Here is a 72089-nt window from a genome sequence, read left to right on the forward strand (position 1 = left end):
TGGCCTAGCTTCCCCTCTGATAACCTAACGATAAAATATTTGAATATACTATACATATTAGATGTGTCTTAAAAGGTGACCAATGAAGTAATCATGTATTACAGAATTTTAAGCTTTATTCATGAAAAAATGCTTCACTGGTCACATCAAAAAGTGTAAAATCTAGGCATTGTTCTTAACATAAGTACATTGTTGTTCACTGGAAATGTTAAGAAACAGATAAGTGATATTTATTTGTTCTTATGGTAAGTCAGTTAGAATATAGACTGGAACAATGTCCTTTGTTTCTAGCTGAGAAACCAGAAGATGGGATTCAAACTGATAATCTTATTTATTGAGTATAATTGGACTTACCATATTAAACTCATTAATGTCCAACTTGTGACTCTCACTATCTCATTGCCCCAAGCTGACTGCTACTGTAAGAAGATTTGCAAATAACCCTTCTATACTCTAAAGTTAAGGATCTGATGCTACATCAACAATCTCTAAACAGATTGACTCAATGGTGTTACCAACTCAAAGAAAATGAAACAACGTCATTCCTGTTTTTCAAAGTTAGTGTGATCTTGTACATAGTATATTTAAAATTGCATCCCCCTAGGAAGAAACATTACATTTGAAATATGTGCCAGTAAAATGTATTTCAAAGATCTACCAGGTAGGGGTAAGAATTAATTTCAGTAAGCCAAAGTAGACCCAAATTTTCAACAACAACAATGTGCTGAATAGAGTACACTTCTCTCCCACTTACATTTAAAGACGTGACACTTATTTATGCTAATATGCATTTTATAATTCATCTAATTAATTTATAAGTGTAGCTTCCATAAAAAAAATTCATGTTCATATCATTGGACATGTGGTTAATGTCGGTGTAATATAAATATTAAATAAGAATACTGGAAAATAAGAAATACTGTATTAGTATGCTAACAGAAAACAATAAGACAGTGGAACATAGACATGATGTAATGCTGGTTGAGTTCAAATAGATCTTAAACTTATTTACTTGGTTGAAGAGTGAGGTTTAATCTGCAGCAATAAGTAGGAGTTCTGAGAACATTTATTACATGGCAGAAATGCTCAATAGCATGTCTTTCTTTTCCAAGTGTCTCTCTGCTAGAAGCATGAGGCATTGTTCCAGTCTATATTCCACCTGACTTAATATAGGAACAAATGAAATATTATATCATCTATATGTTTCTTAACATTTGCAGTGAATAACAATGTACTTATGTTAAGAAAAATGTCTAAAATACTGTTGATAAAAAATGCACTAAACCTGGGTAATATACTATATTAAGCAATTAAAAAGCAAATGAAGTTCTGGAAATCTAATCTGTTGGAATTTAACCTTTTAGTTTGTTTAGACTGAAAGCATGAGTGATCCCAACATGGTGTAACTTGCTAAGAAATGCTTTAACCCCAATCTAATTTATAATATGTTGATGTTTTCTTCATAGCTACAGCTTCATGTATCTTCTGTTAAGAAACTACATGGAAATGGATACTGAAAATTATAGTAAATTATGTGATGACATAAAAAGCAACACTTGTCTAAGTTTTACTAAATTTAAATGTATAACTGTGATGTCAGGATAGAGAAAGTTATTTAAAATGTGATTTCTTGTTTTTCAGTAACAGTGACTTAATGGGTAGCACACCTTTCTTTGATACTAGAAGATCAGAAGGTTATGAGTTCTATTCCCACGTCAAGTACCTGACTTTGTTTTCCAATAATGGCACCACAGCGCAACATAAGGGGGTGCTGCACTCCTGTGTGGGCCATCCTTCAGATGAGATAATAAACTGAGGCCCTATCTGCTTAAAATGTCTTTAGCTAACCTGAATATAAAATATTTCATGACACTTATGAAAAGGTATAGGGGAGTTTCTATGGCTGACTTGACAAGTTCTCCAGTCTCTATGAGTACCACATCAGATCTCCACTAAAAACAGGTCATTGGCCTAATGGGACAAAGTCAACAAATTGTCAAAAAATACATTTGTAAGCTACATTTAAGCTTTATAAACTATGCAACAGAATTATTACTTTGGATTTGCATGTATAAATCATGTCTTCCCTGAGGTAGGAAACATGTACAACCTTGTGATCTTTGTCTATGAATGTAAAAGAGGATCTGAAAGGAAAAGAAAAAAGTGGTATTTGTGACTGAAATGTAAATTACTGTGGTTCATCAAGAAGGACTTAATTGCTTGCACGTAATCATCATAAAAAGGTTTAGAGCCAGAAAGACAATGGGCCGTAAAAATGCAATCACTAGACTTGTGTCTGAGCCAATTAATGTGAAAGGAAGCATTCATTAGTTTGCACATAGTCAATAGATACATCGAAGATCCTGTTTATTGCTAGTAGTCTTTCTTGTTTTGCATGGCAAAATTATATTTCTGTGGGAAAAAGTGATAAAGCAAAATATATATTTAGAACTGAAACCATAGTAAAGTCTGTCAGTCTTGCTTGTGTAACCATGATGTCAACATGAATGTAAGCTGCTGTGAAATATGAATCTGTCTGATTAATATTTTTACCAGCTTAGAATAGTTAGGGGCAGTATTTCTTTAAGTTAGAAGCTAGGTTTATTTGACAGTAGGTTAGATTTTCCTTTACAACACATTATTTTTCTTTTTTTGCCTGCTTATTATTTACCTCTGCATATTTAATCTGTTTTAGTTCTGCCTTTATTGCCTAAGTAGCTTTTTTTATTATTTATTTATTCATTTTGAAGTTCTTGTGGGTGGTATTTATTTTGTTAGGTATTATTTATTATCTGGGGAGATAGTATTAGCACTGGTTTTCAGGCTGTGACATCCATTTCCAAAGCTGGATCATTCACCCTATTACTATATTGTGTTTATTACATTTTTATAATTTATATTTGGCTATTAATCAAGAGTGGTATGGAAACGGATTCCAAAATGGTGGACAGCATGTAAGCACACTGACAGTGCAGCTCCTGCATTCCTATACTATAATCTGACTTCAAGCCAGCGCATCGCTTAGGAAAAGTATACCAAACATCAATGGATTAAAGCAGAAATATGAATACTTACTTGTTTCATCTTTATTTTTCAAAGATTCTCTCATTCTGAAGGAAAAATAATTACTTGTTGGAAATAGAGCCCTGAACCGCATGGTGTGGATTCTTCAAGACTAACAGGCCTAATAAGAGGAAAGTAACAAGAAAAACAACTTTCATAACAAGACTTATCATTTAAAATTCTGCACTACTACTAAGAATCTAACTATACAAGATTAATGGAGAATCAGCCAGATCAGATGGAAACTGTAATCACAAAAAACAAACTGTCTGCAATTACTACTCCTGAGAAAGAAACCACTTTTAAAAGGCAAAAAATTAACAAGCAACAACAAGAAGCTGATAAAATGTCTCAAAGATTAAAACAGGAACAACCTTTAACACTGGAGATTCTGAAAACTGCTTTACAACCTTTACAAACAGAAATGCAGGGTTTCTTTCATAAGCTAACTACATTTGGCTCTACTCTGGATCAAATTGTGCTTAGGCTTGAACAAAATGAAGCTAAAATTATGGACAATGAGCTAAAAATAAATGAACTGCAACAAAAAGCACAAATCAATGACACCATAATTAAAGAATTACAGCAAAAAATGTTAGACTTGGAAGCTAGAAGCTGGAGAAATAATTTTATCATAAGAGGTTTTCCAGAGAGCTTTGATAATTCACAACTTATTCCAATAATAAAAGAAATACTAAGCTCTCTTCTGGTTAATAAAAATCTCCTGGATGAGATAGGGATCGAAAGAGCTTACAGAGCTATAAAGCATACACAATCAAGTGATTTTCCTAGACAAATCTATATCAGACTGCTTAATTCAGCACATGTTCAACAGATACTGTCAGCTTATAAGATTAAAAAGAATGTTACATGGAGAACGCATAAAATTATGATTACTCAAGATCTTCCTTTACAAATTAAACAAAATCGACAGAAACTCGGCAAATACTGCAATTACCTCATTGAAAATAAGATTTGTTTCCAAATGAGATATCCTGCAACTTTAACATTTTATTACAAAGAAGAAAAAATATCCTTGAAAATACCTGACCAGGCAAAATCCACCTTTCTGCGTCTCTTCAAAGTAAATCCTGCCTGAGACAACTCTTTTCATATCTTTTGATCCAAAAACAACCTTTGGAAGGCTAAACAAGTGCTACAGCTTCAAAGAACTACAGGACAGAAGAATATGCCACTCTTATGGGAAATTTTAAACAAATGGATGTGGAATGTGTTCTAAATAACTCTGCTTACTTGCCTGTAGAGAAAACCTCTTTGCTACACTATAATACTTAAGGTACTATCTACTATACTTTTAGTAACTACCTTTACATTTAAAAGTTACAACGCTACCTAACACTGTCTGCATAGAGAAATTACTTTAAAGTGCATTCACAGCTTACAAAAAAGAAGTGTTAAGTTACATTAAAAATGGGATATAACCTTTGATATAATAGTTTCAGTAGTGTGAATATTAGACATAAGTAGTTTCAGTTAAAATGTATACTCATTATTCTACTGGCATAATCATTGAGTTGCTTTTAAGTATGTCTATGAGCAAGGTACAAAAACATTTCTTTTTTTTTTTTTTTTTCTTCCTCTCTGTTTGTTCAGTTAATGGCACTGGTTAATTATTAACATATGAGTTCACAATGATGTGTTTATATGGCTTTTGACAGTGCAGTGTTAAATGAAGATTCCAATACATTTAAAGAACCACAGTTAATTGCTGTTAGCAAGAATAAGGCAAATGTTGTTGTATTTTAAAGTGCTGCCTTCTTTAAATGTTTAAAATGTATAATCATTATCTGCTGACATAACCATTGAGTTACCTTTAAATGTGTCTATTAGCAAGGTATAAAAACATTTTTTTTCTTTTCTCTCTGTTTGTTCAAGTAGATGGCACTGGTTAATTATTAATATATGAATACACAATGATGGATCTATATGGCTTTTGCCAGTGCAATGTTAAATGAAGTTCCAATGCATTTTAAAGAACCACAGATGGTTGCTGTTAGTAAGAATAAGGCAAATGTTGTTGAATTTTAAAGTGCTGCCTTCTTTAAATGTTTAAAATGTATAATAATTATTCTGCTGGCATAACCATTGAGTTACTTTTAAATGTACGTAATCCGGCACCATAAAGGTTGTCCTAATTCTCAAGGAAACAGTACGACCAACGAAATAAACGAAAATTTATTGTGAATAAATAAAACAAAACAAGAACAAGACTCAAATCCAATACTTCACAAAAAGTCCATTAAGCGCTTTCGTCTCCTACCACGGGAGACTTCATCAGAATAACGTTTTCCACATTAAAAGCCCTTTTATAGATTCTCCTTTTTGAATCAACAAATAAAAGCCCTTTGGACCAATTGCCTATTAACTTTTTAAAGTCACAGGTTGAATGGTCGTTTTATACAACCACCCTAAATTACTACAACATTAAAATGTATTGTATATATATGTGTATGCATAAATAAAAAACACATATTTCATAGTTAATGTTGGGTTAAAATTGTTCTTAACTTATCCCAAGGATTCAGAAACTGTAGCCACATTGTGATAAACAGTTTTGTGTCACCAGTGGCTATATTCAGAGTGTATGCAGTTCAGACACAGTGTGGATAGGAATGCCAAGCAGCAGAGCTGCCTGATGTGTATGATAATGCTGGGTAAACAGATGGTACAGAACAACATTACTAACATAAATGAAAATTTGTATGTAAATGAGGTAATCCAAGATGTCAGAGTGATTGTAAAATGTATAGAGCATAACATGTTCCTCTAACTCTAGTATTGTTGAATGCAGCTAAATTCCCCAGTTCATGCTACAGAGCCATGGTACTATATTAGGGCCTGCCACAACATTAGTGAATGTTTATATGCAAGAAGCTGTTATTGCAACTACAGGCTATGGTACTAGACATTGGCACCCCCAGAGCACTGTGTCATTCAACTGTGCATATCATTTTATGGACTTCACTACACTGACATTGTGTGGATAGGGACACTATGCAAGACATGTGTAAACCTCATCTTCAGACCTGTCAGAGTTATGGATTACCTATTCTAGTGGATACCAGGGTACATGGGGCTTTACATATACCAGCTACAGGGACCTTCCAATGATCAACAGAAGACACAGTGGGGGTACCTCAGGCATCTGCCTCAAGAATACCCCATCAGTTTATCAATATCATGCTGCAACATGTGGGAGAGCAGATGTGGTCTCTTTGCACTACAAAGGAAAGAGACAAGACCATGTAGGACTTCTATGATATAGCACAATTTCCTGAGCTAATGGGAGCCATCAATTGCACCCACATTTGAGATAAAGGCCCTACCGGGGAAGAATGTTTGTGAACCAGAAAAGGTATCACTCCTTTAACTGACAGGTACTCTGTAATGCACAGGGTATCATCTACAATGTGTATGCAGGACACCCAAGAAGTTAACACAGCTCCCACATACAGGTTACATGAGACCTTCAACAACAGTTTGTGAGGGATGACTTTCCCCAGGGGCAGCTTATTGGCAATGCTGGATACGGCCTGAAGCACTGGTTAATTATGCCAGTCAGAAATCCACAGAATAAAACATATCATGGATACAACTATGCCCTGTCCCAATCCAAGTTCATTGTGGAGCATGTGTTCAGGCTTCTGAAGGCATACTTTCACTACTTGGATGTAAGTGGTGATGTCCTGCAGTATGACCATGCCACATGTGTGAGGATGTTCTCAGTATGTACAGTGTTATTCAATATTATACTTTGGTGATAATTACAAAGATGGGGGAGCGGATAGTTGCACGAAAAATGGTCCCCAGCACACCAGGCTGTGGAGGCTGAACCAGATGAGTAGTCAGTGCTAGACAGAAGTGGGCACAATATGCTCTGGCACTCACATAGTCACAGTGGCTTCTACATAGCTTAGGCCCATAACACAGCATATGCACTACATTAAAAGTGATGCATGCAAACATACCACAAGACTGTGCTTACTCATTCATAGGATGGCTACACTGTGCATGAGTAACCCAATAACAAAGTACAATGGTCAGGGAATAAATATTATCATTTGCATGGGTGGGCAAGGAGAACATAGGTGGACAATGACTTTCACAGATGAATGCATGAATGCTGAGGACAAAGAAAGGTAAGACTGCATTTGTGTGCAGGGGCTGCATTACCATAGAAAGCTTTGTGAAGGGCCAGTGTCACTGGATGTCTGAGTGTGTGAAGTTTGAGGGCTGTGGTGGTGAGGTTGGTTTTTGTGTGTGTGTGTGTGTGTGTGTGTGTGCGCGTGCGTGTGTGTGTGTGTGTGTGTGTGTGTGTGTGTGTGTGTGTGTGTGTGTGTGTGTGTGTGTGTGTGTGTGTGTGTGTGTGTGTGAACCCACACATACTTGTGTATATCTGCTGAGACACAGCCTCAGTAGTAGTTGCAGCACTGCACTTGATCTATTGGGCAGGTCCAAGGCAGTGATGGTAGAGGGCTGGACATCCTATGCATGCACGTCCCCATGAGAGCTGACTCTGTCAGGAACTGCATAGGTTGTTCCCCATCCTTGGCTAGATGCTGGTGCACTGCAAGATGAAGAACAATGTCTATTACTAGACACGCCATTGCAGTGACTGTTGTGACCCCAGAGACGTCCTCTCTTGGCTATAACCATCTCACCAACAGATGTAGCTTTGAATGTGCTTGCACTGCAGCATCAAGGTCTTGCCCATCCATGGCCATAATGGCCACAATTCATGGAGGTAGCAGTAGAAGGGATTCATGGACCATGCCTGAACCATGGCATGCAAGTTTGAGAGGACATGGCACATATTAGTATGTGATTCACGCTATCAGAACTATCACACATACCAGACATGTACTCTTGAAAGCCATCTCATGCACTCTGTATTGGCCATACTAAATCTAAAAAGGCTGTGGTGGTACTAGCCTGTGCCTCCATGATGACCCTGAACATATGTTGAGTTGCATCCATTGGCACAGCTGCTTCAAGTGGAGAGCAGCACCTATGTCTCCAATCAGCACCAGTACTCACCTCCTGTATGTACACCCTCACCTCCATGGGACATGTGACAGATATGGATAACTGTTCTGCAGGGGGTAATATAATACCCTGGCTGTAAGTAATCCAGTAACCAGCACCCCTCCCTCCTTCTGGTGTGACATTTGTCTCTTGGGTCACTGCAGACATAAAAGCTGTGTTAGTTGTCTGAATAGGGGATCCAGTTGTCACATTCTCTGTGTCCAAAACACCCACTGTTCTCCCTAACTGTGTCAGTTCATCACTATCATCATCTTCAGAAGTAGGTGATCCTCCACTGTCAGATCATGGCAGCTTTGTACTGGTGCTGCCTGATAGTGATTTGCCTGTGAACTCAGCAAATCAAAAAAACTTTGTAAGTATATCCACCACCTTGTACACAGTCCTAATGCAAATATAATATGGCAATGCTGCCCAACAGTGCAAGTAAAAATACCTTACCTTACCTTATGAAGGTATGCTTGCAGACTATATCCCTGATTTTCTGAGGGTACCCAAAACACACATGTTGCTAGTCAGATGGTCAGTGAGTACTCTGAAAACTGAAATACTATTTATGTAAATACAGATAACTCAGTACACAGATGGGTCTTCTCCTATTGACATTCCATAGGCATGTTGCAGCTCTGCTCCAAGGATAAACACTATACAGTGGGATTGCCGAAATGTGGTACTACCCCTCACAGAGGCCAAGAATTCATCCATCTCTGTCACAGGTTGCTTGATCGACATCCCACCTCTCATCGACATACCTTCTCATGCAAGGCAGACAACTCTTTTTTCTGCCACAGGGGAGATGCATGTGGTCCTACAGTGGACCTGCTCATAAATGCTGTCCTGGCCACCAACAGCATCGATGTCCAAGGTAAAACTGCCCTACAGTTTGTAGCATGCTACAGACCACCCTCTCAAACTCAGGAAACCCACACAGCCTTCCTGAAGACACTGGAGAGTATGAATGTCTCTCCAAACACCATCATATTGGGTGACTTCAACTACCCAAACATAGACTGGGAACATTACTCAAGCCCCAACACCCTAGCCCAAAGGTTCCTGGAGTTCATAAACTCAAATGCTATGGAACAACTAGTCACCATTCCCACAAGAGGAGAAAATATACTAGACCTGATCATCACAAACATGGGGACAAAATGCTCCACACCGGAAGTATATCCCTCATTGGTGAGATCAGACCATAAATTAATCTCACTGGAGATCCACATCCCGCCCCCAACCCCAGCAAAAAAGACCACAGTGAAGAACTTCTCAAAAGCAAACTTCACACTTCTTAAGACTGGAGTGGTATCCTTCAAGGCCCCCGAGCCAATGGAAACCACAACCCACACTGCTGAAACCCTTACAAATGCCTTCTACGAGCACCTCCAGGAATGTATGGATCAAGCAATCCCTAATAAAATCAGGACCCTTTCCACCAAAGGCAGGCGCCCGGTCTGGTGGACCCCAGCCATAAACAAACTCTACAACAAGAGGAGAAAGCTACTACATGACAGAGCAAAATCCCTAAAAGGGAAGGCATCTCTGATCAATACTAGCAAAAAACTACGTTCACTCATAAAATCATCCAAGGCCAACTTTGAGAGAAAAATCACTAAAGACACAAAAGACAATCATAAGGCCTTCTTTAGCTATGTTAAAAACCTGGGTGGAAACTCCCAGATATGCTCAGAATTAGTCCAAAATTATACAAAAATCACTGAACCCACAGACATTGTCAACATACTGGCAGACAGGTTCAGTGCTAATTTCTCCCCTCCCTCCCCCCCAAAAGGAGAAATATCTATCCCACCAGAGTCTAGCCTCCCAAACATCTCAGATGCCCAGGTGAGAGCTGCTCTCTCTAAAGCAAAAAACACAGCATCAATGGGACCGGACGGTGTCCCCGGCTGTGTGCTACACGAACTCAATGAGGAACTAAACCCACACATAAGGCTGCTGTTTAATCTTAGCCTTACTACAGGATATGTACCCAAAGAATGGCGTACGGCAACTGTGGTCCCACTCCACAAAGGCAGTGCTTCTACAGACCCTGGAAATTACCGCCCCATAAGCTTGATGAGCCTTGTCTGCAAAGATATGGAGAGGATCATAATGGAACTCATAAATAAAGACATTGGGGACCTACAGACACTGGATCCTACCCAATTTGGCTTTGTCAAGGGCAGATCCTGCCTCTTGAACTTGGTCGACTTTTTCGAAACAGTCACTAAGGCCATTGATGAGGGTAAGGCAGTTCCCGCAGCCTACCTTGACCTAGCAAAAGCGTTCGACACAATACCCCACTCGGGCATCATAGAAAAGCTCACCAGCTTAGATGTAAACTCATATGTCACAAGATGGGTTGCAAACTGGCTCAAGGACAGAACCCACAGGGTTAGAGTTGCTGGTGCCGTGTCAGACTCTAAGCCAGTCACGAGCGGTGTCCCACAGGGCTCAGTCCTGGGCCCCCTCTTGTTCGGCATTTATTTTTCTGAAGTGCAGGCAAACATAGGGGGATTGTGGCTGACAAAATTTGCAGATGACTGCAAACTGGGCACCATAATTGACACTCCATCAGACACAGACATCCTCCAGAGAGGTCTCATAGAAATGGATAACTGGTGCCACAGCCATGGCCTTAAGCTAAATGCCAAAAAATGTATAGTCATACCCTTTGGGAAAAACAAGGTAACCCCTAATTACCACATAGGTGGTAATCCATTAAACATGGAAGAAGTTATCAGGGACCTGGGGACCCAAGTTGACAGTAACCTCTCTTTGACACTCACATTGCCAAAGTGGTTAGGAAGACCTTCTACATTGCCCACCTGATCATGAAGGGATTCACATCCAGATCAGGAGAGGTCATTGTACCCCTGTACTCTTCACTTATCAGACCAATGATTGAGTACAACGCCCATTCGGAATGTACCTTACCCGACACCTGCAGCAGTTGGAAAGACCCCAAAAGTTCCTCACCAAAAGGATAAAGGGGCTCAAACATATGTCATACGCTGCCCGACTGAAGAAACTCCAGCTCTATTCAGTCACATACCGTCTGCTCAGAGGTGATCTGTGCCTGACATACAAGGCCATGTCCAACCCGGAATTAATGGACATGCTCCACCTCAAAAAATCCAAATCCACCAGAGCCACGAGAGCAAGAGACTTAAACCTCAACACGGATATAAATAGGACGTGCTGGAGGGACAGATTCATCACCCAGAGACTCCCTACACTATGGAACAGAATCCCAGTCCATGTGAGGCAGAGCCCCTCACTGACTCTGTTCAAGAGAAATCTTGACGAGTGGATGGGAGATCATAGGTTTACCCCGGGAATTATCTCTGTGTCACTGCTGGACAGAGGCACAGCAAACTAATGGGTATAGTATTCTCATCCTAAGGGGTGGTGAAAGCCACACACACTCTGGCTAGGCTTATAAATGCCCTAGGGCAGATAGCTTAGTATGAACCTATGAACCTATGAACCTATGTCACAAGATGTGTCGCAAACTGGCTCAAAGACAGAACCCACAGAGTGAGAGTTGCTGGAGCAATGTCAGACTCGAAACCGGTCACAAGTGGCATCCCACAGGGTTCTGTCCTGGGACCACTCTTGTTCGGTATATACTTTTCCGAGGTACAGGCAAACGTGGAAGGACTATGGCTCACCAAGTTTGCAGACGACTGCAAACTGGGCGCCATAATCGACTCTCCAGCTGACACAAACATCCTTCAAAAAGGTCTCACAGAGACAGATAACTGGTGCCAGCACCATGGTTTAAAGCTAAATGCCAAAAAATGTATAGTCATACCCTTTGGCAAAAACAATGTGCCCACAAATTACCATATAGGTGGAAACCCATTAAGTACAGAGAAAGTTATTAGGGACCTGGGGACCCAAGTTGATAGCAATCTCTCCTTTGAAAACCACATTGCCAAAGTGGTTAGAAAGACCTTCTACATAGCCCATCTCATCATGAAGGGTATCACATCTAGATCAAGAGAGGTAATCGTGCCACTTTATTCATCCCTCATCAGGCCCATCATAGAATACAATGCCCCTTTTGGGATGTACCTTACCCGACACCTGCAGCAATTAGAGAGACCCCAAAAGTATCTCACCAAGAGGATCAAGGGTCTCAAACAGACGCCATATGCTGCTCGGTTAAAAAAACTCCAGCTCTACTCAGTTGCATACCGCCTACTTCGAGGGGATCTATGCCTGACATACAAAGCTATGTAAAATCCAGAATTAATGGACATGCTCCACTTCAGTAAATCTAAATCCCTTAGAGCCACACGCTCGAGGGACTTGAACCTCAGCACAGAAATAAATAGAACTTGCTGGAGGGACAGGTTCATAACCCAGAGGCTCCCTTCGCTCTGGAATAGAATTCCAGTTCATGTGAGGCAGAGCACCTCACTGAATCTCTTCAAGAAGAATCTCGATAGGTGGATGAGGGATCGTAGGTTTGTCCCAGGGATTACTCCCGTGTCACTATTAGACAGAGGCACAGTAAACTAAACCTTAAAAAGGGCACAGTATACTCAAATCAAGGGGTGGCATAAGCCATACAGACTCGGGCTAGGCTTATAATTGCCTCAGGGCAGATAGCCTAGTATGAACCTATGAACCTATATTATAATGCACATATTTATCAAAGCATTGTTCAGAAAAATAATTGCATATGTAACAAAAAGCTCCTTGAATTTTCAAAAACATTAATTTTTCAATGAAAACATTTAAAGTTCATGTCCATATAGTCGAAAGTCCGTTGAGCTTGCAATTAAAGCTGACAGGATGGTGTTCACCTCTTCCATTCACTTATTCACAACATCCGAAAAACCAACGGTATTCACCTCTTGTGACCTTCTTAAATTTGCCCAACAGTCACAAAAAAATGTAATGTGCACTGCAAATATTCAAAAAGCACCACTTTTCATTGCATGAACCAATGTTTAACATTCACGTTCCCCCTATACAAGGTGAAAAAATGCTGACAAAAGAAAACTCCAAGGAGCCCCTTTTTTCACAAATGAATAATTATTCTGGACACAGTCCTCGTATTAAGCCCAAGAATATATTTCCTAAAAAAACACACATCCATGTATTTGGAAATATTTAAATAGGATGAAAATTGTGCTCTCTTTAAAGTCTGCTTCCAACATAAGGACCCAACATATGTATTGTAGTGCAAAACACCACAAAACCATCATATTTCAAAGAAATATATCTAATGCCAAACTCTCCTAGCTCAACCAAATTCATGTATCACAAAAAATGGCATCAGAAGCAAACGGGAGTAGCCCAAGCCGTCATAGAACCCCACAGACTTAATAATATGTGTCAGCATTTTTTCTCCTTTATGTTCACTGGGCAGACAAGAAAAAGAAATAAATCCATCTTGAAAAAATCTGTGAGTGACACTCCAGGGGAAGATTCATCATATATGGATACAGAGGTGGATAGACAGCAAACGCCACCAGCTAACAGGAAGTCATGTACGGGGGTACAGGACAGCTTGCTATTGAATTCTGACATGGCCCCTTTACCTTTAGGAAAAGAAGGAGAGGGTAGGAAACATAAGTCCAAATATAGGGATTGATGGATCTCTGGAAGCCATGCTGAACTTCCTGAAACCTCTAATAATGTGATTAACATCTCTTCAGTGGTTTTGTCTGAATCTGAAAGTTTGTTGCTGAGCAAGGGCCTCAATTTTATTCCAGGGTTTTTTGTCCCTGAGGGTGTCTTTGTGGAAGATTTATATACCTTTTACAGACTGCTTAATTTGAAATTATATTTTCAGAATGGGGAATCTGCTGGAGAAAATAGTGGCTTTAAGTTTAATAAATCAACATTTATTCCACCTATGAATAAGAATGTAGAAGTATTTCATATATGTGTACTTAAGGAGTTACATTTTTGGTTAAATAGTCAACAATATATTTCTCCTTCAAATTTATCTAGTGAATAAATGAATGCTTTGACACAGCTGAAAAATAACAAAAATATAGTTATAGTTCGAGCTGATAAAGGTGGAGCAACTGTTATTATGGATAAGTCTTTATATGTTACTGAAGCTAATAATCAGTTGCAAGATAGCAGATTCTATGCCTGCATGCCTCATGATCCCACTTCTGATTTCAAAAAAGGAATTGATATGCTTCTAGAGTCTGCTGTTAGTGAGGGTATCACTGACAAACGTACTGTTTCATCTGAAGGTTAAAAATCCATCTTCTCAATATTTTTACCTTCTTCCTAAAATTCACAAGAATATGCAACAGCCACCGGGTAGACCTATAGTCTCTGGTAAGGGCTCCTTAACTGAACCTCTGTCTGCCTATCTTAGGTTCATAGGCTCATAGGTTCATACTAGGCTATCTGCCCTAGGGCATTTATAAGCCTAGCCAGAGTATGTTTGGCTTTCGCCACCCATTTTAAATTAATTTTGCTATGCCCTTTTTCGAGGTTAGTATACTGTGCCTCTGTCTAACAGTGACACAGAAGTGATACCCGGGGTAAACCTACGATCTCCCATCCACTCATCAAGATTCCTCTTGAAAAGAGTCAATGAGGGACTCTGCCTAACCTGGACTGGGATTTTATTCCAGAGTGAAGGGAGCCTCTGGGTTATGAATCTGTCCCTCCAGCATGTCCTATTTATTTCAGTGCTGAGGTTCAAGTCTCTCGAGCGTGTAGCTCGATGGGATTTGGATTTTTTGAGGTGCAGCATGTCCCTTAATTCCGGGTTAGACATGGCCTTATACGTCAGGCACAGGTCACCTCTGAGCAGGCGGTATGCCACTGAGTAGAGCTGGAGTTTCTTTAACCGGGCAGCATATGGCATCTGTTTGAGCCCTTTGATCCTCTTGGTGAGGTACTTTTGGGGTCTTTCTAGTTGCTGCAGGTGTTTGGTAAGGTACATCCCAAAAGGGGCATTGTACTCAATTATGGGCCTGATGAGGGATGAGTAAAGAGGTACGATGACCTCCCCTAATCTAGATGTGAATCCCTTCATGATTAGGTGGGCTATATAAAATGTTTTTCTAACCACTTTGGCCACGTGGTTGTCAAATGAGAGATTGCTATCAACTTGGGTCCCCAGGTCCCTAATTACTTCTTCTGTACTTAATGGATTACCACCTATGTGGTAATTTGTGGGCATTTTGTTTTTGCCAAAGGGGATGACTATACACTTTTTGGCATTTAGCTTGAGGCCATGGCTCTGGCACCAGTTGTCTGTTTCTACGAGGCCCTTTTGGAGGATGCTTGTGTCGGCTGGAGAGTCGATTATGGCCCAGTTTGCAGTCATCTGCGAACTTGGTCAGCCACAGTCCTTCCGTGTTGGCCTGTACCTCCGAGAAATATATACCAAACAAGAGAGGTCCCAGGACTGAGCCTTGTGGGACACCACTTGTAACTGGTTTGGAGTCTGACATGGCTCCAGCAATTCTAACCATGTGGGTTCTGTCCTTGAGCCAGTTTGCAACCCATCTAGTGACATAGGGGTTTATATTTAAGCTGGTGAGCTTATCTATAATGCCCGAGTGGGATATTGTATCGAAGGCTTTTGCGAGATCTGACTGTTTATTTAAAGCCATTGTTATCAGGAGTGAGAGCAAGGATAAAGGACACTACTGAATTTCTGAATATCATTTTAGATGTTCAATTAGAGTCTAATTGGTTATTATGTACATTAGACGTTACATCTTTATATGCTAGCATTCCTCATTGGGTAGGTTTGTGTGCTCTAGAATATTGGTTAAATAGGATGTCCTTATATAGCCCTGGTTTCAGTACATTTTTGTTATGCCTAACGGAGCATGTGTTATCTAAAAATATTTTTTTCTTCAACACTATGTGTTTTTTGCAGTTGAGGGGTACAGCGATGGGGGCATCGTTTACACCCATTTATCCTGACCTCTTCATGGGGTATTTGGAACAGATAATAATATATGATATACATCACAATATTTTTTTGGGAGAAACTGACATCTGGCATTGATTTTTGAATGACTGCTGGATGGTGTGGAAGTCAGACGCTGTATATTTACAGGAATTCGTCCAATATAAGTGGGGCATCAGATTCACAGTAAATGATGATGTTACATCTGTTTCTCTTTTAGATGTTAATGTGTCTAAACTACCTGATGGAATTTTGTCTAGTACATTATATAGAAAACCCCACCATTCAAATACTTTACTCCATGCATCCAGTTGTCATCCTAAACATATTACAGCCAATATACCTAAATCACAGTTTATGAGAATACACAGAATATGTTCCAATACTGAAGAATATATACATATTGATAATGACCTTATAGGTCATTTTATTGAACGGGGTTATCCATTGGCACAAGTTAGGTAGACTAGTAGGGAGGTACAATCATTTTCAAGAAGTGAACTATTGAAATATAAAAATCGTGGCCCTTGGTCAAGCAGCAAAATCAGATTCACAGCCACTTATGGTAGGAACACTCATGGATTTTTAGATATGATACAACAACTTTGGGACATTCTATTAACAGATGATAGGCTGTATAAGCTGTTAGGTCACATATGTTCATTTTCTTTTCGGAAAGGGAAAACTTTAAGTAGTTACTTTAGCCAGTATAAACATTTTTTACCCTCTATAAATTCTGTACAAACTACTATAGATGGCACACAAGTGGTGGGTTGTTACCCCTGTGGCCATTGCTCCTTTTGTAAATTCATTTGTCCGACTAAGGAATTTTCAAGTAAGAACACATCTAGGGTTTTTTTCTATTAGAATGTTTGGTAATTGTAATAGTGACTGGGCTATATATCTGACAATCTTCTCTTGCATAGCCGTTTATGTAGGTCAAACCTCCAGACCATTAAAATTGCGAATTTCAGAACATTTAAGCAGCATCAGAAACAAATATTTGGCTAATGTCTTATATAAACATAACATCATACACAAGACAGCGTTTTTTAAATTTATCATTATTGATAGAGTGTTGGGACACAGATCAATGAAAGGTAGTTGACATAATGTTTTAAATAAAAAGGAAAAGTCTTGGATAGTGAAATTGGGGGGATTGTTTCCACCTGGTCTTAATGAACATTTGTAATAATTGTTTAATGGGATTTAATTATTCCATTATGTTTGGATATATAAGATGTGAGATGTACTGATGTGTTTTACATTGAAAAAAGCCCATGGGCCAAAACCGGTCTGTTTTTGTACATTAAAATAAGATATTTGCTCCAGTTGAGTGCTGGCTGTTAGTGTTTTTTGTTGTTGCTTTTTAAGCCTGTGCACTTGCTGTCCTTGCAGAGGTCTTGGTTTGGGGAACATCTACATTTTGACATTTGCCAACCTCTCATCAACTGAGGCAAAGTTATTTAGTAATCTTTCTACCTGATTCTTTAAGTTATTGCCCCTTCTATATACGATGACAGGTTTAGAACTAATCCTTGGTCTAACCACATGGTCTTCAGTCAGAATGGGACAGTTTTTGAAAAGGATATCCGTAATAGATTTGAAATCAATAGTAAACCTTGTTGCCTCACAGCAAGAGGTTCCCTGTTTCGATCCTTGGCTGGGGTACCTTCTGTGCGGAGTCTGCATGTCCTCCCTGTGGTCGCATGGGTTTCCTCCGGGTGCTCCGGTTTCCTCCCACATCCCAAAGACATGCTGTAGGTGGATTGGACAATCTAAATTGGCCCTAGGCATGAGTGTGTGTGTGTGTGTGTGTGTGTGTGTGTGTGTGTGTGTGTGTGTGTGTGTGTGTGTGTATGTGTGTGTGCCTTCTGTGGAAGGTTGGGTGCTGGGTTGGCAAGTCGACACTGTAAAACTCCACTGCCAATCATGAGTGGACAGGCGATCCGCTGTGGTGACCCCTAACCGGGAAAAGCTGAAAGAAGAAGAAGAAATAAACCTAGTAATAAAAGATATCCTGAAATTTACTTCCGCTCCAGGACTTCTGTTCACGTCACCGTCCTGGTTAATAATTTCTGGGGTAGAAATCCTAGTTGAACTCTCAGAATTCAACCTCCTATCCCCAGCCACACTATCGCATTGCATAAGAACAGGCAAAATAATTGAATCTCTGCTCCCTAATATTGGAGTATAAAATCCCCTAACTCATTTGTTGACTACTTCCAATTTTCTGTCATTCACAAATTCATAAGGGTATTCCCTTTTAACAAACATATCTTCTAATAGGGCACACTCATTTAAAAAATCATCACACATAGAAACCATTTTGGCAGCCCTGACAAACTGTCCCTTAACAACTGCTTTTTTTCTGGGCCATGGGGTGCATACTGGTAAAATGCAAAAATGCATTTGAGTACGTCAGTTTCCTAAAATTAGAAGAAATATATCTACCATTACACCAATCCTTAACCATCTTTACATCTAAATAATTAATAACTTTATCATGTACCACATGTGTGAACTTCAAATAATCACTGGTACTGTTAATATATTGCAAAAAAATGTTCCACATCTTCCACACCCCCTTTCCAAATAATAAACAAATCACCCAAATACCTCAGATATAATTCACAATACTGGAATAGGGGGTGGCTGAACACAAATCTCCATTCCCATTCACACATAATAATGTTTGCATATAGGGGCCCACAGGCAGCCCCCATTGCAACACCTCTAACCTGTAAAAACAATTGTTCATCAAGAATAATATAATTGCTAGTAAGTATAAGCTCCATCATCTCAACATATAGGGTGACATTGTCTTGTGGTAGCCCTTTCCTAATCAAGTACTCATTAAACCAGTCCAACCCCACTTCATGGGAAATAGAAGAAAAAAGATATTTTACATCAAGAGAAAAGAATCATCAAATCTTAGCTTATTACATTTATAAAAAAATATCCCAGGAGTCAATACACAAATCTGGCTTCTGCTTCAACACATTTTTCAATTTGATGTCTAAGAATTTTGCAAATGCAGAATTGGCCAAATTACGAGCATCCACAATTGGACGCATAGGCGGGTCACCCAAGTTCTTATGCAACTTGGGAAGCCCAAAAATGGATTATATTAATAGGATGTACCTGATTCTTTTTAGTGATACATATAGACAAGTATCAAGAAATGAAGTTAATGGTACCTTTGCAAAAATGTCCTCTTAACTTAGTGATATGCTATTGGAATAATGTATTAGTTTGGCAGAATTAAAATTTTAAAAAATTAATTATTCTGTTATTCCTATCAGTGTTGGGCTACCCAAGTTGCATACGAATGTAAAGCAGTGGGTTGGCCTGGGCTTTATGAAATTGCATCCACTGGATGTATCTTAAAGTTAAAGGCACTATGTAGGTGAGGTGATGAAGTTATGGCAGTTATTGTAATTATTTATGTTTGTAAATATTCTTTATATACATATATATATATATATATATATATATATATATATATATATATATTTTTTTTTTTTTTTTTTTTTTGCATTAAATTATGTTATTCTATACGACTAGATTTATCATATAGGTTTTGGATTCATTTTAACTCATTTTAACTTGTGTATTTCTTTAAATGGATTTGTTCTTGATGATGTCATGGTTATTTGTGTATAAAATGTGGGGTTTGTTTTTAATGGCATCTGATGAAGTCTTGTCATTCTACAAGACGAAAGTGCTTAGTGGAATAAATTTTGGAGGAATGGTTCCTTGTCTCTGCCTTACTGTTGGGTGTTTTCTGAGTGCTATGGCATCACCTCCAAGACCCAAGATATGTTATGTCACCTGCTTCCTGCTTGTACAGTGTGTGTGTGTGTGTGTGTGTGTGTGTGTGTGTGTGTGTGTGTGTGTGTGTGTACCTTTCTATCAAGTATATGCATGTACCTATCAAGCAGATGAGCCTTTGAGAAGTCTTCTTGTTAGAACCACTGGTATATATGCCAAATGTGTGTGAATCATGTGAACCATCTACTTGGTGCAAGAACACATTATAAACAATGCCCTGGACATTATTGACCATCTGGCAGTTTGAAAAACAGAAGCCCTTTCTGTTGATATATACTAGGCTTTGTGGACCAGTGGGGCCTTGACACAATGTGTACACAATCTATGACTCCCAGACCTCAGAGAATGGGCTATATCATAAAAGGCCTGTACAGCATTAGTTCTCTCTTACACTGGTCTGGGGAACCAGACATGCTCCTCTACATGCTGCAGCAGTATATGAAATAATTTGATTAGGATTGATAGGATTGATGCTGGTAAGAGTCCTACAATGTCCCTTTTATGTCACTGGGAGGTCCCTGTAGCTAACATGGTTAAGGCTACTCATGCATTTCTATCCACATGAATAGAAATAGTCCTTGATTACTGTTGTGGGAGGCAGTTTGAGTAGGTCCCTTACAGCATATCTCTATATATATATATTCATTCACAAATTATCATTAATCTGCTGGTCTCTGAGCTGATGGCATGTCAGACAATGTCTATGCCTCCTGCATTGGCATGGATGGCCATAAAGTACAATATTATATTTACTGGCTCTTTAAGTGATTCCAGGTACAATATTATATTTACTGGGTCTTTAAGTGATTCCCAACACATGCTGCTGAGCTGTTGCTGATGCTTTTGCTGCTATTCTTAGCACTGCTCCTGCTGTACACTGCAAATTACAACATTCAAACTAGGTATGTCTCACCACACGGTGCTGCCATTTTATACAGTTATGAATTATTTTGCCGTATTAGGTCCCTTTGTTAACGTCATCCATGTTGCTCATTTACATTAGCTCATTATTTCTGTGTCATTACACAGTCCTTAGCATGCACTGCATACCATTCTATTTTGACCATTGTGCAGTCACATTGCTTTTGTCTTTGAATCACCTACAACCTGCTTGTTAACTGCTGCCTTTGCTAATTTACACAATGCAATGCCCTAACCGTGCATGCATGAATCCTAGGCAACAAGTTGAAACATTGTAGCCTGTACATTGACTGGCTTTCTGTTCTGGTTGACAGCACTCTGATGAAATGTGTTTGTGCCAAACTGATTATATGTCTACCATGCGCTAACACAATTGGTGTGTTTGATTTGGCACCATTTTCAGACCAGAAATACACATTCACTGAATCTTTATACTATTTTAACTAAAGGAATTGGCTTACTGTACTTCTTCAAATCCCATCATAAATCAAAAACACTTGTCACGTAATTTATTTCTATTATTTTCACGAAATGCTTCAATGGTCATAAGAAACCGATGTTTTGACATGCTAGCTAAACATTTGTGAGGTTTTATTCTGCACTGTTATATATTATTACGTCAGGGTTTCTAGTTCATTACATTATAGTCCCATACATATTTATACATACAGAGAGAGAGAAGACAGATATGCGTGTGTGTGTGTGATATAAATAGATATAGATAAACACACACACACACATTCCTTTGAGCGCATAAAAGGTTGTTCTAAGTCAGAAGTGCATCTGTCTACTGGCATCTTAAATCTTGAAGTATTAATTTAACAGGTCACTTGTGGAGTCGCCTTAGCATTCTTTTCTTTTTTCAGGCTCATCACTGCTTAGGTTTATTTTTAAATGTAACGATTCAATAAATTAATGATTTTCAAAACATTCTGCACTGAGAAATTATTATTTTAAGTTTGCTTTGTCTGCAAAATAGGCGGCAGTTGTATCAGCAAAGGTATATCCTATACTCAGTTTACGGTTACTACCAGTTGTTTCCCCGACCTCGCTTGCATCTGTAACTTGTTGATGTATGATTTTAGCGGACTAATTGCACAGTAACATACAGTAAGCAGACAGTGCACCACCGGAACTAACCCCCCCCCTATTTACAATAGCTCCTGGTCCTACGGCAGAGATTGAGGGACGTCACTTCATGCAGGGTGACGCTCGTGTACAGTAGTTTAAAGGGAACCGTGAGGTTCTAAGATCAGCATTACCTCCTGAACTGTTGAGTAGTTTTATATGCATGGAAGAAAAGCCTAAATCAGATGCATAGTGCATGCATGAAAAACTAGGATAAATGTCATTACAGAGAAGTGAACAGCGACAACAGAAAAACTGACTTTTGAGCCATTTTAAGTTCGGGTGTACTTCCTGCCCTATATCTGCAGGCGAAAGGTATTAACTTGTTACCTGAATATTGACTCAGTTGTTCTTCAGTCTGTGCAAGTCCTAAGTAAAATGGCATTACCGTATGCGCAAGTGGACTAACGTTTGATTACTACTTTTTCTCATTAGCCAGTAATCAAATACTATTGTTTTTGTGCACTTATTGCCTAAGTTGGGATCAAATCAGCGAACAAGATAAGTCGAACTGCCCCTGGCTGCTGCCTTTGGCAATGTTTGGGCATACTTAACTTCACTAGGGGTACAGAAAGAATAATTGTCCCAGTTATGAAACCGTGTTCCTTGAACGAAACTGTTTGGGAGCTGAACTTTCCAGCTAACAACACCTCTACCCCATCGCTTAGCCTCAGATCAAGTCAGGTTGCCACATCGGCTACAATGTTCTCATTTGGGGTCATTGGAAACCTCATTGCTATAGTGGTCCTTTGTACATCTAAGAAGGAACAAAAGGAAACGACATTCTATACCCTGATCTGCGGATTAGCCATCACGGACCTTTTGGGGACATGCTTCACTAGCCCAGTTGTTATTGCTACCTATATAGCCAACAGGTGGCCAGGAGGACAGCTTCTATGCCAGTTCTTCTCTTTCTCTATGCTCTTCTTTGGTTCTGCCGGTATGACCATTCTTTGTGCAATGGCTATTGAGCGTTATTTGGCCATCAACCACGCCTACTTTTACTCGCACCATGTGGACCGAACACTAGCCAGACTTTCACTTTTGGGAGCTTACTTTTTCAACTTGGTACTTTGTATAATGCCCAGCTTCGGAATTGGGAGACATGTGCGGCATTTTCCTGGCACGTGGTGTTTTTTGGACTGGAGAGCCACAGATTCAGTTTCAGCATCCTATTCTTATCTGTATGGCAGTTTTATGCTCATCCTCATTGCTGTGACAGTGTTTTGCAACCTAGCAGTTTGTGGCTCTCTAGTGCAGATGAGCCAGAGGACGCAGCTAGTACGTGCCGAAGGGTCCAGACAAGGCACCTCACGGTGTGTCCGCCGCTTTCCCCGGCTTACATCAGGTACTTCACCAGCAGAGATTCAGATGTTCTGGTTGTTGATATTCATGACAATTGTGTTCCTCGTATGTTCTATTCCTTTGGTGGTGAGTATTCACTTTCAGTGCTTTCTTCTGCCTTATACTCCAATCTTAACTCTTAAACTTTAATCAGCACAATGTTTGACAAACTAGCAAAAATGTGTGACTATTAATCATACTTGAAACTGTGCACAAAACGCAGTGGAATTAATAGCAACATGAGGTGTTTAATGTTTTTTTTTAATTACTGTAACTAAGACATGTTGCCAAGTTCACTTATCGTTAAAATAAATAAAGCAAAGCAAGGCTATTAATAAGTCTTGCAACATAGCTTGAAACGCGAAATGCCATTGGTCATTGTGCAAAACTCTCTTCTCTCTGTAGTACATTTTTTAAGTACAAAGCTGTGTGGTGCACTTTGAGATATACTGCACTTAATGCTAGTTAGGATCCCGATTTAGTGTTCTTGCCCTTACTAGACAGCACTTTATCCTAAGTTTATTTAGTCTGTAACACTTGTGAAACATGCAGTAAGCAGCATACAGCTTAAAAGGATGGAGAGAATAAAGCAAATACCTTGTAATAAGACTTGGGAAAACTGTGTCCCATTTGTAGGTTCATTAACCAAAGACAAAGGTTGGGCACTGGAACACCTATGAGTTTTCCATCCCACTAATAGGTTCTGACGATGCTGTGAATTTTAAAAGTACAGCTCCACCCAACAGACGTGAGGAATATAATGTCTGGTCCACCCCTGTTTTACCTTACAGTTACTGGTCAGATAACGGACACGTGCAATAACTAAGCCAGAGACTGTCGACTAATGAAAAAAGACAGGCAGCTGGCACCTAACTAACCTGTAAAGGTATGCCGACTGCTGGCTTAAAGTAGTGCGTAAAAACTTCCACCGGCTGTGCAGTGCTTGTTGCGTATTACTCACATTGTGCAACGGGAAGGGGAATGTACCAGTACACCAGCTGACCTGAAGATTCATTACTCAGTTGTATTTCCCTTTAAACCTAGAGTGAGTCAAAGTATTTCATACAGAAAATAATATCCTATTTCGAAAGTGACGTTTTTCTTCTTTCGATTGTAATAAACACACTTCCTCGTAAAATGGCCCATTTTTAAATACAGCAATAAGTGCGCATGAAACAAATATGTGCCCTTTCTCACTCGTCGACTAAAAGCCTTGTTTCAGCACCACTTACTGTGAACAGCACCTTTCGGTTACGGAAGCTGGCCTGTAGCTAAAATTTATAGCTCTGTTCTGGGAGTTACTGTCACGTGATTTTCATGCATCGCTGATGGTAAAACAAAGACACTGATATCACCTCGTCTCACTTGGTTTCTGCTCCCTTCCCCTCATAGCTCTCAACCTCTTATCACAAAAAGTCTGGACACAGCCAAAATAATAGGGGGCATTGGTAATAATGGTGGGAGGTTGGCATAATAGTCAAAGTGTTTACCTTACAGACACAAGGTGCAGGGTTCAATTCTCACATGGGGTAACTGGCTTTAAATTACCCACAAGGGCAGTTAGCTTAGAACTAATTTGTGTATCTATGACAAAGCCCCAAAATAGGAACACATTTTACATTTTGCTTTTTAAACTTAGAAAGTTGCTAAAAAATGGCTTGTGTTATTGTGCATTTGATATGAAAACAGAAAATCAAATGCCTGTCATTATTTTTTTTTACAAAAAAATCTTTATTAAATTATCACATATGACATAGGCAGTCTTACATTTATACAAATGAAAAACAAACATTGATGCCACTTAAGTTGTAAACATTATGGATCACAGACATCACTGAAACAACTGTAGTTGCAAACATTATACATCACCTATAATCTAACCACTCATTGTCAGTTAAGTATTATACAGCTCATTCAAATCCTAAATTCCTTTAAACCTCTTCTCTGCATATATTGTTCTCACAATTCCCATTTTTTCTTATGTATTTGCTGCTTCCCTTTTCTAAAGATCCCAATTTCAGTTGTGTTATCTCTGTTACTAAAATGCCTCCCATTATTTAGTGAATTCAGTCCACAAAAATCCAGATAACCACAGTTTTTATGAGGAGCACACCAAAAATGTGATGCAAAACGCGGACATTCTGCGAAACTCTGGACAATTGTGTGGTATGCTTCCCCTTGTCCCCTTGCCTACAGTGTCATTTGATGATTCTGGTGGTTTGCTTACCTCTCACTCAAGTTTCTGATCCTGCCCCTTGCACTTAATTTGATGCTTTCTTTGTCTTTTTGTCATGGTAAACAAAATGTTTTGCCAGTTTCCTGTGTATGTATGTATGTCTACCATTATCCCAACAGTTTGCCAACGTCTTATCTACATCTCGACATACCTGTTTACGGTTCTTTCTGCCTGATTTTCTTGGAGTGCTATGTCCCTAACTGTTCCCAGCACAGTTTCTGTGTTGTGGGAATCAGATAGTGGTAGTTAACAGTCTCATTCATCATCTACATTTCCCGTAAATATTTATCAGATTGCCTCATCAAAATGCCTGATTTCTGGACCTGAAGTAAACCTTGGAAATGACATGATTTCACAACTGTGCTAAAATCTGAATATTTGCTTAGCTTTTCTGTAGGATGGTGTGTAATAGTCGTTGCATCCTTCCTTCTTTCTCAACATTTATTTTTCTACTATTCTAATGTTAAATCATAAGGGATAGCCTTTAAAATATTGTCTTATGACCTGAAGAATAAATTCACCCTGAAAAGAAGTTACTTGCATAAACAGAAACTAGAATAGCCCTCAAAAACTGTAAATCCTTTTTCTCCACTAACTCTTTAATATAACTGTTAGATATAAAAACTATTGATGTGTAGGCATGGAATGCAAGAAACAAATAGGTTTCTCAACTATGAAACTGATTGTGAGGAAAACACACACTCCAAGACTAGGTGTGTTTATAATTATTTAAAAAGGTTTTGGGGAAGTTTTGAAAAGAAATGTCTAGTTCCAAAATAATATAATTTCTCCTTTATGCTATCTAAGAATTTTGGAAGTACTACACTAATTTGTTATTAAACAATTAGCCACACAGGTAGCTGATATCTTTTGTGTTCTCCTTAATTTGCTCTAATATTATTACCATTGATACTCATTTCAGCATTACTACTGTCTTTCGGCTTTTCCCGGTTAGGGGTCGCCACAGCAGAACTACGGTCCGCTAATGATTGGCAGTAGAGTTTTACATGCTGGCTTGCCAGGCCTAACACACAACCTGCAGCGAAGGAATGCCCATTCATGCATGTCAACACACGGAAGATGCTCTAACTGAGAATTGAACGTGCAACGTCTAACTGCGAGGTGAGAATGCTACCACAGCACCACCACCACAGTAACTCATTTCAGCATTACTACAGTTATTAAATTGTTTGCATTAGGGTTACTGCCTGCTACTAGCATAGGTCTTAATTGGAGGGTTCCTTAAGTCATTGAAGCAAATAAAAAACACATTTGAGAATTAACTTTTAAGATAATGAAGTAAATGGAGCCATAATACTGAAAAAAATGAAAATAACTCATAAGAGTGTATGTTACAGCTCAAATATTATCTCATCTCCTACATTTGAAGTATTGTATAGGTTATGAATGCTTCTGGCAACATGTTAAATATTTTATTATGCCTGAAATAGCTTCTCCCACACATCTAATAATGATGGGTGTAATAAAACATCAGTCATGGGGCCTAGTTTGCCCTGCAGCACATAGAAAACAAATGGAGGTAATGTTTGAGAGCTGGTCTTTTGGTCAGTAATTAAGTTCATAGGTCACAGAATTGTATGCAGCACTGAGTAATCCTGAACTGTGAGTTCTGTAAGACTAGAGCTAACTGCTGATGATATATTTTACGATACATTACAATGTACTCAAAAGTAAACTACAGATAATGGAGAAGTGTGTATAACTACACAATTAGTGCAGAAACAGGACAATCCTTGCTCCATAACTTTAAGAACTTTGCCTAAAAAAAACAGAATTAAGAGTCAGCAGTAGTTCCTCAGTGTATGCAGTTCCCATCCTCTATGTGGTATGGTCCATAAATGAAATGATGAAAAGATATAAAAGCCAAGTACCTTGAGCCTAGATTATAACTAAATAAATACTGGGTCATATCATCAGTTACTGCAAGGGAACTTAAGTAGTGAAATGACTTTATTCTGCAATTCAACAGACCTTGCTTTGCTGTTATTGTAAATTATTTTCCACCGGTTACAAGAAATTCCTTATATAGTTAGCTACCATGTATAGGTTCATAGGTTCATAGGTAGGTACTAGGCTATTGGCCCTAGGACCTATATAAGCCTAGCCAAATGGTACCCTGGCTTTTGCCACCCAAGAAAATTATTTTCCGGTGCCCCTGTCAAGCAGAGCCACAGAAGTGATCCCTGGGGTGAATTTCCTATCTCCCTTCCAATCATCAAGATTTTTCTTGAAGAGTGCTAATGAGGAGCTTTGTTTGATATAGATAGGTAGTTTATTCCAGAATATGGGAAGTCTCCAGGACAAGAATCTATCCCTCCAGCATGTTCTGTTTATTGTGGTGACAAGGTTTAGTCCTTAGAGCATGTAGCTCGGAGAGAGTGGGATTTCTTTAAGTGGAGAATGTCCAACAGCTCTGGGTTTGACATAGCTATGTATGTTAGGCAGAGATTGCCTCTGAGTAGGTGATATGTGACAGAGTAAAGCTGAAGTTTTTTGAGACAGTCTGCGAAGGGCATCTGTTTGGTAATCCACTTTGTGAGGTATTTCTGCGGCCTTTCCAGTTGTTGTCGATGTCTTGTGAGGTACATACCAAAAGGGACATTGTACTCTATAATGGGTCTAATGAGTAATGAGTGATGTGTTTGCGCTTGTTTCCTGCCTTTCCTGTTACTAGTCTAGCCCAGGAACATATTTGCTGTATCCAGGACTCTTTGTAAGCTTCTGAGCCCCCAAGCCTTTCCGTGTTGGAGGGAAGCCTTCTAGCTTATTAGTGGGAGTGGTAAGCATCAAGTATCTACCACAAGAGGAGTGGTCCCTGGCCCAGAAATTGTAGCTATTGACTGTTTGAGCAGTTTTTTTTCCATCTCTTTCAACTTTCTGGTTTAAAAGCCGCACTTGCACTTGTTTCCCACCTTTCCTGTTACTAGCCTAGTCCAGATACAGACTTGCTGTATCCAGGACTGTTGGTAAGCTTCTGAGCCCCGCAAGCCTTTCTATTTTGGAAGAAAGCCTTCTAGCTTATCAGTGGGAGTGGTAAGCACTAGGTAGCCTGTCTACCACAAGAGGAGTGGTTCTTGGCCCATAAATTGTAGTTTATTGACCATTTGGACAGTTTGTCCATCTCTTTCAACTTTCTGGTTTAAAAGACCACATCTGTACTTGTTTCCCATCTTTCCTGTAACTAACCTACTGGGAAGCACTAGAAAGCCTTATACTGATACAAGCCTTCTACCTTAAAAGAGAGACTTTGGAGTGATTAAGTATCAGTTTTTTGTACTTTATTGCTGTACTTAACTGTTTTCTGCCTAAACGCTGATTTTCCAGCATTTATTGTGATTCAAAAGCTTGTTTTCTTTTCACATATTGTACTTATTTAACTGCCTGCATTTTTAAAAAGTCATTTTTTGTTTAAATAATTTCTTTAACTGTTGTTGGCTACACACTAAAGTGTGATAGCCTTTTCTGATCATTTGTAGTTGTTTAAAGCTGTTTTAAGTGTATTTTTTACTGTTTTTGCCTTATCTTTTTAAAAAAAAACAAAAAAACTCGTTGTTTCCCACCTTTCTAAGCTAGTGTAGTCCAGTTTTCAGGCTAGTGCTGAATTCAGGGCTGTGTTACAAGTTTCTGAGTTGCCCATATCTTACTTGGATAGAAGGAAGTTTCTCTGTTCACCTGTGAGAGAGGGGAGCTTTGAGCAGCCTATCTGTCCCTGGAGGAGTGGTTCCAGCCCAGAAGTTAGTAGTTTATTGGCCATTTGGGGCTAATTTCTATCTCTTTCATTTCCCTGCTATAAAAACTGTGTTTGCACGGTTTTGTGTGTCGGGCAGTGCCAGTTAGCTAGGGTTAAATTATTCCCGGCTACCCTAAGTCTCCGCTTCAGTTTTTCCCTTAAAACTAGTCTAACTCTCAACCTAAGCACTCAAAAAGCATCCTACAGCCCAGCACTTGCTCAGACCTAATAGCAAGCACTAATATACCCTGACACTTGATTGCCCAGCAGAGCAAGGCTCTTTATTCACCCCTCACCACCCAAGCGACTAAGCAACTCACCCTACTATTCAGGCATGACCAAAGGGCAATTAAAGGTGTACTCTCCAGTCCAGCTGGTGAATTTGGGTATCCTGAGGCAATGTTACAACTGCCTCATGTACACAGACAGCCCTATCCACCTACCACAAAACACTAACATATGCGAGAGATGCAATTATACAGCCAAACTGGATGCTAAGCTGTCTCCACCCAAGACTGGAACAGACAGTCAAGAGGAGAAGGTTAACACTTGTACCACACCTCCAGCCACACATAGACCTACTAAACCATCACTGGCAAAAAATACACATAAATACACAAAATCATACTCAAAGGCTCTAAATAAAAACTTGCAAAAGCATCAGAGACCTCCAAAGCAGACACCCAAACAACCCGCACCTCCCGTCACAAACCAGACAACACATAAAACACAAAATCGGTATGCTGCACAATCACAGCCCTTAAGGTGAAATAACATACCTAACACTCTAGTAATAGGTGACTCTATAGTCAGGCAAACTGACATCCTACTCACTAGGCTGGACAAGCAGAAGGTTACTGTTAGCTGCCTGTCGGGAGCCAGAATCAGCCACATAACACAAGCACTCAGGTCACTCCAGAACAAGTACAAATATGACTCTGTCATTGTTCGTGTTGGTGTGAATGACCTGAGATGTACCTCCCTGGACTACATGAAAAGAGACATGGAAGAGTTCTCTGATCATGTAGCCCAGGCTGGTATGAGCCTGACCCTGAATAGCATCCTGCCCTCACCAAGAATGATACCTCAGTATAAAGAAAAAATGATCAATTTCAACAATTGACGAAACTTCTGGTGTCATTCAAAGGGGATCCAGTGTCTGTCAGCCTGGGACGACATGCTCGACAAGCCGCATTGCTTCACAAAAGAAGACTTGCACCTGTCACCCCTAGGCTTTCGAATACTGGCCAAGGCTCTTGCTGCCCCCATACTGCCTTTTTTAGGCAAGACTCAAAAGTCAAGCTCACCTCCGTAAACAGCACAATTAACAAAAAACTGAGGGTTATGCTACTCAACACCAGGAGTTTAAATCTCAAAATGCACACACTTGAAGCACTCCTCAGTATGGAGAATGTCGACAACTGTGCAGTAACTGAAACCTGGTTCAAGGTTCCAGACAGCACCCCAGCACTACCGGGCTACAACTCATACCACACGTTTCGGCCACAGAACATGGACCGAAACACAAAAGGTGGGGGCGTATCCATATTCATCAAGGATACCTACACCTCCAGGTTAGTGGTGCAGCATGATACCTCTGAGATCATCCATGTGCAACTAACATCAGGAAAATCTGCAATGCAAATTGTGGCCTGCTACAGATCACCCTCTATGACCCAGGACCACCACTCCACCTTTCTGGAGGCACTGGAAAACATGAAGGCCCTACTAAACACCCTGATATTGGGCGATTTTAATTACTCTACCATTAACTGGGAAAACTACTCGTGTACAAACTCCCAGGCCCAGCGCTTCCTGGAATTCATCAACTCAAATACCCTGGATCAGCTGATAAACTCCCTACCAGAGGTGAAAACATATTGGACCTGATCATTACAAACATAGACGACAGGTGTCCCACACCAGAGGTCAACCCATCACTTGTTAGATCAGACCATAAACTAATCACTCTGCATGTGCACACCCCACCACCACCTCCAACTAAGGAAACCACAGTAAAAAACTTTCCTAAAGCAAACTTCACCTTACCTAAGACAGCGGCGACAAGTTTCACAGCCCCCACGCTAAAGGATAACACTGCCAAAGATGCAGAAACCTTTATAAATGCACTCTATGAGCACCTACAAGGATGCATGTATTGTGCCATCCCTAGCAAAACTAAGACTCACTCCTCTAAGAGAAGGAAACCAGTTTGGTGGACCCCTGCCATAAACAGGTTATACAATAGAAAGAGGAAAGTAGTTCAGAAAAAAAGCAAATCCTAAGAAGGAAAGACATCCTTGATCAATATCAGTAAGAAACTAAGGTCCCTCATAAAATCATCCAAGGCTAACTTTGAAAGAAAAATAGCCAAGGATTCAAAAGATAACCACAAAGCCTTTTTGGCTATGTTAAGAATCTAAGTGGCAACTCGCAGATATGCACTGAACTAGTGCAAAATAGCACAAAATGTACTGAACCTACTGATATTGTCAACATGCTAGCAGATATATTCAGTGCAAACCTCACCCCTTCTCATCCCCAAAAGGGCCGATAACAATGCCGGAAAAGTGTAGTGTCCTGGAAATCACAGACGCACAGGTGAAAATAGCCCTTTCAAAAGCCAAAAACACAGCGTCAATGGGGCCAGATGGTGTTCCAGGCTGCGTCTTGCATGAACTACAGAATGAACTACCCCCCCTGCCTAAACACACTGTTCAACCTCAGCCTCTCCACAGGCTATGTGCCCATAGAATGGTGCACAGCAACGGTTATTCCACTCCACAAAGGAGGGGCCACAACTGACCCTGGTAACTATCGCCCTATAAGCCTGACTAGCCTGGTTTGCAAGGCTATGGAGCGCATCATCATGGAACTCATTAACAAAGACATTGAGAACCTCCAAATACTTGACCCGACCCAGTTCGGCTTTGTTAATGGCAGATCATGCCTACCAAACCTGGTTGACTTCTTCGAGACAGTCACCAATGCCATAGACGAGGGAAAGGTTGTTCACACAGCCGACCTTGACCTCGCCAAGGCTTTTAACACCATTCCCCACTTGGGTATTACAGAAAAACTCACCATCCTGAACATAAACCCCTACGTCATGAGATGGGTTGCTAACTGGCTTACAGACAGAACTCACATGGTAAGAATAGCGGGCTCCAGGTCCGACTCTAAACCAGTCACAAGTGGTGTCCTGCAAGGCTCGGTCTTGGGACCCCTATTGTTCATCACATACTTCTCAGAAGTACAGGCAAACACAGGAGGACTATGGTTAACCAAGTTTGCAGATGACTGCAAACTGGGAGCCATAATTGACTGTCTAGCTGACACGGACATCCTCCAAAAGGGCCTTACTGAGAAGGACACCTGGTGTCAAAGTCATGGCCTCAAGCTAAATGCCAAAAAATGCATAGTCATCCCGTTTGGGAAAAACAAAACACCCACGAATTACCACATAGGTGGCAGCCCCCTTAATACAGAACAGGTAATAAGAGATCTGGGGACTCAGGTAGATAGTAATCTCTCCTTTGACAATCATATTGCCAAAGTAGTTAGGAAATCCTTCTATGTGATCCATCTAATTTCTAAAGGGTTCACATCTAGAAATAAAGAGGTTATAGTGCCCCTCTACTCATCACTCATCAGACCCATAATAGAGTACAATGCCCCATTTGGGATGTATCTCACAAGACACTTCCAACAGCTGGAGAGACCACAAAAGTACCTCACCAAGAAAATTACTGGCCTCAAAAATATGTCCTATGCAGCCCGACTGAAAAAACTCTGGCTGTACTCAGTGGCATATTGCTTACTCAGAGGTGATCTCTGCCTGACTTACAAAGCCATGTCCTACTCAGAATTGATGGACATGCTCCACCTAAAGAAATCCAAGTCACTGCGAGCCACAAGCTCTAGTGAGCTAAACCTCACCACAACAATAAATAGAACATGCTGGAGGGATAGATTCCTGTCACAGAGACTCCCCATACTTTGGAACATAATTCTAAACTACATTAAGCAGAGCCCCTCACTAACACTCTTCAAGAGAAACCTTAATGTGTGGATGGGTAACAGAAAATACACCCCTGGGATCACTTCATTGGCTTTGCTTGACAGAGGATCAGTTAATTAATCAATGGAGCAGCGAAAGCCGACACACTCTGGCTAGCCTTATAAATGCCCTTGGGCAGATAGCCTAGTACCTACATATGAACATATGAACCTAAAGATAGCTGAAGTAATACTTCATGTGACCTGTAGTGGTAGCATACTATATAGCATAGGAATATATTGAGTTAGGAACCTCCCCCTAACTCATATAAGTTTTTACTAATATTTATAAAATGTCCAAAATAAGACAGAAAATGTCACTGGGATCAGAGAACAGAAGACCAAAAGCATGCATTTTGATATGTCTCTTATTTTATTTTATAAATATTAGTACAGGAGTAAATGTACAATCACACACAGGAATGTGTTCCTTGAAGGGGTGATAGTTCTTCAGCAAAGAATATGGCAGATTCCATTATTATGTGTATCTTATTTTTATTTTATGTTATTGTTTTATTATTTTATTTTTTACAAGTGATTAAACAGACCTATGACCAAACATTGTACCTCTCAACCTCTTAGAACAAGAAATCTGGATAAAACCATTAAGAAAAGGGGGACAAAGGCCCAAAAAATAGAGACAAGTTTTAAATATTGCTCTGACAACCTTAGAACATTGATAGACTAAAAGGTTTTGCATTAGTATGAAATTTCTGAAGAGTATGAAGCCTGAAACTCAAATGTCTGTCACTATTTTCTGAGTTCACCTTTTGATGATTTGGCACTAACTTGCCAAATAATAACAATTTTATGAAAAATGGACTAAAATATGAAGTGAAAATCTGGACATTCTGCAAAAGTCTGTACAGTTGACAGGTATACATTAGATCACCCTGAACTGATAAAAAAGCATCCATGTAGTATAAGCATAGTATTCACTAAAACAAACCAAATACGTGTTTTTGCAGGGAGGGCAAGCTCCCACACACTCCATCAGTGGGGACTTTACTCCTCACACACACCTCTTAACTTAATTATGCTAACTTCATAGCCACGCAACTTCAGAGAAAATCCATATACCATGTGAGCAAAACCAGTGTTCCCACCGCTTGTCTGCAGCACTCCAAATAACACTTGAATTTTAAAAAAAGAAACAAGTAAGTTTTAACTCCTACACAGCTATTCTGTCTAAACACAAGCCACAAACTCAGAACCAGAAACATCAAAGATATGCAAAAAAATAGCAAGTGTCACAAGCTCAAACTCTGATGTTTCTCTTCAATTCTAATAGAAATGAAAATATAGAATTTGAACAAACCAAGTAATTTTTGAATACATCAGATGGCTGGATTAACATTAACACAGTAATAAAATGTTGGAGTAGTTAAAACATCAACTGTTCCATACTGGGTGGCTGCAGCCCTGATATTTTTAACTAAATATAAAAACTCTGAGGTTGTCACATCTCAGGGTTGGCATTAGTATTGAAAAGCATTTTGCTTTATGCAGACAATCAACATTTGGAAGAAGCTAAGCTTTTAAATAATCAGTATCAAAAAAGTCAGTTTAACATTCAATTGGTTAATGCTTCAGATACTACCAGATAAATTATATCTAAACTTACCACAGCAGAGGGTCTCAGTAAACTATTAACTACACAGTATTACCATGTTTATACCTGAATGTATTTTTGCGTTTTAATTGAATAATACTCAAAAAAGCTTTTAGAATATGCACAGCAAATTTTAAAAATAATGCAGTAAAATGTCAGAAATGACTGATGTTGCTGTATAACGGAACAAAGATATGCTTTGATGGGCAGTGTTTGAGACATTTTATAAAATATGCAAGCATATGGTTAAGATTTTTTTCAGCTAACAAAACAGTCTTATTTATTTACGTATGGTTGCTTATAAGATCATTTGTTATAGCTAGGTAAGTGCATTCACTAATGCAGCTTCCAAAATGTTACAACAAAGAAAAGAATGATTGCAAAATGTTCTTTATTAAATTCACTGAAGGTCTTACTTCAGCCTAGTTATGTCATTGTTAACATCACTTTTCTGAAGCTGTTTGTATTTTTTTAAGCCTTTTATCCCATCCATGATCGCCTTTGGTGTTGCTGTTCTTGGTTCAGTACCTCACTGTCATGGTACACTCACTTCACACAGTAATGTTACTTCAGACATGGATTTCTGTTCTGGAAATAACTTCTGTAATCTTTTTAACTTAACAACTTCCGTGGTGGTGCAGCGGTAGCATTGTTGCCTCACAGCAAGAGGTTCTCCCATTCAATTCTCGGCTGGAGTGCGGGGAGTGCCTTCTGTGTGGAGTCTGCATGTCCTCCCCACGGTTGGGTGGGCGTTCAAAAGACATGCGTAAATGGGCATGCCTTCGTTGAAGGTTGAACGTCAAGCTGGCACCTCAGCGTTTCTGAAAATCTACTGCCAATCATTAGCGGACTATAGTTCCGCTGTGACGACCCCTAACCGGGAAAAGCCGAAAGACAACAACAACAATCTATTTAACTTAACAGTAGATCTCAGAGGGTGAGACTGTTGCAGTATTATTAATAAGTAACCAAGCAAGGATGGAGAAATGATAGTACAAAACTGATACAAACTTAAATGTGGGAGGGGGCTGAGGGGTAGAGCTTTAGCTGAATACAGTTCTGGCCAGTTGTTGACCAGCGATGGGAAGGTGAAGGTCAAATGTTGTGAATGCTGCTACAAGAGTTCTCCTTAAATACATATTAGATACAGATTGTTTTTAAAGCATGCATAAATTCTTAAATCTTATAACAACATACCTTATAACCTGTTGTCCTAGTAACTAAACAAGAACCAAACTTCCCAATAAAACCAAAATATTAAAGCAAACAGGCTCACTGGCCAAGTTACAAGAAGTAATTCAATTTGATTTAATTACCTTTTGTGACTTGGCTAATGAGCTTAGTTTGCTTTTATATTGTTCCCTTAGCAGATTATTAAAAATAACCTGCTTGTATTTTAAAAGCAAAATGTGATCCTTCATTTTAATGTGTTTTTGTTTATAACTGGATAAAGCACATGGCACCAGAATTGATTAAAATGATACTAACAATAGCTTTATAATTCTTCTAGATATATCCAGAATCTATTTGATCATTTATTTATTTTAAGTGGCATATTGTAATTATCTATGAAGTTTTGACAAACAAGACACATGGATTAAAAATCAAATGGTAAAATGTCTTTTGTTTTATCAGCTAATTGGGTTGTCAAAATATGGGAAGAGTGTTCCTGAATAATATCAATTGTCCACAACATACAGCACATTTAAAATGAATTAAGATAATGACACATAATTCTGCTGAAAGTACTAGAAAAGGTCAAGGAGTATAAACACACAACAGATAGTGATCCCATTGATGAGAATACGGAATGTGGTACACATCTAGTATGGCCGTCCCTGCTAGAATACAGCCGGGCAGCTGTCTGTAAGGATCGCCACCAGTTGTACAATTACTGTGCATAGTGTACAGCTGCAGCGGCTATGCTGTTCAGTCGTATTGCTCTACGGCAAATTGCTGCTGCAGCCAGTTGGTTTCGGTGATGTAGCTCGCAGGGGAATGTCTTGTGAGCTACATGCCGGGACCCAGATTTCCCCTTTTATACTAGTTTCATCTTTCACACTGCCAGACCTGCATCTTGTAAATAGTATTTATTTATACTAGAGACACATCTATATTTCTGTCAGAATTTACACACCATTATTTTACAATTAATTTCTTAAATTTCATCCACTAACTTTATTATTTTTTGGCATCTTGGACTTAACTCCCAGTTTCTGTTTCCATGTTATTTTTTCATTAGCAGCTATCAGTATTAAACTTAGTACTGTTTTTTGCCATCATAATTTACTGATGTGTTTTTAGTTAACACAAGTATTTAAAATGTGCAAATACTAAAATATCAATAAAATCAACAAATGGCTAAATATTTAGCGAGGGTGTAAAAGTGCCTGCATACCAGATTTTTCCACTCCCACCATAGGAATCACCAGTGACCCCCTGACAGCTGTTTCAAGTACTCAGATGGGTTGGTAGGATACCAACAACTCTTTTAGACAAGCAGGAACCATATGGAGAGAGTCAAGGTATTTTATTACAAAAATCTTGTACATCAGCAGTGATGCCACTGCCACAGCAACACATGTAAATATAAAACTCAGATACATAAATACTTTGTATTTATATATTTATATATATATATATATATATATATATATATATATATATATATATATATATATATATATATATATATATATATATATATATATATATATATATATATATATATATATATATATATATATATATATATACATGTATATATATGTATATATATGCATATATATATGTGTGTGTGTGTGTGTGTGTGTGTGTGTGTGTGTGTGTGTGTGTGTGTGTGTGTGTGTGTGCGTGTGTGTGTGTGTGTGTGTGTGTATATGTATGTTTGAGTGGCCTTTCATGATTGAAATGTTCTGAATTGGGCAGTTTTGTCATTATTGGTTCATATGATTTGTTTCATTGCTGACTGGAAAATGTTCAAAAGTATAAATTTAAAACAAGCTCTAATAAGTGGTGCTGTGTTATACAAGGGATATAATTTAATTATTATAATTTAATATAATCAGGAAGGTGAATCAAATAACTTTGCATGGTCTTAAAAATGTTTGCAAGTTGCCTGTGATTTGAAAACAGCCCAAAGGTAAACTTAATCTGCCACTGTCCAGATGTATTTTCTTTGGAAGTGGGTTTCAATGCTGTTTCAGTGAATGTGAGTTTCAAAGGCAGAGAGGTTTTAATGCTAAGTCTATTTTCATTGTGAGACTGTATTGCTTTGTTTAGCAAATGTCTATCAGTGTTTGTGCTATAATAAAATCCAAATGTTTGTAATCATTGTAGAAGTAAAGCAGAAGAAAGTATTCACACTGAAAGTTTTGAACAGTGTTTATGGCAACTTTGGAGAAATGGAGAAATAGCTAAGTAATGGGACACTGGAATGGCTGCATGGTGGGCCGGGGATGTATCACAATTACATGCATTTTGCTTTCATGTACATGTTCAGAATTTTTGACATGGAAAGTTGGCAACCCTAACTTAGCACACAAGCTTTACAGACTAAAGTTCAAAGTAATATAATTATTTAATTATTTCTGAGCCTGCATCCCTTTCCTTCTGTCTTACAGCTAGTGATACGTCTAAGTGGAGTAACTTGATTAATTCTGTTAGAGCATAGCAAAAAGCTTCTGTATTTGTCATAAGCACTCATTTCAGTTAAAACATCAATAAATATACACAGAGCAGAGTTTGTATTCAATGCCTTATTCAAAGCAGCTTTTATTCGTGATGTCTGTCCCTCAAATGGTGTAGCCAGGTTGGACAAGACCTGGACATGCACAATACCTCCAACCATTATACTTACATAGAGTAAAATGAACACCATAAAGATGGAGTAAGGAGTATTGTCCTTTAACTAATATTGTAACTCCATTTAGTTATTGCATTCTAACTAGCACTTTATTTTTCCATAATAATAGCATTTATTGTTGCTATCGTATTAGTGATGTGAATTTACCAAGAGTATCATTTGTGCATATTCATCACACTTAAACTATTTCTTAATCAAAACTGTATTCCTGCCCAAGTTTTATTTACTTAAAAACCTTTCTGGCAGTATTTATAGCATTCCTGTAGTGGAACAGTGACTAAAATAGGTTCTTCTGGTTTGTCTCCTACAGAAGATGCTGTAATATTAGCATCTTTATAATTTGGGGGTGTTGACTGACTTTGATCATCTATCCCTGTCTGGCCAAAAGTATGGGCTGTCATTCCCCTGGAATGCAAAACTGTTTGGTTATCACTTCCTGGAAGTGGTCTTGGTTGTCAATCTGATCTGTCTTTCCTTTTCAGATTCAGAATTAGTGAGTTTTCATTCTATATAAATGGTTGTGGTCATTGACCCATTCTACTTCTGTTGCTAGTCTAGTCACACTTGTATGAGGTTATGTTATTGTGGGCAACCACCACTGTGAAGTTGATGGCTGTTATCTCTTCCATGGTAGCATTTTGCATGTCAGGTGTTTCTTCTACGCTCAACTCTCTAGTATGGAACTCTAAAGTCTGGCATTACTAACTGCAATTCTTCATATTTTACCAGTAAAATCAAACATTTTATGAGGTATAGGAAGAAAAATGTGAGGCAAAATTAGGGAAGTTGTCTAAAAAAGGTGGGGACAGTTGAGACGCATGTTCTGACATCTTTTCTTATTGTTTGTGTTCCACCACAGCACTTGAGAATCTGTATGTGGCACAGGCCACATGGCAACAAAACTACCAGCACCTTTCTCGGTACTTTCCTAAAGAATCAGGGACAAAACCAAAAATAATCAAGTGACAAAAGCAAGGAGCTGTTTTTATGTATTACCCTAATACACTTTAAAAAGTTAATAGAGCAGTAGGTTTTTCATCACTATGCATTTTCTAAACAATAAGAAATATGAAACGTTAACATCTGACATCAGCTGACCAGGAGTCTCACTTTATGAATATTTATTAGATAATAGTGTTAATGAGCATTCATAAGAAACAGCCCAAGACACACAATATGTACAAATACATTACTTCAAGCAGGTGACCTGTCACTCACTGTTCATCTATGCATGGCATAATGGATTTGCATGTCAATCACTTTACAAATGCCCAAACTACTGTGAATTTAGAGGAAGGTTAGTGTTCTACACTTACGCTCCTTCTTCAATATCAGGTCTGTTTGAATTTCTGCACTGCTCAGCATACCTCTCAACTGTCCCTGATTTTGATTAATATTTTAGCTCTGTCCCTCTTAATTCCTCCTAAAATTGGTGGCTTTTAGAGAAAAAGATGTTGAATTACACCTAACAAAAATAATGACAATAATTAGAATTATAGACTTCTCGTACCTCATAAAATGTATACTAATTCACAATCTCTTATTCAAGCAATACATCAGATGAATGTTACTAATATTTTAAAAGTGTTAGTGATCGTCCCTAAGTAATTGTCTCTGGTTGTTTGAAATGTATGCTGCTCAGACCAAGTTAACCTGTTTTGCCTGAGTATATTTATATTCGGTTTTAGTCAACAGCTTTAAAGTAAATGCTGTAAGGTGTGTCTACACCATCCCACTTGGGGTTTTGCCTTCATACCCCTTGCTTTTAAATAAACTGCCTCTAATTTAATACATCAAATGGATGTTTTTGGTGGTATAAGTTCATAGTATACTTTATTCTATCATTTACAAAGATTTTCTGACTCATGCAAATGTATTCATTGGAGAACAATATACCCACTAAAATAATATAATATAAACACTTGGCTATTTGTCAAAATAAAGAGAAAATAATCAGCAAAGTGCTGTGAGAACACTTTGCTATGCAGCATTGATTCATATTGTCACAGTAAAGAGAAAATAGGCTGTAAAGTGCTCTGAGACCACTACATTACATGGCATTCATTCATACACTAATGCATTATGGACTGTTTAACAATTTGACAGGTAACTTCTAAATGCATTCCATTTTGCTTGAAGATCGCCTATTGCTATGACTAAATGCATTACTGTGTCCATTCCAAGAACATTATCAATTATGTGCAAGACTAGGGGGTAGTGCTTCTTTTAAAGTGAAGTAACATTTCTTCCTGTGTCTCTTAAATTACTGCAGTGTATTCCTGCTCTGTATTCCAACTCATATATTTATCAAAATTCACTCTACAAGGTTCACACTTTGCTTAAATTCATTCAGCCAATATTTTTATAAAAGTCGTAATTGTGGATAAATAATTGTTTATTATTTATTTATTTAGTTTGCTGTTTATTTTTTATTGCGTTTTATGTACTTTGTTGACTGGATTAGTCCTAGTAGCTGAATGGCCTCTTTTCAGGGGAGACATTAGGTGGTATTTATACTAACTAGGGAAAATTTTGGCCAGGGTACTGTGAACTCCCCCCTACTCTCTTTGATCAGTGCTGTGGGATTTTTTTTACCTGCACTGCCACCAACTCAGGGTGATGGGGCCTTGGTTTAATGTCAGATTCAAAGGACAGAATAGCATTTATGTCCTTCCATCTGTCAAGCTATCATCTTCCCTTTATTGTTGAAAGTAAAAGGAATGTAATCATCATATGTGATGAACAAAATCAAATCTTAAGATATTTGTTTCTTCTTAATATTTATTTGTAAGTGGAAGTTATCCTGAAATAATAAAATACAGAAATATTATGGCAAACTAGAAGCAGCTACCATAATATGTTTTTTTCTGTCAAGAGTAATTCACATTTTTTCATTTTAAAGAAAATATCATTGCTAGTTATTGATGTTTCTTGCTAATAATGAGGCATCATTATGTATCTGCTTGTGTAAGATTTCTGTGACATAAAGATGTTAAGTACTTCTTTCTGAGAATTTATTTATTTTACTGAAACCAGATATATATTACAAAATTTGTAGTAAATAAACTATTATTTCTCTTTCTAGGTTCGCATTTTTATAAATCAGCTTTATGGTCCTATGCAGATACAAGCAGGGGAGAAGATAGACTTTCGGGGTGATCTTCTAGCAATCCGCTTTGCTTCCTTCAATCCCATCCTTGACCCATGGGTCTACATTCTATGCAGGAAGAACCTTCTGATCAAAGGCTGTGAGAGAGTAAAACGCACAGTAGGCATCATGAAAGATGGGCACAATAGGAAAGTGGGGTGGGTGACTGGACAGCAGACTCCCCCTTCCTATGCTAATAGTGTAACCACCAGTTATGCCTCCTTACGGATTCGAGATGAAACTAAAGAACTCCAGAAGGAATTTAATAGCAGAACTAAGTCATTTACTGACTTTTCAAAACATTTTCCATGGGAAGTAGAAGGACAGGCAGCCAGTTTCCATCCCTTCAGTGTACCCCAGGATAGCCCTGCAGGGCTTGCTAAAACTCCTCTGGCTACCCACCAGCAGACAAAAGCTATAATGTGCACTATAATGCAGGACACACCAACAAGAGGACATCAGGCATCTATATCACATTTATCAGGCCAAGAGAGGAATGAAAAGCCATTTGATGTGGTTAGCTCCTCCCTGGACACATCTTCTTCAAGTGCCTTGGAAAAATGCATTTGATTTTGAGTCATTTTTTGCACAGCTTTGATGCATGTGGTGTATTTCATTAATTTAAACTTTAACAAATCAAATGTTTACAACAAAAGTTTTTGCTGCAAATCTACTGATAAAATAAGTATTTTATCTCCTGAAGTACTTGAACTGCCTTCTAGCCTTAAAATGTGATCTGCTGGAAATTTAGAAAAAAAAAAGAATGTTTTCTGGGTTACTCACCTAATGCACAAGAAAATACTAGAGACAATATTAAATAATGACGTCTGTAAAAAGTCCAGCTTAACATGTCCAATGTTCCTTTAGTTTGTCTGTAAGGGCATACATCAACACTGGGTAAGGCTGAGAGACCTGAAATTAGGTTTTTCCAGGGCAGAATTATATGAATAAGTACGACTTTTGAATCCATAAACAGAGGCAGGATCTATTTGGTTCCAAAGAGTTGCCACTGCATGGGACAGTTCACATGGAAATTTGTTTATAGGAAATATGCTGACACATTGAGCAAGGCAATAATTGAAACTCCAGGGCATTGATTTGGTGATTCTTTACTCTAACTACTTTATCATTCCTACTTTGAAAATGTTTCTACCCTAAAAGACACACTAGATCTGAGTTGAAAAAAAGACATATGTGAACATTGGCCTATATAGTCTGAAAAGTTTTGAATAACTCTTTTTATATTTTTAAATTAAATGCCAGGTATGTACATATGGCTTGAACAAAATAAAATGCATATCAGAATAAAGTTTTCTTTGTATATTGGATAACATTCACATTTTCTTGTGGAATGCCATGATGTCATTTGCCATTCACATGAGCTTTGCAGATCAAGCACGTGCTTTTTTCTTAAGTGGAGTGTGACATGTTCTTTGTGCCATAACATTAGATTGCAAATCACACCCTCAGGCAGGCTGCTTAAATATTGCTGCTTTTCCAGAGCAAGGAACCAAAATACATGTTTTGATGTAATATGGTATGTAATAAATCTGCTGGATTACCAGAAAAACATGTTTGTAGAATGTTAGTGTCACTTTTGTATGGCTGCAGTTTTCTTCTTTAAAAGCACAAGGCAACATTCATATGTCATATTTATTCAGTACTATCTTGGCAATTCTGTCAAGTGACAAGTGAAATGAAATTTGCTTATGTGTGCTTTTCTTGATTCTTGACAAAATGTAACAGAATCTTATCAGTGTCGTAGTATAAGGCTGATTATTGGTATGTGCTTGTGTGTGTCCTCAAAATCCAATAGAAACAAACCTCACATAATCAAACTTAAATGTCCAACCCACAGTACACTGGAGAAAAAAAACACTTTCCTTTGCAGAGGGTACCTCTCACATTCCCTGCTAACTCTATATATCAACTTCAAGATCACACCACAGTGGGGGAATAGTATTCCCCAATCCCTGCTGTTCTGCAATCCCACCAAAAATGCTGGTACTTTTCAGACACCTGATTTTCAGTCAGCTTACCTGGCTTTTTCACTTTTCAGCTAACCAAATAGTGAACAAAAAGCAGGTAGCTTACAAATAGATAGCTAGATAGATGGACAGAGAATCATATAGATATAGATACAAATGAACAGATAGATACTTATACAACTCAAGAAAAGTGGTATTTCAGTTAAGAGCTTTAGGAAAATGCAGGTCTTGGGAAAGCACTAAAGTACATTCTTTGAACCCAGACCTCCTGGATTACAATGTCAGCTGCTTGAATCATTACAACATTGAAGCAGGTGGGACATGACCACTGTATGCACACACACACACACACACACACACACACACACACACACACACACACACACACACACACACACACAGACACACACACACACACACACACACACACACACACACACACACACACACACACACACACACAGACACACACACACACACACACACACACACTTTAATCTATACAAATATTTATACCCTTGTCCAATAGGTTATGACTGAAAATGGTCTAATTCATTTTTTTATCTTAATAGATCTGAGCTGTGTCTGCTACAAAGGAAACTCAGTGTTGCTTAAAATAATAAAGGTTTGTCAAAAAGTCCACTTAGTGAGTCACCAAATTGAAATAAAAAGTATTTTTTATTATTTCTAATAATGAGGCTGTTTTCATTCTGTCATTCTGGCCTGAATGCCTACCATTTCATTAAGATAATGGTCTCTGTGAAAAATCAAATGCAGGAACTTAAACGTTGGTGCATTAAAAAAAATAATTTAGCAAAGTCTTACTTCCATTTAAGAGATATAAGCTACTTACCTCAAACTGATGAAAACAAATCTACTTCTAGTCAGCTCAGCTGTCATTGATGACTAAAGCCTTGACTACAGCCCAGGTGACCTGAATTTGATTATTGGCCTCTGTTGCCTGATGGAACTTGCTGGGGAGGATGTGAGTGAGTGGCCACTGTCAGCACATATCCTAAGGGATGGAAGATGGTGCTGACTCATCATTTAGGTGACACCTCGTGGTAGCACCTATAAGCATGATCCTATGACTACATACTGCAATCATGCAAAGGCACACTTACTTCAGTTGGTAGCATGCAGTGATGCTCAGTTAGACACCTCATAGGTTCATAGGGTCACATGTGTTTACTAGGCTAACGACCACAGGGGATCTTTTAAGCCTAGCCATGCATCCCAAATCTCTGACAAGTTCTGATACCCTTGATAAGTGTAAGCAGGGGCCTTGCAGATAAACCATTTACATGTTGCCTGTGTCCATTAGAGAGATCGGTGCCAAACCAGGGATGGATTTCCAGTTCCCCATCCAACTCTCAAAGTTACACTTGAATTGGGTTAGGGAGGAACTCTGCTTCACATGGATGAGGAGCCTATTCCATAGATGGAGTAGTCTCTGGTATACATACCTGCATGTCCTATTTATATCACAAGTAAGGTTTAAGTCTTTAGAATGGGTAATTCTGGTGCTGTTTGTTTTGTGAATATGCAGGAGGTCCATCAGAGTGGAGTCTAAAAATACCCTGTATGCCAGGCATACCTCTCCCTTCAAAAGCCTGTAAGAGACAGAATACAAGGATAGGGCCTAGAGGCAGTCTGACTAGGGCATTTTACTTACACTGTGTATTTTTTTAGTCAGGAACATCTGTGGACATTCCAATTGTGGATATGCCTGATTAAGTTCACACCAAAGGGGGCATTGTACTCAACGATAGGTCTGATGAATGCTGAATACAGTGGAACAATGACTTTCTTGGACTTAAATGCCATACCTTTGTTTCAGTTGCCCAACAAAGAATGATTTCCTCACTACTGTAGACACATGATGATCAAAGGCTAGATGACTATCTATGTGTGTCCCTAATTCCCTGACTACTGAGTCAAATCTAAGGGGTATGTTGTCAATATGATAGTTACCAGGGATGGATAACTTCCCAAAGGATACTATTATGCATTTCTTGGCATTTAGTTTTAGTCTATGGTTCTGACACCAGTTGTTTGCCTGTGTCAGACTCTCCTGGAGAACATTTGTCTCAGCGTCGGATTCAATGACAGCTCCTAATTTGCAATTATCTGCAGATTTAGTCAGCCAGAGAACACTGACATCAGTCTTGACGTCTCAGAAATAAATGCCAAAAAGAAGTGGTCCAAGGACTGATTCCTGAGGGACTCCACTTGTGACTGGCCTCTTTGTAGAGATGGACTTCCCAATTCTAACTTCCAGGGTCCTGTCTGTGAGCCAGTTGGCTATCCACCAGGTGACATGTGAGTTTATACTTAACCGCTTGAGTTTGTCAACAATGCCCGAGTGGGGTATTGTGTCAAATGCCTTGGCCAGGTCAAGGTAGGCAGAGTGAACCATTTTTACCCTCATCCATCACTTTGGTTACCTTCTCAAAGAAGTCCATCAGGTTGAGTAGAAGTGTCTATATCATAACATCGGCAGCTTAGGTTGTCGAATCCTAAAACATCAACACCTAAGCGTCGAAAGCTAACAATAGTGAATGGCCACATCATCTAATTCTTTCCTCAGGAAAGAATTTGGGTGCCCGTCCATAAACAAAATAAACAAACACACCCAAACATAGTGGAGGGCCCCCCCACACCCCCCCAACTAAATATACCAACCCCAAGATCGCTCTACATTGGTGAAAGGGCAAATCACCAAAAACCACCACATAAATTCTTTCCTGAGGAAAGAATTCGATGATGTGGCCATTTGCTATTGTAAGCGTAAAATGCTTAGGTGTCAATGATTAAACATTCAACAACGTAAGCTGTCAACAATTCAATAGGAACCCGAGTAGGCATGATCTGCCCTTGATGAATTCAAACAGGTTGGGTCCAGTGTCTGGAGGTTTACTGTATCTCTTTTGATCATCTACACAATAATTCTTACCATGGTTTTATATATAAGACTAGTGAGACTTATGTTTCTGTAGTTTCCAGGGTCTGTAGATGGCCCACCTTTATGCAGAGGGATGACTGTTGCCATTCTCCATTCTTGAGGCACTAAGCCTGTTTGGAGGCTACAGTTAAATATTAATTCCAGAGGCCCTGATAGGTCATGTTTCATGCTATTTAAAAGGCATCCTGGAATATTGTCTGGGCCCATTGATGCAGTGTTCTTGGTCCTAGAAAGAGCATTAAGGACCTGTTCCCTAGTGATAGTAGGGTGAGTTATATTTGACGGTATTTGCTGAGGGAAGGTTGAGGGGAAGAGTGAGGTAAAGTTGGAGCTGAATTTATCAGCCAGGAGGTGTGCTATATCTTCTGGCTCAGTATAGGTGGCTCCATTTACAATGAGTTCTGCACACAATTGTGTATTGTTTTTGAGGTTGCAGACATAGCTAAAGAATGCCTTATGGTTGTCCTTGGCCAAACTTACCTCAAACTTGGCTTTGGTAGTCTTTATTTGTCCTCTAAATTGTTTAAGGTTGATCAGAGTGCTTTTATCCTGCTGGGTGCTGCACCTCCTAATTTGCCATGATTTTCTTCCTTCCTTCTGTTATACAGCCTATTGAATTTCCGATTCCACCAGGGTGACTTCTTTTATAAGTTAGTTCTATACATCTTCCTGGTGGGTACAGCTGCCAATACGGGTCTACCTGAAAACGGTGAAATTTCTAAACGTCGACAATGAGAACACCGACACTGGAAGATTGACAACGGAGAAGACTGACAGTTGAGAATCCCGATGCTGAGAACACCGATGTGTTAAGGTAAGTGTGTGATAGGGACAGACGTTAGGGGAGGGTGCGGGTCAGGTAAGTGTGCAATAGTGACAGACTTTAGGTTTAGGGGCGGGTTAAGTGAGTTAGGGTTAGGGTGCAGGTAAGGTAAGTGTGCGATAGTGACAGAGTTAAGGGCTAGGGGCAGATTAAGTGAGTTAGGTTGCGGGTAAGGTAAGTGTGCGATAGTAATGGACCTTAGGGTTAGGGTTTGTATTAAGGTTAGTGCATAGATAGTTGTGTATGTAAGGTGTAGTGTTGGTTTGTAAGGTTTTTGGTGTGCTTGTGTTGTGTGTGTGTTTTTCGGGAAAGGTATTTGTCTGTTGATTGTAGGGATTGTGGTTTGTCGGGCATGTGAAGTTTCGTGTTTTTGAACTTTCTTTTTTTTCAATTTTGTCGTGTCGGTTATTTCGTTGTCGGTGTTTTAGGGTGTTGGTGTTATCAAGTAGACCCGCCAATATGCATCTATTAACATGGTTGTACAGGGTATCTGTGAACAGTTTTGCATAGCCAGCAGTGTTCTCAGGGTTTATGGGGGTTTGAAATTTTGCCAGGTTATCACCTAAAAGCAGGGGTTTAGCCTTACAGTAGTTCCTGAATATTCCAGGTTAACCTGGGGATCCAGGTTTTATTTTTACTTCAAAGGAGACCATTTTGTGGTCTGACCTTACCAGGGAAGACATTACAGTAGGGGGTGTGCAGCACTCTCCCGTATTAGTGAGGAACAAATCCAGTATGGTTGCATCCCTGGTTGGTGTATTAACTATCTGGTCCAGGAAGTTTGTGTTTACAAAATCCAGGAATCTCTGTGCATATACATTTGGTGTCATTTAGGATTCCAGTTAATAACGGGCTAATTAAAGTCACTCATGAATATGGTATTGGGTTGGATGGTAAGTGTTTCTAATACATTTAAATACATGGTATGGGTTTCCTGGGTCATACAGGGGGACCTATAGCTTGCAAGGAATTGGTATTGCATTCTGCCTATGGTGATTTGAGCATGGAGCTGCTCCAGTGCATTGCCCTGTTTGACCAGCCTTGAAGTATATTTATTTGTGATGTAAATAGAGACACCTTCACCTTTAGTCCCTGCCTGTGCAGTAGCTGGCCTAAATGTGTGGAAGGCATTATAACCTTGCACTGTTGGTGTGCTCTCTGCTGCTTTAAACCATGTCTCAGTGACTGCATAGACATTAGCATTCCCTAGGATGAAGAGAGCTTCTAGGGAGTGGAGATTTTCATTTAGACCTCTAGCATTGCGCAGTAATACCTTTAGATTTTATTGGTTTTGATTTGCTGTATCAGAAGAACTTTCAGTTTGGCATTGCCTAAAAAAGGCACTATTGGGGAAGACGAGGTTTTAGCTAATATTCAAAAGCCTAGAGGGGAGAGGTGCAGACCATCTCTGGCAAAGCAGTGTGGTCTGTTGACCATCTCCTTCCATGCTGACAAATATTGCACCCCCTTAGAATGACACCAGAAACTAAGCCAATTATTAAAGTCATTCCTCTTTTGTTTGTATTGTGGCATCATCCTTGGAGAAGGTAAAATGCTGCTCAATGCTAGGCTCATACCAGCTTGAGACACATATTCTGAGAACTCCATGATGTCTCTCTTCATATTGTCTGGGGGGGGGTACGTCTCAGGTCATTTACTTCCACATGGGCTATGACTGAGTTATATTGGTACTTGTGGTCCAATGACCTGAGTGCATGCATAATGTGGCAGATCCTAGCCCCTGATATCAACTGACCAGACTTTTTCCTTACTCACCCTGGTGAGAGGGACATCAGCACATCTAATGATGGAGTCTCCAATGATTGTTGGATTGTGTGGTGGCTTGCCTTATGGGCTAAGAGGTAGAGGCTCCATGAGATGTAGCTCTATGGGTTGATGTGGGTGTTGTTTTAAAAGAGAGCATTTGGAGCTGCTGAGGGTATTTGTTATGTGTACTTCTTACTGGAGATCGTTGTGGTTTAGTAAAGTTACATTTAAGTGTCTCAGCATATGTGGGTCAATATGTCTGCTTTGAATTATGTGTGATGGGTGCAGCGTGTGTACTACTGATAGCCCTATTTACATTAGGAGTACTTTTATGTGAGAGCTTTGCCTCCAGTGACATTGTGTAAATACATCTCTCACATACTATATCAGTTTGTTTGAAAATTAATTGGTTGTCAGTAAATATGAGGCAATTTCTGCATTGCTTCAGGATGCCCATATCTACCAAGCTGGTAACTGAGACAGTGGGAAAGTTCATATTCATGGCAACAGACCCCTTTTTATTGATTAGACAACTGGAGTGAGAATATCAATCAATGTCAGGAGTATCCGGCTTACAACTATGTGGACAGTGCTTGTCAATGAAAACTAGTTGTCTTATGTGCAACTAGGTATTGGAGAAATTTTAATTGTGCTTTTACAGGAAAAATGTCACTCAATGTGTCTGAGCCTGTACAGAGCACTGCCAAACACTTGAGGAGAAACATACATAGACCCTGAAAAGTTAAGGATGGAGTATTTAGGCAGATATTCTGAAGTTACAAATCAAGCCGTACTTACTGAAAAATAAAGAATTAGCTTATCATGAATGATGAAAAGAGAGGAGTCGAATGAATGGCTACTGCCTAGCCACTGCTGGTACTAGTCTCACCACAGCTTCACTCTGATGAGATACAATGTTCCTTTGCTTCTTCTCTCACCAGAAACAAAATGTTACCACCAATCCCAAGATGAGAAGCAGGCCACAGCCTATTTGGTGATCCACAGTCTTGTCCCAGATGATACAAGGATCTATAGGCTTGTTGTAGCCTTTTCCTGGTAGATGCTTTGAATAGCAACTAGACAAATCAGGAACATTAAGTACAGACACTACTGCCCAACCAGAAACAGTCAGGAATCAATGCACTCTGCACCTTCTCTCACCAGAGACAGAATATAAGCACAAATTCCAAGCTGTTACCTATAAAGCAGTTATTAGGCTTTCTGGTGATCAGCAGTCTCTGGGAAATAATGTCACTGTACTCCTTCTCTCACCATGAGAAAATAGAAGCACTAATCCCAAGATGACTACTGAGAGGCAGAATGTGGGCTCTCCAGTAACTGGTGGTCTTGCAATAGATGTTTAAAGGTAAGATGAAAAAATGGGTTAATATTCTAAACACTGCAGTGTGCACTAAGCAGTTAGATATGAAAGGGGATAACTTAATTTTTAGCTGTCTAAGTGGGGAGCCACTAATTTTAAAAGAGCAAGATAGATTGAAAGGTGGTAGGCACGTTTGTATTTTGGTACTTTGGAATACTGTGGGAATGGCCAAAAAATATAAATATTCGAAGGGGAAATGATAATTTTGTGCTTACTCACTCCAGCTAGTGAAAGGGGAGAGGGAAGGAGATACGTGGTCAAATTACCATAAGGGGCAGGCAACTAGAAAGACAGTTGTGTTTAGGAACACAACAGCAACCGTATGGGAGGGTGAGAAAATAATTCTGTCTGACTCACATGAGACACAGCTGTGGTCTCTTTCAAAGTTTTAATATGCAATTAAAAGCAGAATACAAGTAAAGCACAGTGTAAAGAAAACAAATCACATTATACAAAATAGAAAAAAGCAATAAAGTAATATAAAATACAAGAAATCAAAAGCAAACTAACCTTTTGCTCACAGCAAGCTGTGGCAGAGTCTGGGTGAGCTTTTCCAGTAAGGTTTGAAATGTTTTATTTTACCCCTTAGTTCCTAGCTATACCCCCCTCAGTTCACAGATGATTAATCTTAACTGACCTGTTCTAACTTATTTGTGGCTCCTTAATTGATGTGCTCTAATTTCTGTCTGACTCACAAGAGACAGAGCTGTGGTCTTTTTTCAAGTTTTAATATGTAGTTAAAAGCAGAATACAAGTAAAACACTGTGTAAAGAAAACAAATCACAATGAGTGCACCACTGGAGGGTGGTTCACTCTGCAGAATCAGCAAGCTGGCCTGGTACCTTTCATCAAACACTTGCCATGGGGAACCCTGGCAGGAATTAATAGCCCACAGGGCTCTAGCCTAGTTCTCACTACCAACATAATTAAAGGACCAATTGAATGCTGGTATAGAAGCAATCAGGTCTTTCTTCTAGAGAGGAAAAAAAATCAAATAGATCTGACCACATTTTGGTTGAATTTCTCTGTGCTTATTCCATCTTACTGTGTCACCTTCTCTAACCATGTAGCAAAATCTCTTCTGTTTTACATTCTTTGTTTTTGTAAAGAACAGTCATTACCATGCCACATAACTAGAGTATTCATTATACGAAATTGGAAAAGAAAACATTTGGCAGTGTATTTCCTGTTGAAGTCTCTACATATGAGAGCTCTTTTTCTCAAAATAAGTTTTGAAGCACTATTGAAATGAATGCCATTTTGAAACTGAGCAAGACTGAGGAGGACATCTGTATGACTATCACTTTCACTAGGTAAGAAATGCTGTTGTATAAAGCTGATGTTCTTCATTCCACATTGCTGCAGTCCTAACTATTGGGTAGTCCGCTGTCCAGTCGGCCCGAATACCAAAGTATATGGCTGACGTCGGTCAGGGCGCATTAGACTGACGTCAGTACGTCAGGGTACTAATGCGCATGACCAACGTCATATCACCAGTCTTTTTTGCCGCATGGTCCGATGCAGAAGCTATTTTGCAAGTGCAGGTTGGCGTTCTGAAAGTTTCTGAAGTCAGAATTTCAGACCGAATCAAAGTTGGCTAAGTACCCGCTGGGGAATATTTTGGTTTTTCTTGCCTCAGTATTTAACCGGATGTCAGAAAAAGTGAATAACTGTATTTCTTGTGGGAAACAGATACCTCATAGGGATTATCATACTTTGTGTATACCTTGTTTAGGGCCTGAGCACGACGTTGTTGGATGCCGCTCTTGTGCTAGATTTAACAAACGCACTATTAAGAGAAGGTTAGACTGTGCCAGGTTAGTGTTTGGGAAGCGTTGTAATTATAAAATGCCGTCGGATGCTCCGGCTGCTTCGCTAAAAACGCAAAGATAAAGCAGCAAAGCCTAGGGTGGAGGAGCCGACAGCCCCAGACGCCGGTTCTTTGGAAGGCTCAGTGGAGCCAGAGGTTTTGCCAGGTGTCTCTTTGGAGTCTCAGGAAGAGACTTTACTGTTACAGGATGTATCCTCTCAGGAAGTAGGCCAGGCTGAGGGGCTTCTCAGGTGGCTGTTCTTCCCTCTCTTCCTAAGGTAGTTAGAGCCTCTCCTTCAGTTTCCAAGGCTTCTTTGAGGGCAGGCCAAGTTTAGCTTCTGTGGGAGTTTCTCCTAGTACTTCAGGATCTTTGCCTAAGAAACATATGCTTAAAATGGCAGAGGATTTGATTACTATGATTAGGGTTCTATGCCCCCTCCTGATAAGAGGCCTAGGGTGGAACCTGAGTTTGAGAGTTTTGAGCAATGCTCGGAGGCTTCGGAGTCTTCGGCTGAAGACTTGCAGGAGTACCCTCCTTATTCTGATTCTGATGTGGATGATTCTACTCCTTCTGCTTCTCCTCCTGAGGATTTTTCATTTTCAGAGACTCTGCATTCCATGAGGGAACATTTTAAATGGGAAGGTCAAGATTTCTCTGATTCCAGGAAAAGGCTTAGGGAATTCTTGGTCTTACCCCAGGATAGGCCCTTAGGTATACCTCCTGTTATGAATGTGGTGGAAGATGTCTTTGCAGAGGCTTTCCTGAATCCTGATTCTCTGCCTCCTGCCCCAGTTAAACCGGATAGGTATTATAGGGTGCCTGAAGCTCATAAGTATCTTTTTAGGAGTCCTAGGGCAGACCCAGAAACTGTCTCTCAGGGGCCTAAAGGTGTGAAGGCCTCAGTTGTTAAAAAATCCTGTCCCTCCTGATAAAGAGGCAAGGGCTTTGGATAGATGGGGAAAGAAAGTGTATACTTCTTCCACTTTAGCCATGAGGGCGTTGAATTGTCAGTTTCACATGTTAAAATATCAGAATTATCTTCTTTCACAGTTGAAATCTAAGGTGGATGCTCTGGCTGAAGGTATTGAGTGTAAAGAGTTGCAGGATTTAGTTCATGTGTCTGAACAGGTGGGTAAACATTCCTTGCAGTGTGGTTTTGATGCTGTGCAAGCCTCCTCCAGGGTGGCTGCCACTGGTTCTGTTCTTCGTAGGCACGCCTGGCTGAGAGATCAGAATTTAGCTGAGCATGTTAAGACAAGGATTTTGGATGCTCCTTTACAGTCTGATGTGTTGTTTGGTTCGCCTGTGGAAGCAGTTTTGAAGAAAATGGAGGACAAGGCTAAGTCTATGCAAACTGTTAAAGATTTTTTGCAGGTGCAGCCTCCAAGTTTAGTAGAAATTGGCCTACTAAGGGATGGACTTATCCTGCTTATGATTCCCAGTCTAGGGGTAGGTCTAGACGTGGTAGGGGCAGAGCTCAGGGTTCTTTAGGCCTAGGACAGGAGTTCCCCTGCTCAGACTTCTGGTGAGGGCAGGGTCAGTCCTTTCGTAAGCAGACCCAATGACCTGCCTTTTCAGCTGCCAGTACATTCTCGCCTGGCAGCACCTTTGGGAGGAAGGCTGTCTCTTTTCAAAGAAAATTGGGATTTAATTACCCAAGACAGATGGGTTCTGGATATTATTCACCACGGTTACAGGTTTTATTTCCATACCTTGCCTCCTTTCAAAGGCATGCCAGACATTCCTCCTCTTCAAAGGACAGAGGCTCACAAGCAAATTTCTCTGTTGCTCCAAATAGGGGCCATTCAGTCAGTTCCTGTGCCGGAAAGGGGCCTAGGATTTTATTCTCGCCTGTTCCTAGTACCAAAGAAGGGGAACACGTGGAGACCAATTCTGGATTTATCTATCCTCAACACTTATCTGGACATTCCCAAGTTCAAAATGTTGACGTTACAACAGCTTTTACCTCTGCTGGGCAAAGATCACTGGATGGTAACTTTAGATCTCAAGGAAGCTTACCTTCATGTGCCAATCAGACTAAGTTGCAGGAAGTATCTGCGTTTCGAGCTGGAAATTCTCATTATCAGTTCTCTGCATTGCCCTTTGGCTTATCTACTGCCCAGAGTATTCACAAAGGTTCTGGCTCCAGTGATAGCTTACTTCAGGCTAAAAGGCATCCAAATCTATCCTTACTTGGACGACTGCCTGATTCTGGCTCAAGAAAAGAAGATCTTCTACAGCATCTGGAATATGTCATAGCAGTGCTAAGATGCCTAGGGTATTCTGTGAACGAAATAAAGTCCAGTCTAGTACCCTCTCAAGACATGTGCTTTCTGGGTGTGAGACTGAATACAGCAGCCCAGATGGCCTATTTAACCCCGGACAAACAAAAGAATCTCTCCAGTTACTTCCATCATCTATCTCTTCAGTCCGGGCTGACTGCAAGGACAGTCCTTCAAGCCTTAGGGTTCATGGCATCTTGTATTCTGGTGCTTCCCAATGCCAAACTGCATATGAGGAAGCTACAATGGTATCTCAAAAATCTGTGGACACAGCACTGCCAGGATTTGGACACTGTCATTCAAATAATATCTTGCATTCAAAAGGAATTTTTGTGGTGGGCTCAGGAATGTCACCTAAACAAGGGACTCTCTGTGACCCGGCCAGAGGCAAGTCAGATTCTAACGACAGATGCCTCAGATGTTGCTTGGGAGCTCATCTAAATGGAAAGTGGATACAAGACAAGTGGCCTGCCAGACTACAGCATCTACATATCAACATGAAAGAGATGTTAGCAGTTCAGTTTGCATTAATTGCCTTCAAGGAGTTACTTCTTCCAGGGCAGGTGTTGATTCTAACAGACAACACAACTGTCATGTGGTACATCAACAAACAAGGGGGAACACATTCTTACCCATTGTGCAGACAAGCAATGATTTTATGGGAGACTGCGCTCAGTCTGCAACTAACTCTTCAGGCAAGGTTTCTGCCGAGCACAGAACTCCTTAGCAGATGTATTAAGCAGACAAATCATGGATCCCCACGAGTGGAAACTGGATCTTCATGTATTTCAAAAATTGACAGTGTCATGGGGAACTCCAGACATAGATCTGTTCGCTTCTCCACTAAACCACCAGCTGCCAAAGTTTTGCACGAAAGGATTTCATCACACAGCTTGGAAAGTGGATGCTCTTTCTTTCAGTTGGAAAAATCTTCATGTGTATGCCTTTCCACCTCTGCCTCTTCTTCCAAAGGTGCTTCTAAAGGTCAGACAAGACAAGCCAAGGATGATTTTAATAGCTCCAGATTGGCCTCGGCAGCACTGGTACCCATTACTGAGGAGTCTGGTAAGGAAGCCTCCATGGCCTTTACCCTTGCCCTTGTTGTCTCAGAAGGACGGTCATCTGCTCAATGTCAAGCTTCACTCTCTACATCTAACCGCCTGGCATATTCTGTTTTGAAAGACAGCAGGTCTCAGCTTCCTCAACAAGTTTTAAATGTGATTATGGAAGCCAGAAGACCTAGTACAAGGAAAGTGTACGCAGAAAAATGGAAGAGATTTTTGTTTTGGAGTGCAGCAAACAATTTGGAGATTACAGAGCCAAATTTGAGTGTGGCTCTTCAATATCTTACTGAGTTACTGGACAAAGGTTTGTCTTTCTCTTCCATTAAGATTCATGCTGCAGCAATTTCAGCTCACTATGATTGTGACCCACCATTGTTTTCGCATCCTTTGTTCAAGCAATTTCTTAGAGGGGCAAAGAATATAAGACCCCAATAGAGCTCCTACTCCTGCTTGGGATCTCAATTTTGTGTTGGAGAAACTTACTCTACAACCTTTTGAGCCTGCGGCTACTGCTGATTTGAAATACTTGTCATGGAAGACTGCTTTTTTGTTGGCCATTACTTCTGCAAGAAGGGTTTCTGAGTTGCAGGCCCTTATGGCAGTGGAGCCTTTTTTGATTTTTCATAAGGATAGGGTATCTTACGTACTAATCCTTCCTTTATGCCTAAGGTGGTTTCTAGTGTAGCTTTAAACCAAACTATTCATTTGCCTACCTTTTATGCAGATCCCCAAAATAAAGGGGAAAAGATTTTGCACACTTTAGATGTACACAGGCTATTGCGTTATTATTTGAGCAGGACTAAGAATTTTAGGCAGTCTCAGCAGTTGTTTGTTTCTTTTGCTTTGACTTCAAAGGGCAAGCCTGTGTCAAAACAAACTATTTCTAGGTGGATTGGGTGTTGCATTACATTTTGTTATTCCCATCATGGCAAGGAGATTCCAGCTGGGATTAGGCCTCATTCCACTAGGGCTACTGCCACTTCCACAGCATTTCTAAGGGGGGTGGCGACTAAGGATATTTTGGAGGCAGCTACTTGGAGTTCAGTGCATACTTTCTCTAAGCATTATCACCTTCCTCTCTACTCTAAGTCTAGGGCTGGTTTTGCCACTGCTATTTTGCAAGGCATGTTGTCAGTTCCTGCTTCCTTATAATTTGCCAGCCTCCCTTACCTCTGCTTTGGGATTCTACCCAATAGTTAGGACTGCAGCAATGTGGAATGAAGAACATAGTACAGTTTTGTACCTACCATAAATGTAGATGTTCGAGGATCCACATTGCTGCAGTCCAATTTACCCTCCCTCCTTCCCTTCTGTGTTTAGGGGTGGTTGTGTAGGTGAGGTTATATTCTGCTAATTGTGTATATATTGTATATATATTTTTTGGTGCAGGTATTTTGGGAGTTTTTGTTTTTGGCCTTATCTTTTCAGGGTCTTCTTACATCTGGGGCAAGAAAAGACTGAGGATATGACGTCGGTCATGCGCATTAGTACCCTGACGTACTGACGTCAGTCTAATGCGCCCTGACCGACGTCAGCCATATACTTTGGTATTCGGGCCGACTGGACAGCGGACTACCCAATAGTTAGGACTGCAGCAATGTGGATCCTCGAACATCTACATTTATGGTAGGTACAAAACTGTACTTTTTTTGCTTGAGAGCAATCCCCTTGCTTATTATATACTCAACTCTGAGGTTACTACCCTTTGTGGAAGAGAGGTTTTTCCTCTTTTGCAGTACAACTTCAGTTTTTGTGTAATTCCAGTTTTTGTACTGTTGTCTTTTGGGCAGTTGTCTCTCAAACCACAGTCAGACAAAGCTATGAAAAAGAAAAGGCTACAAGACTGATAAATAAATGTAATGAACCTGTGAAGTTACTATAGGAACATCTGTTCTAAATGCCTTAAAATGAGTCTGTCATTAATTAGTAACCACTTCTAGAGTCTATAATTTCATTACTATACATTATTCGGTAAAAACTTTTTGAAGTGGGAGAAAAGTCTCAACTGGTAAAAGATAACCTAGTGGATGTTTCCAAACAATTCCTGTAATCCATTACAGCCAATCACCATCAGAGTGAAGTGAACGTACTGTGACATAATGATCCAAAAACTCCATGAGGAAGAAAACAGTTAAGGTGTGTAGAGAACTTAATATATAATTACCAAGATCTTAAAGGTGACCTAGCCATCACAGGAAGCCAGTGCAAATCTTAAAGTAAAGAGGTAATACACCTGGTCAAGAATGGTTTCATTAGGATAAGGGTAAAATGTACCTCTTCAAGTGAATATGTGATTGTCATTGAGAAACCTGTTTAGATCATGTTTTTTTTTTTTTTTTTTGCAGTGTTTAGTGTGAAAGGTGTTTTTTGTAAGGTAATAGATTCTACTAGATAAGCTCTCAGGGGATAATTATTGCAATGTATTAATGGAGAGCTAGAGATAGAAACAGGCAGAAGTTGTAGTTAAGTAGCTTGTATAAAGGAGCATCAGTTAAAGAAGTGACACGTTCCATTACAAGGAGAATGTGCATGGAAAAAAGAAGGTGGCATGGATGAATGCATTAGTCAGTCAAATTTCTAAATCAATGCATTTTATTTAGGACATATTGTAGAAATGTAGTTTTGTGACTACTACATAAAGCAAAGAGATGCCATGCTTATTCACACCTGGGCATTATAGCTGTATTTGTAATACACCAGCAGGATTCAGAGGTGGGTTAGATAGCAAATTGTAAGACAGTTTAAGCTAAACTTGCCCATAGTAAGTTTATACATGGGTGTGCAAAGATGGAGAGATCTAAATTAATACATAGATATTAATATTTCTCAGAGGAAACAATTATGGTACCCCTGGGATCTTGAAGATGTAAACGAGAAATGTTTGAAAGTCATTAGAAGGTACTAAAAATCATAGATATAATCTTACCTGAGTTAACATAAAACCTATCTCTGTTAAACTAAAGGAAGAGATCATAAAAGTATTTCTGTATATGATTTAGCACTGAATTATTAGTTCCTTCTTTTAACAGTGTGTAAACTAGCTTTACTGTAGGAAACTCAGTAGATAGGTTATTTACAAACAGTAATGAAGATAGGTCCAATAATACAGAAATAATTCTAAGACACACCCAGCTTTTAGAGATTGGTGTCAGAAATTAAAATCCAAGGCGAATGAGGTAATTCTGACAGTTAACTGACAGACAACTTGAGAAGTACACTGACAATATTATTCTTTGAGAGCTGGAAGAACAGCAGTGAGTGTTTGCTTTTTAATCAAAGGCATGTTTTAGATCAACAAAAACTCTTGCATGTAATCTTTTGTCCACAATGATAACATAGTTAGTTCCTATATATAAGGTAGTAGGGTTGTTGAAATTCACTGAAATCAATGTTCAAGTTACATTAACTACAGTAGCGATCAATAAAAAAGAAAAATAGTTTGCTTCTAAACTAATTTTCAAAAAAAAATGTTTACAGTAGAAAGGTTTGCAGATGGATACCACTGTTCTGGAAATGGTGGACTAAGGCCTTTGGTAAAATAATTATGGTGGCTGTTTCCCATTACTTAAAGATTGCACCACTGCCTAAAGCGAGGTCAGATAAATATGACTGGCTGAGCAAAGTATAGAGAACTGTTTGTTGCATTTTTGGATGTACACAATAGGTATTAGATTTGCTTGTGAAAGTGAGATTAGTAGTGCAGAATAAACATAGGTAGAAGCTATGTAGTTGAAATTAAAATCAGAATGGTATTTACGGTAATCATAGGATATAAGTAGAGTACAGAAGGCTGGTTGACAGGTAGTGAAGTAGGTGCCAGAGTACAAAAGGAGAGGGGGAAATGTACAAGGAAAAGTAACCTTTTAATTTATCTGTAATTAATTATTGATGTGAACTCAGAAGAGACGTTGGATACTGGAATAATCACAGACACTCAAAGGTTCAAAGATTAAGAGACAGACTCAAGACCTTAAAATGGTCATTAAGAAATCTGTGCTTTACCTGAGATGTTTTACATCTAAGATTAATAGCAGCCTTCAGATTTCACTAACTTACTGTAGTCTGTTCATATTCTGCAAACCCATATTTGAAATAATATGTTCTATATTCTAGATTTACCAAACTATATATCAAAGAACAATCTATTGCTATGTGCATGAAAACTATGACGTTCATGTCTTACACCCATCAGTGCTGCTTGGATTTCATTGTCATGACACATGCACATTGAAATAAGGTCCCCTTGATGATTCAGTAATGCACTGACTACAAGTTCAGTTTAGCCAGTGTTTCATAAGTGAGCCATTCTGTGGCTTTGATCAGCTTGGTTTAAACCTTGTGAATATATTCTAGTCTATTTTCAGAATAAAAAAAACACAGTATTCAAGAAGAGGATGTATAAGTACCGTATTCACAGAAACCATTACTTCGTGGCTTCTAGAAGCAATGAAGTGTGTAGTTTTCATAATTTAATGTGCTTTTTTACAAATGTTCTTAATTTGAATATCAAAAGAAAATTAATTTCAATGAAAATACCTCCAGCATTACTTACACTACTTTACAGAGATAACTAAATAGAGAACTGGATTTCTAATTCGATGAAAATTATTTACTAAGGCAGTATATAATCAAAGCCATCAGTTCACTAATTTCATAAATGAAATATTAATATGTCTCAGAGGAAATAGGATACAGTTAGGTTTTGCAAAGAAAATATGGGCATTTATTTAAGGAAGACAAATTTAGAAGAATGCAATTAAATATATGAATGACTTATTAAGGACTAGCAAACCTTATCATATCTGTGACATTCACAGGCTATTATAACAGATTCAGAGATTCATTAAGTTGAGAACACACATCATGCTAAGCCTACATGTTTAATTCATGTTAGCACAATGAACAGTAGTGCTCATCAGATATGTAAGCTGCTAAATATGGCTACATGTTCAGCAGCACCTGTTCATAGGCAGAATACTTGCTAAAAGACATATTGTGATGTACAGAGGTTCGATAACACAATATAAATAGCAGGCTGTATATGCACGCAACCCCTGTACCCAAGCAGGATCGGACAGCACAATATGTGGTATGGGTAACTTGAACTACACAATTACGAGGCAGGTTGAAAATGAGAACATGGGGATGGATATAAGTAGATTTGTGTACAAGCAACAGTAATTACATTTAATTGTCAAATGTAGAAGTAATCTTGCCCACTTAGGGACACATCTACAAAATAAAAAGGAAATGCTGACAAAAGGATGTGAGAAGGACACAGCTACAGTGCTAGAAGGGGAGTAAATGAGATATATGTAAACTCATTTTAAAGTGCAGGGTTCAGATGACAGTTACCAAGGAAAGTGGATATATTAGGGGATATTGCACACACTGCAGGCATTGCATATCAGTTGTGTAACCAGAAAGTTAGATGTAGCCATCATTATGCTGTGGTCCCCAACTATCATGAAAAACAGTTGTACTGGACTCTTAAAACTGATGCCATATGTGCTTTAGAAAGGGACTTCGTCTTGTCGTTTTTTGAACATGCAACCAGAGAAAGGCTATTGTAAAGTTGAAACTGTCCTAGCAAATGATGTGTTGTATATTAATATAAATTATATAATAGTTTATATAGTTAGAAAATATACTGTGCATTTTTTGCTATACATTTCCAGAGATATGCCCAGAAAAATGATGTACTCACATAATTATATTGAGAATGTGCAGCTTCACCCATATTGCAGGTGTATCGACCTACTCTGCAGTTGTGATGTATACTATGCAAGGAATCAAAGGTAAAAAATTACATCCACATGACTGGTATTAGAACATACATACATGCAGGTTAAATAATTTTAAGCTTTTCACTGCCTTATGTGTATGAAGAAACAATAATGAAGTTGTAATGGCAATGTGGACACCTGTGACAAAATGAAATTACTCAGAAGAATTGCAAACACCCGTTTGAACAATAGTATTAATTCAGGAAAAAAGCATTTGTGTCAGCAATGTACATGTTGTGAATGGTAGAAAATGTGACTGTTCATACATTCTGTGTATGTATGTAGAGAAATCCAGAAAGACATGACACAAACACAGAACTATCACTTTGACCAGCATTATCAACAGAATGATAATCTGATATACATACTTACAGATGTCTAACTATAGCAGATGTGAGATGCATATATGTATCTGCAAAATGAGGGTATGGTCATGTGGCATATATGAACATGCATAATATTCAAGATAAAACTCAAGTATACAAAAAAAAACACACACAAAAGTAAACTATTTATTCTCCAGGTATTTCAGCCTTTCGCCTTCAAGAAATACACAACAGAAACTGCCAGCACTCTAAATAGTTACAGTTCAATGAACTTAATTGGTTAAAACTATTCAATTATCAAAAATCCCACAATCATTCAAAATTCTGCAATAATAAAATGCATGATATCCCATCAGTTACCCTCCCACAAAATTAGAAATTCAACAAAGCCTCTTGATTAAACCCCTGGGAGAAGGAGTGCCATAATTAAATATAAATGTGGTTTCAAGCTGATTTAATTTCCTGGCATAACTGCCCTCCCCCCAGAGGTTGAGCTAAGACGGTAAAGAATAACGACGACTCCTCACTGGAATGTTCCCTGTGAAAGCGATTAGCAACCGGGCTATCCATAATTCCTTTGCTAATATCTGCTGTGTCGAGTTTTAACCTTCCTTTTGGTCTGATATACCATTTAAGAGCATCACACCCACAACCCAAAATATATATAATACCACACAAATGAAATCTGTTTTTAGCTATATATCTATGCTCATTAATAAGAGTGTTGGAAATATTTCAAATCCTTCTATACACTCTACAATTTCCACAAGGGAATGAACCCACTGGTTGACTAGTACCCAGATGTCCAGAAAATGGATGGTTCAACAATTCCATCAAATTACAATACCGACTATATGAAAACAAAATATGTCAGTAAGGAGCAGGATAGTGTGAGGAAATGGGGGACCCATAAGGATTTGGTGGAGGAGAGTGGAGAAAGGCTTTTCTGCATGACCAAGTATAGTCCTTTCTCAAAATTTCTGAGGAAGGTTGTCATGAGTTTGTGGCCGATAGTTACTTCTGATGAAGTTTTGGAGAAGTTATTTCCTGAACATATTGTACCTGATATTTACCCCTGACGTGAGCCTTGTTAAATACATTAGCAATAGCTGTCTGACAGTACAGCAACATAAATCACACCCAGGTGAAGCATTAATGTGTATTAGTAAGTGAACTGTTGGTAATTTACATTGCACATACACTAACTGTACACTGGCCTGTGACAAATATTGTCATACTCCGCACGTAGGACAATAACTCCATTGCACGGACATTGGCAAAGCCAAACTTCCGGAGACTAATTCTATTTCATTTTGACAAAGAAGAACAAATGGCAACAAATATACCATAACACTGAGTACTTAATACTGTTTGTGCTAAACAGCGCACATCTAATACATCAGTATAATGGGCATGCTCCTAAAGAAGTAAAGCGAGGGCTACAAAAACATCATCTACTCAACACAAAAATCACAAGAAAGTATCATAACACAGGCCTATTCACACTTTGTGATCATTTTACAGCATAACACACATCAGTAAATGATTAATAAGCCCTCATTTTCTGTCACACTTGTCTGATTAACAGATCTTACCACATTCAAACCCCTGCCTATCATGATCCACACTCTACACAGCTGTTTAGGAACTGTGTCTGCCACACTTGTCTGACTGACAGATCTTACCACATTCAAACCCCTGCCTATCATGCTCCACACTCTACACAGCTGTGTAGGAACTGTGTCTGCCACAGGAAATAGTAGTGGAGGGAGTCGCAAAGAACACACTTCAGGGTGTAAACTAATAAAGGCTTTTGATATTTATCTAATACAAATTATTCAAAAGGGTCAAAAGGATATAGCAATGTCACTGTCCACACAAGTGTGATTTAGCCATATCATTGTTGGGTAGGCCACTTTTCTCTGTCAGCATTCTTTTGCCCATATACATTCCTAGATTTGAACCAATGCTTATCAGGGTACACATGCTGCACAAGTCAGTATTAACTCCATGCACCATATCAGAACTCTATCCACAAGCATCACATAACACCTATTTGACTGGTATGAAATCCACAATATGCTGAAAGGCCTTTGTTAGAACTAAAAGTGATAGAAAAAAAATTGCTCAACTTTGCATTTGTCACATCACTACACTCATGTTATGCTGTCCTTGGCTGAAGTTGAACATCTGTGTATGTTAGTCCATAATCTATAGAACCGTGTATTAACTACGTGCATCACAGGTGAAGTCTTCCTGCAACTGTGAGACAGAAAATATCTGAAGGCATGGCACTGTCACTGTGGTGTAAATTAGTTGTTTGAGCTAAAAGCAATGGAGGAGTCCAAACCTCTCCCACTGAAATTGTACACATTACAACTGTGATGCTTATCATTCATACCTAGCACTAGAGTCACACATGCCCGTAGTGCTCAGTTACCATGGGTTTTGAACACCTACATATGTAAGTATACAAGCCACAGGATATTGTATCAACTGCACGGGCCATAGGAGAAGCCTTACTACAAATGTAAGACGGTATTTTTATTGCACCATCTTAGTGGTGTAAGGCATATGTGTGGATTTGACTTGATTAAAAGTGTGGTATGATCTGTCTCTTTATCACAAAGTCTTATATGATGGTAGGTGTACCCACTCACACATGTTGCTTAACACAGTCACTCCTGTGACACTAGAAGCGCACACACAAAATATGTAAAAATGGCGGAGTCAAACTCATGCCTTAAGGCCCACAACCTAGAAAATATTGTATAATTTCCTGATGTCATAGAGGAAGGCTTACTACAGGGTTGAGATAAATCACATTTCAACAAATGGGTTCACCATTGTTTAACAAAGCAGTTGTCTGGGCTAAAATGGACATAAAGTAGTGAAAGAGCCCTGGATATACATCTACACATCAGATCTGTGGTTGATGTAATTCCTGCCTCCATATAACTTCACACACACACACACACACACACACACACACACACACACACACACACACACACACACACACACACACACACACACTAACACAACTGACTCTGTGGATTAATGTTTGGGTTAGAACCGATTTCCTAACTAAGATCACAAGCTGAAGAACAGTGTATGAATCACAAATGCCATCCAAGAAGATTAATTACATGTGTAAGATATTGCAAATTTGAAATAATGACATCTATACTGTTTTGCTAGGATGATGTATATGCTAAAAGGGACTGAAAGTAGTGGAAGAGCCCACTCCCACTGTAAAGCTACACATCATGTCTGTGGGTGAAATCATTCCTACCTAGCATGAGAGAGACACACACACTCAGAGTACACAGCCACTGCTGGCTTCAAACCATCTGCCTATTTAGTTACACAATCTAGAGATGATAGTATTAACTGCAAGTGCCACAGCAGAAGTCCTAATGTACAGTAAGTGTGATACAGAGAGCTTTTAAAAGGGTGACTTCATCAGTATGTTGTAGCATTGATGTTTGTGATCAAAAAAGAAGAAATTGATGCGGAGCCCACTCCCAGTGTAAATGTATCTTGTAAGTGGAAGTGTATACAATGGGTCTTCTGCTGAAGCCACTTCTACCTGACACTGCATGTGCGTGCACGCATGCGCACACACACACACACACACACACACACACACACACACACACACACACACACACACACACACACACACACACACAGCATTTCTGTAATGCTGTATTTGAGCCACCTGCTTATCTAGCTACACAACCTAAAGTACACATTATCAACCACAATTACTGCAGGAGATGTCTGAATTTAAGTGTGAGTTACAGCACATTTGATAGGATGACCTTAGTGTGTAGCAGAGCAAATGTTACTGCTAAAAGTGTAAGGAGCTGATGTGGAGCACTTTCCCATTGTAAATGTTTCTCCTGAGGCAGGGATGCACATCAGATCTGTTGCTCAAGTTATACCTATCTGATGCTTGAGACACACACACACACTCATGTTGGATTTGAACCACATACCTATCTAGTTACACTATCTAAAATACACAGTATCAAATGTGAGCAGCACAGGAGAAGTCTGCTTACAAGGGTGAGATAGTGCATATTTGAAACGGTGACATCATCAGTGTGTTGCAGAGAAGATCCATCCATCCATAACCCTTTTTACCAGTTTTGCACAGGGGTCAGGCTGCCACTTCAGCAGTGACAACCATCTAGAGCCAAGGTTCACTCCACTGGGTGGCTAACCATGTGGTTTGCCTAAAACTGGAAGTAATTGATGGGAAAGCCATCGCTTGGTTTAAATGTTTCTCCTGAGTGGACATATCCACATGAGATGCACTGGTAAAGCAGGTCCTACCTAGCACTACAGACACACACACACACGCACACACACACACACACACACACACACACACACACACACACACACACACACACACACACACACACACACACTCATGCTAGTCAGTCACTGTTCTATTCAAGCACCTACCTATGTACACAATCTAGAGTACATTGTATCAATTGCAAGCACTACAGGAAAAATTTGATTTGAAATGTGGGATACTACACATTTCTAAAGATTAGAACATCAGTGTGATGCAGAAATGTTACTGTGTGTCACAGGTTTGGATGAAAAGAAGTATGTCTTCTCGAGCAGAAGTATCAGAAATGTGTTGATCAGAAGTAATTACATACTGCTCAGACAACGTATTTATCCTGTCATTCATGTGCATTGTGATAATTTGAGTGACATGTAGCTGTTTTACAGTATGGTTTATTGATGACAGTCACACTTGTGAAACAGCAAATTGACATCCAAGCATTCCTGAGTGTTCAACTCAGGATCCATCCATTCATCCATCCATCCATCCATCCATCCATCCATCCATCCATCCATCCATCCATCCATCCATCCATCCATTCAGACATCCACAGCCCCTTTTCCTATTTTTGTACATGGGGTTGGGATCTCACTTCACCCCCAGTTGGCTAGCCTGATTGTATGAAAATACTTATCATTTGTTGTGTTGTTTTCAATATTTCATCATGCCTGGACAATGTGCAGCGTAAATACAAACAGACAGGTCAAACATATGAAAACATACTACTTAATACCACTCATCAAGTATGTGTGTAAAGGTCCCACTCTAATGTACATAATTTGCAAGTCTAATGTTGGAGTGCAGACATATATTTAGATAATGAAGTGTTAAGGCAACATCATAGTTTACTCATCATACCTTGAGTACAACAGTCCATTACAACATGGAGAGGTACTACAAGGCAGTGACATTACTTTTCTCTTTTGAAATTTGCTTCCTGAAGCAGACTGCTAAGAAGCTCATGTGCATGACTGATGAGTATTAGCACATGTATAATAATTATGTTTTTAGGTTTTGAACTTAGAAAGGAAATTACCGGTATTCTGTGTTACTCCATGCCAACCTTTGTACAAATAAGGAGCACAGAAATAACAGTTCTGATTCTACTCCAGTTCAGAACAGATGTATGTTATGTTAAAGTTCTCTGTGTCATGATTTACACAACTGTCATGATAACTGCAGTAACAGTCTTACTATATGGATAATACAGGTCCATAGTTAGACAACCCTCATATCTGGTGACTGTACATGTACTGGAGACAAGGTGTAATACTTCTTATACAATTGTATCAGTTTGTCTGACATCAGTGAGTATTATTGTCACTACATGATGATATACATGGTGTCGTAAGTGAAGACTTCAGAAAATGGCCATGCAAATTAATACATCCCAGCACCTTATGAGTACATAGCGGAAAGTATGATTTTTTAACCCATAAAGGCTTGATTGTACCAAATATATTGTACTAATTTCTGGGAATGTATGAGCTTTCTGGACTGACTGTTAACCACATAAGGGATCAAGTGTGCTAATGCTGGTGGAATCATGGATGGTTGCATGAATCCATAGTTTGACAATTAATAAGAAATTATAATGTTCAGCCTGATGCTGGATTTAGACACCTGATAATCTGCATACACAGTCAAGAGAGGTGATCAATATATGATCACACCACTATGGAAGGTAAATGTCAGGTGTCTAAACAGATATTCGAAGGGACTATGGCAACACTATAAAGCAAGTAAATTTATGTGCAGCATAATTTATAACAGTAGTTACTATTGCAACATCCTATGTTGTGTGCATTCAGTTCTGCAGCCTGTCTAATATATGATAATGACTGTCTACTCATATTGCTATCAGGCCATCCTTCCAGCAGCAAGGATAAGCACAGTAGCATGAGGAGCAACACACTAATGCAGCTGAAGGCAAAAACTCACCAGTTTTTGCCATAAGATGTGAACTGCCATTCTGTTACATCATGCAGATGCTGATGACAAAGAGCTAAGAGACACGGGGGTGGGGTGGGGGGGGGGGAGACAGGGATAGGGACACAGAGTTTTGTTTATGGGCCATTTCTGGCCATCTTTGTGGTGTGTTACTCTTGGGTCTGTCATAATTATTCTGGCATATTCTGTACAAGAAAGTGCTTCCCATATGGAGCAAGCAGTAATGGGAGAGTAGAAACATGATTAAGACATGAGCAGGATAATGATGGGTTGTTAACATGTGTAGCCAACAGATGCACACACAACATTAATATGGGGAAACATTAAACAACGTTTGGCATACTTTTGGATTCAAACCCTTGACACTATGCAAAAAAGCAGTCTACAGACCTGAACATTATCTCAAAACATCATATAGGAACTCATAACTAGCAAAGTTAAAATCACACACTTGAAATGGTAGTGACAAATGACTGAAGCAAGGGAGAATTTAGGCATCAGGCTTCATCACAGTAATGACACTCAGAATATCATATACGGTGCATATTACATTGACAGTGGGAACATCCAGCAGACTAATAAGTATGTAAGAGTAACAGTCTCACTATGTATGTAAGAGTCTTACTATAGTGTGTCCACTTTATTTTTCTATAGCACAGCAGGCATAGGCACATTTGCATGAATATAACCATACTAGTAATGTCAAAATTAAAATCTTCAGTTTTTGCCACAGGACATGAAATACCATTTTCCATCACTCAGCATTTGTGCACTATACCAAGTGTCATACAGATTCTAAGGACAAAAACTTAAGGCTTTTTATGGGCCACTTCTGGCCACGGGTATTGTGTGTGATTGTATTTTTCACCCAATTAAATATGTGAAAAAGGGGTTGATAGGACAGTGGTAAAAATGGGGGGAAATCAGATAGTAAGACACAGATTAAAGGAATGTGCAGGATGGTGGCAAAAAATCTCCATAGCTATCTACTTTGTCACAAAAATAAATTTAAACTTGTAGCAAGAATTTGATGAATTTGGATAGTGACTACATCAGGGCTGTATAACAACTGAATACTATTGTATGGCAAATTGGACCAAATCGAGTATGTCATGCAGGAGTTCCTATCATGAAATCGAACAGGCTGAAAAGTTAATGGCTTAACATCAGAAATGCCGTTCATCAATGTGTTTTTTGAGAGATCGCAGTACAGTGAAGATCGGAAAATTTGCCCTTTCCTCACTGTAGTGCGATCTCGGATTTGGTACAAATAATTAGCAGGGGGTCTAGGGGGCTAGCAACTTCGAGGTATGGCATTTTCGATGTTTAAGCTGTTTGCTCTCTGGTCTTTTCAATCTCGTAATAGTAATAATAACAGCAACACACAGTGATGGATGGCTATGTATGTATTTTTTGATTTTAGTTAGTTAGTTAGTTAGTTAGTTAGTTAGTAGTAGTTAGTTTTAGTTAGTTAGTTAGTTAGTTAGTTAGTTAGTTAGTTAGTTAGTTAGTTTGTTTTTGTTTTGTTTTTGTTTTTTTTTTTTTTTTTTTTTTTCATAGAGAACACTGTTGAGGAAGGTGTTTAGGGAAGGAAAGTAAGGGAAAGAGAGAGATATGTTGTATCAGGTTAGGACATACAGGCAGACATACACATACAATGCATACAAGATGGTGGTGGACACAAAGATGACATTGGAGGTTGATAGATGATGAGATTGGAGATAGGCAGGTTCTCTCAAGGGCATGATGTGAGAACATAGTCCATGAGCTCAGAATCAGATCCCTCAGGACCCTCAAGAGATGAGAATGCTCAATGCAATGCTGGTCCAAATGCTCAAATGCATGATGGGACATCAATGGTGCAGCCAATTTGGCACCTGCCTTCTCTGCCATGCTCCAATGGCCCCACCAGCCCTGCAATGGATGGACATGGATGCACTCAGGCCACTACACTGATGCCAGAATCTCAGCCCAGAACTGCCACTGAGGATGCCACTGCAACAGCAGTTAGTTGAGAGCTACCTGGAGAGGTGTGAGAAGTTACACAACAAGTTGTAAGTTGGTGCTGTGTGTTGTGTGTGTCCTGTGGAACCAGCCATGTGTGTCCACAGTGTCCTGTGAGTACAGTCCCCAGTGTGGTTGGTCCTATGACAGTGCTGATGTGGTTGGTCAGTCCAGCAGTAATAAGTCAAAGATCACAAAAAAAAAAAGAGAGAAGGCGTTGAGGAATATATACATATAATAATAGAGAAACATATATATATATATATATATATAATATATATATATATATATATATATATATATATATATATATATATATATATATATATATATATATATAATATAATGTAATACATATATATTTATGTCATATATATTCAACATACTCATAGATATCAGATTATACATTCATGTATCATATCCTCAGTCATGTTATTGTGTCTCATGTGTCATAAAACTAATGGATATCAGTTAGACATAATTATGCCTATATAATAATAAAAAATGGAATGTTTACTGTTAATTTAATATTGTAGTAAATACTTATTATAATATAAATAGACAGTAAAATGTGCTCTGACTAATTGAATTGAAACCACAACTAATTGCTGCTCCTGAGGTAACTAATTATCACTATTCATTTGCAATATGCCATGCATGTATGCAATTAATAAAGGTTAGTAAATAAATTATTGCTCTGAAATTTAATAAAATTAACTATATTACAGATGTACTGTGATACTGCCTGCATTAATACCTGATCCAGTCTTACCCCGTGCCTCTTGGAGGTGTGACAATTACTCCTGATGCACCTCCTTGTTTCTGGCAATATCATCAATAGCTGTCCAGAACAAGAAATAGAAGAATAAGAATCATGATGAATAACTGTATTGCTTGGCCAATGCATGATATTATACTTGCTGCTGACAGGTCAGTATACTTACACACTTCAGGAGTGTTTGCAGTTCTAAATTCTGTTTCCCATTAGCTCAAGAGGTCCTGCTTATGCATCATCATGTCAGTATAATGGTGATGACATTGTTCGACCAGCGCAAGGAGTGCCAGTTGCACTGAAGATAGCTTTGGCCAAGCCATTCCAAGCTACTGCCTTGTACTGAGACCCAGTATAGTTCCCTTGCAGAAGCCTATATCTGTAGCGCTTGATGGAGAGGGCCACAAAGATCCTGGACTCCTCTTCACACCACCCTTGGGCTCTAAATGGAGAACCATCACCTTCACCTGCCACATCTTCTAAAGGATACCTAGAAATATGGCAGTGAATTACTGCCCAATTTAAATCTCACATGTACCAGCCTGTGCGCAACAACAGACAATCTTGCCAGCTCCATTTGCAGAATTGAAAGCACATAAATGGCCTGGCAGAGAAATTCAGTATGATTCCTTTAAAATACACTAAAGGTGTGACAAATGGTAGTGAGACTTGGCCATGTATGATGCTTACTGTATTTGCACATCTTCCAATGTGAAATGATAACTGAATTACATTTCAAAGATTATATATCGTCACCCCTAAATATGCTGATACGGTGGATGTTCATCATTCATACAGTCTTCTGACAGAGTTATATAACATGACATAAACTCTATGTTGGTGGTAATAATCATTGCTTGGTAA

General features: G+C 39.1%; 1 protein-coding gene across 1 annotated transcript; it reads left to right on the forward strand.

Annotated features, from left to right (window-relative positions):
* Nucleotides 1-22068: 22068 nt before the first annotated feature.
* On the forward strand, nucleotides 22069-43509 carry LOC122813230 (prostaglandin E2 receptor EP4 subtype-like). Its single transcript, XM_044085441.1, has 2 exons — nucleotides 22069-23350; nucleotides 41872-43509. The coding sequence occupies exons 1-2, from the start codon at nucleotides 22511-22513 to the stop codon at nucleotides 42502-42504; spliced, it is 1473 nt and encodes a 490-aa protein (XP_043941376.1). The 5' UTR covers nucleotides 22069-22510; the 3' UTR covers nucleotides 42505-43509.
* The last annotated feature ends 28580 nt before the right edge of the window (nucleotides 43510-72089 follow it).

Source organism: Protopterus annectens, chromosome 10.part0 (genome assembly GCF_019279795.1).
Source record: "Protopterus annectens isolate FY-2018-M chromosome 10.part0, PAN1.0, whole genome shotgun sequence".
NCBI lineage: Eukaryota > Metazoa > Chordata > Ceratodontiformes > Protopteridae > Protopterus > Protopterus annectens.

What these genes read in the sequence shown, in the direction of transcription:
- LOC122813230 (XM_044085441.1), top strand. Translation starts at nt 22,511, where the DNA reads ATGAAACCGTGTTCCTTGAACGAAACTGTTTGGGAGCTGAACTTTCCA. An exon ending in TATGTTCTATTCCTTTGGTG is followed by an intron (nt 23,351 to 41,871) that starts GTGAGTATTCAC and finishes TTCTCTTTCTAG; the next exon opens with GTTCGCATTTTTATAAATCA.